The sequence below is a fragment of the Telopea speciosissima genome, chromosome 2, assembly GCF_018873765.1.
Source record: "Telopea speciosissima isolate NSW1024214 ecotype Mountain lineage chromosome 2, Tspe_v1, whole genome shotgun sequence".
NCBI classification, from domain to species: Eukaryota; Viridiplantae; Streptophyta; class Magnoliopsida; order Proteales; family Proteaceae; genus Telopea; species Telopea speciosissima.
The window spans coordinates 51,191,497-51,252,444 of NC_057917.1; the positions used below are offsets into that span (position 1 = coordinate 51,191,497).

General features: G+C 42.8%; 1 protein-coding gene across 6 annotated transcripts; it reads right to left on the reverse strand.

Moving 5' to 3' along the window:
- Positions 1-32,339: 32,339 nt before the first annotated feature.
- LOC122651510 (probable amino acid permease 7) lies at positions 32,340-59,996 on the reverse strand. 6 transcript variants are annotated; one of them, XM_043844918.1, is made up of 7 exons: positions 59,815-59,989; positions 59,201-59,437; positions 58,356-58,449; positions 48,925-49,139; positions 48,150-48,283; positions 47,733-47,960; positions 32,340-32,846 (listed from the first exon to the last, which is right to left on the reverse strand). In XM_043844918.1, exons 1-7 carry the CDS (start codon positions 59,924-59,926, stop codon positions 32,445-32,447), a joined length of 1,422 nt encoding a protein of 473 aa, XP_043700853.1. In that variant the 5' UTR covers positions 59,927-59,989; the 3' UTR covers positions 32,340-32,444. The 6 variants fall into 6 exon arrangements, with proteins under 6 accessions (XP_043700853.1, XP_043700854.1, XP_043700852.1 ...); XM_043844919.1 differs by lacking the exons at positions 47,733-47,960; positions 48,150-48,283; positions 48,925-49,139; ... (1 more) ...; positions 59,201-59,437; positions 59,815-59,989 and adding exons at positions 33,116-33,343; positions 33,535-33,668; positions 34,043-34,257; ... (1 more) ...; positions 34,726-34,959; positions 35,068-35,156; XM_043844917.1 differs by lacking the exon at positions 32,340-32,846 and adding an exon at positions 46,975-47,457 and having other exon boundaries at positions 59,815-59,987.
- Between the last annotated feature and the right edge of the window lie 952 nt (positions 59,997-60,948).

Genomic DNA, 60,948 nt, shown 5'->3' on the forward strand with positions numbered 1-60,948 from the left:
TTTTGCAGCATTTTTTATTCCATCACACATAAGGTCTTTCATACTTGGCCATTTTTTGAGTCCATTTCTTAGCAAGCTTTTGTGAGTGTTTTTCTACAGAAGTCCTTTAAATGCAAATTATTTAAAAATGTGATTACAGGGGCATACAAAGGTGAAGTCAGGGGCTTGATCGTAATTCTCAAAAGTTGAAGAATTAATGACCGAATGAAATTTATGTGAGTTTTTGGGGATTCCAAAACAAGGAATCTTATTGGGGGTCAAAATGGAGGATTCAAGAACCAAGCCCACGTGAAGTCCAATGGTTATGGCTTATTTAACAGTTTAAATTAATGAAGAAGCTTTTAAAAAGCTATTGATTCCATTTTTAGAATCCTAATTGAGTCTCAAAATAGGCTTCGTTGACCGTACTAGTATGAACTCTACGTCTTGAATACGATTGCATTAAATGCAAATCGGTGGATTGAATGTAGAATTCATTATGGAGTTTGAATTCTATCAATGAAATAGTGGTCTTGTACATCGAGCCTTGTGCCAATCAATATGCTATGGTTTGAGTGTAGCGCATGTACACCAGAGTGAATCTAAGATTCCAATATGAAGTGTTTTATTTGTCACATATTAACTCTATAAAGTTAGGTTCAGATCCAATGACCAGGGTTATTCCATCCTAATTCGACAGGATCAAGGGATGAGTGGATTTCATGCTACACGAACCAGCAAAAGGCTAAAATATCTCTTGCACCTATCTTGTGACGGGATGAGGATCACTCAAGTTATCTCCCATGTTGCGCACACAGGCTACAACACTCCAGAAGATTCCAATATCAATTCTTTAATTGATTTATTCCTCTGTACTTTGTGTTGACCTTTCAACTAAAAGGTACTCATCTAGCGACCATTAATACTGCCACACATACTCATTCAAATCTAATGGTCATCAAAAGGCAAGTCCTCGTACACCCATGTGGTCCACAAGTTATGGTACATCGTACGTGCACAATACACCCTCTCAAGATTCCATTTGAAATTTTTTTATTGGCCCAACTCTGATTGGACATATCTCAGTCATCCGATATCGGTTTGAGCTCCACCATAGATCAAAATTCTCAGCTCAACAAGCTCTGTCTCTCTATCACACAAGAACTTAATAGAGGAGAACTAAAAACAAGAACAGAGGGGAAGATGGGCAGTATGGAGTTTTGATTTTGAAAAAATAGTGTAAAATGCATTAAACTTTCTTCTTCTACCTTGTGTAAGTGCTCTTGAACATGCAATGAAGGCAGAACATCTGAGTAGAAGTTCTTGGAGGACATAATTGATGGATTGAGTGAGTTTGTCGAAGAAGACAAGAAGAGAAGGAAGAAAAAGAAGAGCTAACATCTCCAGTGGTCTCCAATACATTTCATAGACATCTCGGATTGCCGGTGTTATCTCAGAACAACAGTTGTAAGCATTTTCCTCCATTATGATTTTCTATGTTTAATCTTTGTTATGTTGTATGCTAGTAATAGGTGATGTATTGTGGAATGCTTATACTAATATGTGCATGATTGTAGAGTATTGATTGTAAACCCAAAACTTTCATATTACTGTAAAGTGTATTCGTTGGGTGTTGAATACTGGGAGTGGGTGCTACCATTGTATTGGCATTTTTTTAATGCCCTCTCAGTTTTATGCTGAGTAAACTTGGGTGTGGTTGCTCACAACTGTAGGTGTCGCGAAGTTAAGTATTGAGAAAATACGAAACCTTCAGTGGCATTGCTCCGTGGATGTACGTAACTTGCTGAACCACATATACCTTGTGTTGTGCGTGTGGAATTTTGCATTTTATATGTATCGGCATTTGAAGTGTGTGGATTGCAGAATGGGTGAACACACCTAGTAGAGCCTTTGAGTCTGGCTGGGGTGTGTGCACGATTGCGGAACAGATCGCATTTTTGGGCTGTTGGAGGTGAGGGAACTACTTCTCCTTGGAAGCCAAACCCACAATAAGATTCAACTCATAACAGTTGTGGCCCATGTTTAGCCGATTGCTAATCCGACTGAGAGAGAGAGACTGAGAACTACTGAAAAATTGCAGCTTCGAACAAGAACGTTCCCAAAGAATAGCATTCACAGAATATTTTCAGACGAGAAACAAGAAAAGAAGATCTTACTAAAGAACAACGTTCTCAGAACAAGAACGTTGCCAAACATAGCCTTATGAAACTTGGTCCTGAGATTGCTATCTCAGTGTGTAACCCAGCACCATCGTGTGGGCCTATGAGGACGTGACCACAGACATCAGCATGGATGAGATTTTCGTTTTCCAGGAGGTGGTATGGTTACTTCGCGCTCCTAGATTAGAGTGTAGGAATTACACAAACTGTTGTGTTAGGAAACCTTCAGTCTGGTCCACCTGGGATGAAATCTGTAAAAAATCGAATGAGCAAAGGAGAGCCGGTGTGGCTCCAGCCGAGGACTCTTTGATGCCTAAGTCAGGTCTCCATTTTAGCAGCAGTTCAACTTCGCAAAAAGTGAGATGAGTGTTTAGGCTTCATACCTGGGTATTTATAGAGAGGTAATAGGGTGGCGGAGAAGAGTCCTTGTAAGGTAAGAGTCCTATTTTTTGTAGGAGTTTGTTAGGCGGAGTCATATTCGGAAGGGGACTCTTATTATACCCGTACCCCGGGATATAATTAAATATTATTTCTTCTCGTGACGTGTAGATACCACTGCCATGTATGCTGGTGACCTGTTCTCCATGATGGTCAAACCTAGTTACAAAATCGTTGACTATAGTACGGGTTTGCCTGTAGAGGAAAGATTCTTCAACCGCCAGTGGGGAAAGTTCATTAACGGCGACTTCGTTGACTATCCTCCAAGTACCAGCCCGGGAAGCGAGGAGTTTAGGAGAGAGCATCCTGGACCGTCGCCTCAGTTGTACACTTCGTTCAGTGATGAGCTTGGCATTGCCGTGGCGAAGCTATTCGGGGTCATGGGTGATAAACCATGACAGGGGAAAAAGTAAGTTCTAGCCCTCAAGTTTTATTATTTATTCTTTTCTTGGTGACCTCGAAGTGCGGGTCAAGGCCTGAACCGCTCGAGCCATTTCATGTGAGAAGGGAACATTTTAATTTCGGGTCCCACTTACCTTTGGGAAGTACATTGAGGACTTATACCCATCTCATATGAACCCATCTTAAAGTGGGCTTTTCCCTAATTAAAGTTTGTGGGCAAGCCCATTTAACTTAAGAGGCCATTTAACTTGTATGACCCATTTCACTAAGGCCCATTTAGCCCTATTGACCCAAGGATGGGTTATTCCATTCACTTACCCACAGAGAACAAATGGGTCAACCCATTTAGCTCTTGACCCATTTGGCTTAAGAGACCCAAGATCCACTTTCTATAAATAAGCCAAAGGGGGAGAAAGCATTCAATTCTCAATTACTTCTCCCATCTAACCTAAATCGTGGAGGAGAGAAAGAGGAGTGAAAGAGGAGGAGGAAGGTGGAGAAGCTTGGTGGAAGGTTGAGACCCCATCTCTTGGAGCCATAAATCGTGGAGCTCTCTCATCTTGGGGGTAGGTAAGCCATTGAAGCTTTCTTCCTTCTTCTATTTTGGGTTTTAAAAGGGGTTGAGAAATGGGAGAGATTCGACCTAGAGCTCTCTTGGAACCTAAGAAATCGATGGAACCCTAAAGCCTAGGCTATGGTGGAGTTATTTCACTCCATCATGAGCTCTCATGTTAGTAGTCTCATTCCATTTGAGAGATTTAAGGTTTGGACCCTATTATGCTTTAGGTTAGGTTCTTCTCGGTTCCTTCTCTTGAAGCTATTGGGATGGAATGGACCTAGAGAGGTCTTAGGACCCTAATGAGCTTAGGATGGAGCTTCCTTGATGTTCCTATGCTTTAAACCACTTGAAAATGGAACCCTTGGAGGGGGATCCTTTGGATTTTGGACCTGCAGGTGTGAGGTTTTACATGTGGTTTCAGACCTGCAAGAAACCACCCTGAAATTACCTCCCTGAGAAGGCCCCTGGAAAGCTAGGATTTATGTGCGGTTTCATTTCCTGAGAAACCACTCCTGCAATCGCCCTTGACTGAGACTGTCCTGGGCCCCTGGTTTCCTAGGATTTACCTGTGGTTGCAGAAATTGGGCATGAAACCACTCCTGTAACCACTCTGCTTCTGAAACCTTGTACTTAAGTGGTTATGGGAGACTTTTTGGGGATCCTTTCCCTTTGCTCGTTTAACCTTATTTTACTCTTTGTTTAGGTTAATATATCCATTTTGTGGCTTATTACTTGATCGAGGCGACAACTTATAATCTTGGTGCTTGGCATATACATTGTGAGTGGGTTTGGTTGTTTGGGCTTGATATTATTATTGCATTGTATATTATGTCATCATTATAAATTATTAAGCATGCTTGCGCACATTACATACTTTTATATATGATTGTTATAATGTGGATTGGAGATGCTTTACCTTGATGGGTCTCGGTGCCTGTGGGTACCGGTGCCGGAACCCCGGACACTATATATATTTTTATGAAGTCATTATGTTGAATGTCATGTTGAACTGTATGCGTCGTGCCGTGCTGGTAATCGGGCACTAAACCAGATGAAAAGTTGATGCGCCCGGATTACCTCTCGGGACGATAGGACTTGCATGTAGTATATCTAAGGCTAGGATTTCACACCCTTATGCTACGACCCTTACCAACAGGGATTTAGGTGTTAGGTAATCAGTACACCAAATTCTGTGGAGGTGGGAGAGGCCAGTCATGGTAGTATTGGTTATCAGGGGTCTGCCACTGAGTGGTCTTGGAGGCTTCGATCGGCGTAGGTCCCAGGTGACAATTGAGGTTTCATTGTGGCGATAAGTTAAGTGACCCACAGTGTCTCCCGAGTTGTCACAGTAGCATATACCTTTGACTTAGTTGTTTGTTAGGTGAAAAAATGGAATTAACATGTGCATGCATCATTGGACTATGTGAATTGCATGTTTGTGCATCCCCATCCCCTCACTGGCTCAGTGGAGCTTACCCCCTCGTGCGCATACTTTTTAGATTGTGATGCAGGTGACGGATATCTCGTGGGACTTGGAGTTCAGCCCTCAGGATACGATGAGATTGGTGAGGAGGAGCCAGAAGCCGTGTTTGAGGAACATTGCGACGGGTGTCCTTGCGATGATTGTGCCTACGGGCCGTGAGGATATTCGGGACTTGGTCCCTTTTTGATTTACTTTTGGGGCTTAGGCCGTGTTGAAACATTTACTATTATACCCTTTTGATAGTTATTAGATGGTCATTGGAAATGTAACTAACTACTGTATTTATCATCTAGCCTTTGAACATCTTGTAACTATTCGATTTGTACGCTTCCACAATACTACTGATCTTTGGAATGTAATATTCCTTTTTCCGCATTCTAATATTATATTGTGTTAATATTGATTATGACTGTACGTTGGGACACTGTGTCAGTGATCCGAGTGGTTTAGTAGGATGACACGCGTTGTCCTAGTCACCCTTTATATTATATTATATTCCTTGTCTGGAATAGGAGCGTGACAGCGTGGTATCAGAGCGAGATGCTCTGCACCAACCACAGTCTAGCGGATTTGTGATTTACTCTACACAATAGGTTGCTAAGTTAAAAGCTTCCAACAATGCATAATTGAAATGTGTGTGAATCCTGGGGAGAACACTAGTTTGGGGAGAAAGCCGAAGACAATAGCAAATAATAGGCACAACAGTAGAAGGAAAGGACATATGTATAGATGTATATATATATTCCTTAGTTTCAGCTGTTAATACATTTTTCCATAAGCCAAAGGAGGGATTACAAAATTTCAGCTGAACTATAGACTTCAAGTTCTTACAACCAAGAAAGAGCTAAAAATACTAAATAGTAAAACAAATAGCTAAGAGTCCAAGAGAGAGCATGGTGGGAATGGACAGGAGGTCTACTGCTCCATCTCATCATCACTGTTGGGCTCATCCTCTGTGCCCTCATCATGGAGGTAGGAGTGCAAGTCCTGCATCTGCTGCTCGAAGCTCTCGATGCGTCTATCTGATGCATCAAGCCTAGTGTTCACTCCTTCGAAGCCATGAGCCATGCTGGTGGTCATCTGGCCTAAAGCTACAAGAATCCTGTCGATGTCAGACCCACTAGGAGCAGTGCCAGATGAAGAGGCCGCATGTACAGCCGGCTGAGGAGGAGGCTCCTGTACCTAAGGCTCAGGCCCGTAACCCTCTGCTGGGGGCATTGGCTCCCCATCACTATATGCATCCATCATAATTCGCATCCTCGCCACTGCATTACGATCTAGAGGTGGATCTTCAGTTAAGTCTTGATCCTCCCCGCTCAAGTCAACTCCAAAGTGCTGGAATATAGTGGTGAGCAGCCTCCCATATGGTAAATCTAAGTTCTTCCTGGGATTTTGCCCCGCATGATCCATGGTCCGCATGATAATGTAGGGTAGGTAGATTGGAATGCCTTTGTAGAGGTGATATGCCACATAACCTACAAAGATGGAAGGCATGGTGCGGTGACCTGCTATAGGCACGATGTTGTGCTGCACAATTCGGCTCAATATCCTTGGAGACTTAGCAAAAGAAGTCTCAGGCACCTTCTTCTCAAATGCCCCATGTGTAAGCTCCCTGTATAATTCCCTGTATGCTTCTCTCCTGAGAAAAGAGTAGGGATTCTTCCATGGTGCGCAATAGGTCTTCTCTCCCCAAATAGCTACATTGAGGATGCCTGCCAACTGTGCCCCTGTGAATGAAATAGTGACTCCCTTGACATATGAGATGATTCGGTAGACTCGTGTGCCTAGGTTCTCGGTGTGCAAGTTGGAGTAGAAGTGACGAATGAGCTTGGGATAAAATGGTTCTGGAAGGTTGAGGAGGTTAGACCACCCCAATGCTTCAAATCTCGGCCCTACTTTGTAGGCTTTGAGGTCTTCCATTACTACATCCCTTCCCTCCAAAATACTCTTGAAGCGAAAGTAGTCTTGGTACAGCTCTTGTTTCTCTAGGTCTTGAAACCATAGTGCATCCAAAACAACTGAGGCAGCTTGTTCAGCCCGTGCACGCCTTGTTCAAGGAGCCATTGATTTGCCCTAACCTGCAACCAAGAAAGGCCAAGAATATAGAAACATATTAAGTCAATGCTTAGATATTAAGGCCTAAGAAGATATTCAACAAAAAGAGATGAGGAATTAGAACCTAGACCTTGATTCCTACAACAGATTAATCAAATTACAACAGGGAATTTTAGTAGAAAATTTTGTTGTGAAGGGTCTAAGGAGTTAGGAAAAGGGGGAATGCGTGGCCTCCATGTAGATGCAATCATAGAGAATAAATGTACATGGCCACATTATGCTTGGAGAGCATTATATTATGCAAACAATTAGTTCAAACAAGAATTGAACTGATTTGATAAGAAAATATGCTAAGAAATCCAAAAAGGAATTTTCAGATTTGGGTTAGAAGTTGAATGACATAGTAAACAATAGAAATCCATGGCCATGCTATACCTAGAACATGAGATTTTATACCAAATACCTAGTTCAAGCAATATATGGAGCTAATTGGTAGTGAATCATGCTTAGAACTTCAAAGAAAAGAAATTTCAGATATGGTGCTTGGAGTTTAAATCATAGGGGACAACTATTCATGGCCATGTTATGTTTGGGATTAGACTCTCTTATGAAATGTTAAATACAAACAGGCAAGGGGTGCATTCGATCATGAGGCATGCTTGAATCTCTAAAAGAAAATTTCAGATGTGATTCTTGAAGTTCCAAATGCAAGAAGTAAATTAGTTATGGCTTGAGACAACCCAAATTTATATACACAAAGCCTACCTAGCAAAATCGAACTTGATTTGGGCAAAAAAAGAAAATAAAATTTTCGGTTAGGGTTTTGGGATTTCTCCAAAATCCAACCCAAATCCATGATGAAGGTGCAAAATTGGGGGAAATACCTCACCTAGATTGCATATGATGGGAAACGAATGGAGAATGGATAATAATCCATCTATTTAGCAAGGAGAAAATAAAAACCCCAAGCCTTGTAAACCTGAAATCGATTTTTGGGGTTTCTCCATAAGAGAAGTCGAAGGGAGAAAGAGATAGATCGATAGAGGGGGAAGAAACCATACCTGAACTCGATCGAATCTGTTGAGGAGTGATTTGGAGTGCCAAAAATCCACCAAGAAGGGAGATGGAGCAAGAACGATCGCGGCTTTGGGTTTCTCCAGAGCGTAGGGTGTGTTTTAGAAATAGGAAATGGGTTTAAAAAAATTTCGAGTTTGAGATTCTAATTTTTGGGCCATGCGGTTTTACACTCGGTTGCAAAATTATGAAACCGACTGTGAATCCGCGGTTTTCCTGAGACCAAATTTTGGTTCTATGAAAGCTCGATTTACCTGTGGTTGCAGCTTAGTGAAACCACACCTAAAACCGCCCAGGCCAGAAAGGGGTTTTGGCTCTGTTCTGCTTAACCAAACTGTTTCTAACGCTTGTCACCCTCATAATTGCTTCCCTTACCCCTCTTGTAGCCTGTGTTTACCTTTGTAAATCAATTTTTGGTTGGTTTGCCTAATATTGCTATTGTGCCTATAACTGTGGGTGTTGACTGTAACCAGGTGTGAACCATGGTTAATACATGGTCAAATGCCAACCGTTCCCCTGCTAGGGAAGAGGCCGGTGAGGCTTCGAATACAGTTTTACCGGTAGCACCGCCAGTTAATAATAATGCGGATGTCGCCGCTTTGTTGAGCAATAGGTTGCAATCCATAGAACGAGAGCATAGGGAGGCGCAACAAGAGCAGCGCCAATTTATGCAAAATATGACTGCTATGTTCCAAGACTTTGTTAGGGAAAGGCAGCCAGTGCCTCCTCCTGTGCAAGTCAATCCTCCCCCACCTGCCCCTGTGGGTTCTGCCGTACCTAGTGTTCCTCTGGCTCAAGCTACTGCCGGAATTCCTTTGACACGAGGTGCCAGCACCTACTCTACCTCCCACTCCAGTGGCTCCGGCTTGGTCAGATGCCTCCAAGCTGTCGAAAAGGTTTCAGAAACATCGACCTCTGACCTTTTACAGGTTGGCTCATGATTCCATGTTCCCGGCAACATTTATAAGGGACTTGGAGCGGATCTTTGAAGTGTTACAGTGCAATGACATAGACAAGATCCGGTGTGCAACGTACCAACTTCGGGGTGATTCTGATGCTTGGTGGCTCTCCTCTAAGGATCATTTTTGGGCAACTCACCCAGAGGCAACTTGGGATCAATTCAAAGAAGTCTTCTTCAAAAATTTCTTCCCTCAGAACTTCCGTGATAAGGAGTCTGAGTTTATGAGCTTCTGTCAAGGATCCAAATCGGTCCTTGAGTACCAGCAAACTTTTGAGGAGCTGTTTTACTTCGCCCTGGTGCACATGAAGGCCGAGGATGTGAAGGCTAGGAAGTTTGAGAAGGGGCTTAGACCTAGCATTAGTACTTCTGTGGTGCTTCACAAGTACCCTACTTATGCTGAGACGGTCCAGGCCGCTAAGGTGATTGAGGACCAACAGAGAGAGAACTACAGGGCCATTTAGGCTGGTAAAAGGCCCATGACCTCTTATGAGCCTAAGGGATCCATAAAATTCCAAAAGAGAGGATCCTACATTACTGCTTTTTCGGTCCAGTCCCGTAGGTCAGATGCGGTGTAAGCACCCAAGCCTACATCAACTCCTCACTATGGTTCCCAGACTCTTATATGTTACAATTGCAATGAGTCCGGGCATATGGTTCGAGACTGTCCTCATCCTCGGATGACAAGTTCTCCAGGTGCAGCTACACAAAAGGCACCCCAAGCTAAGGCAGTTGTGCGTTCTCTTCTTCCTACTCCGGCCCATAGATCTCAAGGTCGGGTGTATTCTGTGACAAATGAAGAGGCCCAAGCCAATCCTAGTGTTATTACAGGTAATGCACTCTACTCTTAAGATGTGCATATTTATAGCTTTTGTTTCTATGATTGGTTGTCTGTTGCTTGTCAGGTGTGGTTCTTATTTGCTCTCAGCCTGCTTATGCTTTATTTGATTCGGGGGCATCACATTCTTTTGTGTCCCCTAATTTTGCTAAGAAGATGTCCATTGAACCAAAGCTAATGGCCCAGAAATTGATAGTCAGTACACCAACGAGTAACAAGGTGGAACTTGACTCAGTTTACAGTCCTTACCCTGTACATGTGTGTGGTCATGGGCTCGAAGCAAGTTTAGTACTCCTGGATATGAAAGACTTTGATGTGATTTTGGGAATGGATTGGCTATCAACTCACAAGGCCAGTCTAATCTGTTCAGAGAGGAAGGTTCTATTCAAACCAGCTGAAGGTGAAGAGTTTGTGTTTATGGGTACTAGGCTGGAGAGACCCAAGAAAGTTATCATCTCTGCCCTCCAAGTACAGAAGTTGTTGGTAGAAGGATGTCAGTGTTATCTGGCATCTGTGATAGACACTGAAGCCAAAGTCAGGCCTTTGGAAGAGTTGTGTGTGGTGAAAGACTTTCCAAATGTCTTTCCTGAGGATCTAACGCGGTTGCCACCAGATCGCGAGATAGAGTTCATGATAGATCTGATTCCTGGTGCAGCCCCAGTATCCAAGGCACCTTACAGGATGGCCCCAACTGAGTTAAAGGAGCTACAAGAGCAGTTGAATGACTTGTTGAAGAAGGGTTTCATTAGACCCAATGTGTCTCCTTGGGGAGCCCCTGTGTTGTTTGTGAAAAAGAAGGATGGTAGTATGCGTCTGTGCATCGACTACCGTGAGCTCAAAAAATTGATAATCAAGAACCGGTATCCTTTACCTAGGATCGATGACCTATTCGATCAATTACAGGGTGCCAGGGTGTTCTCGAAGATTGATCTCCGATCAGGGTACCACCAGTTGAAGATCAGAGACAGTGATATCAGCAAGACAGCATTTAGATCTCGCTATGGTCATTATGAGTTCTTGGTCATGTCCTTTGGGCTGACCAATGTCCCGACCGCCTTTATGGAGTTGATGAACCAAGTGTTCCACGATGTTCTAGACAAGTATGCTATTGTCTTCATTGATGACATCTTGGTCTATTCCAAGAGCGAGGAGGAGCATGCAGACCATCTTCGTCTAGTATTGCAACGCTTGAGGGAGAAGCAGTTGTACACCAAATTCAGTAAGTGTGAGTTTTGGCTACAACAGGTGGCATTTCTGGGACACCTTGTTTCTGGTAAGGGTATAGAGGTTGACCCTGGCAAGGTGAAGTCAGTAGTTGACTGGGCGACACCCAAGAGTGTGGCAGACATTCGTAGTTTTTTGGGACTAGCCGACTATTACAGGAGATTTATTGAGAACTTCTCAAGGCTCTCCGCTCCCATGACACGACTGACCCGAAAGGGAGTAAAGTTTGAGTGGTCTGATAGCTGTGAAAAGAGCTTCCAGGAGCTCAAGCAGAGGCTGGTTTTCGCTCCAATACTTACCATTCCTAATGGTACTGGAGGGATGGTAGTCTACAGTGATGCATCTAAAATGGGCTTGGGTTGTGTTCTAATGCAAGATGGGAAGGTAGTGGCCTATGCTTCTCGGCAATTAAAGGACTATGAGAAGAACTATCCGACCCATGATTTGGAGCTTGCAGCTGTGGTTTTCGCTCTGAAAATCTGGAGACATTATTTATATGGTGAGAAGAGTGAAATATATAGTGATCACAAGAGCCTCAAATACTTCTTTACACAGAAGGAGCTCAATATGAGGCAGCGACGTGGTTGGAGTTGTTGAAAGATTATGATTGTACTATCCATTACCACCCCGGCAAATGTAGTAGCTGATGCGCTGAGCCAAAAATCTCAGTCCTTGTCACTGGCATCACTAGCAGTCAGTGAGAAACTCATTGAGGAAGCTAGAAGAATGGACCTGGAATTACTGGTTGATGGTGTTACCTTATCTCTGTCAGCTTTATCAGTACAGTCAACACTGGTAGGGAGAATCCAGTCAGCCCAGGCTTTTGATGAGGAGTTTCAAAAGATTATTGAGGCTATCAAGGGAGACATGCAGTGGGAACTGGACTTTACTTTAACAAAGAGTGGTGTTCTCATGTTTAGACATCGCTTATGTGTTCCTAGTGACCCTCAGTTGAGGAAGGAAGTGTTAGCTGAAGCCCATGACTCTCCTTATTCTATTCATCCAGGTAGTACGAAGATGTATAGAGATCTGAAGGAATATTACTGGTGGAGTGGAATGAAGAGGGATGTGGCTGAGTATGTGGCAAAATGCCTTACTTGTCAGCAGGTGAAGGTGGACAGACAGCGACCTCATGGCCTCTTACAGTCATTGCCTGTTCCAGAGTGGAAGTGGGAGCATGTTACTATGGACTTCGTCACCGGGTTGCCCTGCACACCTAGAGGTGTCGATACCATATGGGTTGTCATTGACAGATTGACAAAGATGGCTCACTTCATCCCCATGAAGATCACCTATTCGATGGACAAGCTGGCTCGCTTGTACATTGATAATGTAGTTCGTCTACATGGAGTTCCTGTTAGCATCATCTCCGATCGGGATCCCAGATTCACATCTAAGTTCTGGGGTGGTTTTCAGAAGGCAATGGGTACACTGTTGAGTTTCAGTACGGCCTTCCACCCTCAGACTGAAGGATAGTCGGAGAGGACTATTCAGACATTGGAAGATATGCTCCGAGCTTGTGCCATTGATATGCAGAGCAGCTGGGACGAGCATCTCTCACTTATTGAGTTTGCTTACAATAACAGTTACCAAGCTACTATAGGCATGGCACCGTTTGAGGCTCAGTATGGGAAGGAGTGTCGGACACCTTTATATTGGGATGAAGTAGGTGAGCAGCATATTCTTGGACCTGAATTGATTCAAGCGACATGCGAGAAAGTGTATTTGATTCGTGAGCGGATCAAGGCGGCTCAGTCCAGGCAGAAGGGTTATGCAGACCTAAGACGGAAAGACCTTGAGTTCACTATTGGCGATAAAGTGTTCCTTAAGGTATCACCCTCTAAAGGGGTGATGCATTTCAGCAAGAAGGGCAAGCTGAGCCCAAGGTTTATAAGGCCTTTTGAGATCCTTGCACGGATTGGACCAGTGGCGTATCGGTTAGCACTCCCTTCATCTTTAGAAGGTGTGCATGACGTCTTCCATGTGTCCATGTTGAGGAAGTATGTCCATGATTCAAGCCATGTACTGACCCACGAACCGCCAGAGCTCGCGGCCGACATATCCTACAAAGAGCTGCCTGAAAAGATTTTGGACAACAAGGTTGTTCATCTTCGCAACCGGCCCATCCATTATGTGAAGGTGAAATGGTGCAACCATCCTGAAGAGGAAGCTTCTTGGGAGGCAGAGGTAGAGATGCGGGCGAAATACCCTTTTCTTGCCTATCTACAAGGTACGTCAAATTTCAAGGGCAAAATTTCTTATAAGGTGAGGGGGATGTTATACCCGTACCCTGGGATATAATTAAATATTATTTCTTCTCGTGACGTGTAGATACCGCTGCCATGTATGCTGGTGACCTGTTCTCCATGATGGTCAAACCTAGTTATAAAATCGTTGACCACAGTACGGGTTTGCCTGTAGAGGAAAGATTCCTCAACCGCCAGTGGGGAAAGTTCATTGACGGCGACTTCGTTGACTATCCTACAAGTACCAGCCCGGGAAGCGAGGAGTTTAGGAGAGAGCATCTTGGACCGTCGCCTCAGTTGTACACTTCGTTCAGTGATGAGCTTGGCATTGCCGTGGCGAAGCTATTCGGGGTCATGGGTGATAAACCATGACAGGGGGAAAAGTAAGTTCTAGCCCTCAAGTTTTATTATTTATTCTTTTCTTGGTGACCTCGAAGTGCGGGTCAAGGCCTGAACCGCTTGAGCTATTTCATGTGAGAAGGGAACATTTTAATTTCGGGTCCCACTTACCTTTGGGAAGTACATTGAGGACTTATACCCATCTCATATGAACCCATCTTAAAGTGGGCTTTTCCCTAATTAAAGTTTGTGGGCAGGCCCATTTAACTTAAGATGCCATTTAACTTGTATGGCCCATTTCACTAAGGCCCATTTAGCCCTATTGACCCAAGGATGGGTTATTCCATTCACTTACCCACATAGAGCAAATGGGTCAACCCATTTAGCTCTTGACCCATTTGGCTTAAGAGACCCAAGATCCACTTTCTATAAATAAGCTAAAGGGGGAGAAAGCATTCAATTCTCAATTACTTCTCCCATCTAACCTAAATCGTGGAGGAGAGAAAGAGGAGTGAAAGAGGAGGAGGAAGGTGGAGAAGCTTGGTGGAAGGTTGAGACCCCATCTCTTGGAGCCATAAATCGTGGAGCTCTCTCATCTTGGGGGTAGGTAAGCCATTGAAGCTTTCTTCCTTCTTCTATTTTGGGTTTTAAAAGGGGTTGGGAAATGGGAGAGATTCGACCTAGAGCTCTCTTGGAACCTAAGAAATCAATGGAACCCTAAAGCCTAGGCTATGGTGGAGTTATTTCACTCCATCATGAGCTCTCATGTTAGTAGTCTCATTCCATTTGAGAGATTTAAGGTTTGGACCCTATTATGCTTTAGGTTAGGTTCTTCTCGGTTCCTTCTCTTGAAGCTATTGGGATGGAATGGACCTAGAGAGGTCTTAGGACCCTAATGAGCTTAGGATGGAGCTTCCTTGATGTTCCTATGCTTTAAACCACTTGAAAATGGAACCCTTGGAGGGGAATCCTTTGGATTTTGGACCTGCAGGTGTGAGGTTTTACATGTGGTTTCAGACCTGCAAGAAACCACCCTGAAATTACCTCCCTGAGAAGGTCCCTGGAAAGCTAGGATTTATGTGCGGTTTCATTTCCTGAGAAACCACTCCTGCAATCGCCCTTGACTGAGACTGTCCTGAGCCCCTGGTTTCCTAGGATTTACCTGTGGTTGCAGAAATTGGGCATGAAACCACTCCTGCAACCACTCTGCTTCTGAAACCTTGTACTTAAGTGGTTATGGGAGACCTTTTGGGGATCCTTTTCTTTTGCTCGTTTAACCTTATTTTACTCTTTGTTTAGGTTAATATATCCATCTTGTGGCTTATTACTTGATCGAGGCGACAACTTATAATCTTGGTGCTTGGCATATACATTGTGAGTGGGTTTGGTTGTTTGGGCTTGATATTATTATTGCATTGTATATTATGTCATCATTATAAATTATTAAGCATGCTTGCGCACATTGCATACTTTTATATATGATTGTTATAATGTGGATTGGAGATGCTTTACCTTGATGGGTCTCGGTGCTGGTGGGTACCGGTGTCGGAACCCCGGATACTATATATATTTTTATGAAGTCATTATGTTGAATGTCATGTTGAACTGTATGCATCGTGCCGTGCTGGTAACCGAGCACTAAACCAGATGAAAAGTTGATGCGCCCGGATTACCTCTTGGGACAATAGGACTTGCATGTAGTATATCTGCGGCTAGGATTTCACACCCTTATGCTACGACCCTTACCAACAGGGGTTTAGGTGTTGGGTAATCAGTACACCGGATTTTGTGGAGGTGGGAGAGGCCAGTCATGGTAGTATTGGTTATCAGGGGTCTGCCACTGAGTGGTCTTGGAGGCTTCGATCGGCGTAGGTCCCAGGTGATAATTGAGGTTTCATTATGGCGATAAGTTAAGTGACCCACAGTGTCTCCTGAGTTGTCACAGTAGCATATACCTTTGACTTAGTTGTTTATTAGGTGGAAAAATGGAATTAACATATGCATGCATCATTGGATTATGTGAATTGCGTGTTTGTGCATCCCCATCCCCTCACTGGCTCAGTGGAGCTAACCCCCTCGTGCGCATACTTTTTAGATTGTGATGCAGGTGACGGATATCTCGCGGGACTTGGAGTTCAGCCATCGGGATACGATGAGATTGGTGAGGAGGAGCCGGAAGCCATGTTTGAGGAATATGGCGACGGGTATCCTTGCGATGATTGTGCCTATGGGCCTTGAGGATATTCGGGACTTGGTCCCTTTTTGATTTACTTTTGGGGCTTAGGCCGTGTTGAAACATTTACTATTATACCCTTTTGATAGTTATTAGATGATCATTGGAAATGTAACTAACTACTGTATTTATCATCTAGCCTTTGAACATCTTGTAACTATTCGATTTGTACGCTTCCGCAATACTACTGATCTTTGGAATGTAATATTCCTTTTTCCGTATTTTGATATTATATTGTGTTAATATTGGTTATGACTGTGCGTTGGGAGACTGTGTCAGTGATCCGGGCGGTTTAGTAGGATGACACGCGTCGTCCTAGTCACCCTTTATATTTTATTATATTCCTTATCTGGAATAGGGGCGTGACAACTCTTCTGTGGGTAAGAGTCCCTATTTGAGTGTGATATGATTCTGTCATTGGATAATGGCCCGATTCGGCTGGCTCAGCATATCCCGTGATCGTCGAAGTGTGCTGACGTGGTCTTACGATTTAAGCGAGTTGCAATTATCGTTTCGTCCGAGGGCTCGACCCGGCATATCTAACCCTTTGGTCTCAGAGGTATTCTGGGTGCTTATTCCGGGCTTGACATCTGAACATGTAAAGCTCATATGAGCGCCGACCACTGTATGCTCGGTCTGTTGCCGATTACATAGCTTCGGCTGAGTCACCGACCATGGAGGGCTCGTCTGGTAGGCCAATCGTTGTGTACTTGGTCTTGTAACCGACCAGTGAGATCTTGGCCTGGCAACCGACCATAGAGAGTCGGGCATGCTACCAACCGCGATGGACTTCGCCGTTCTGCTGACCAAGGAGAGATCGGACGCTAGGAGGACTCGGCCACAATGTCGCCCTCCTTGGGGTGGCCGATTGCTTGTTGTGGAGGGCTCAACCATTCTACCAAGCGCAGTAGGTTCGATCGTGTTACCAAACGTGGTGGCCTCAGCCGTGCGGTCGACCATGGTGGGCTTGGCCACAATGTCGAACCTGGTGGCCTCGGCCACGTAGCCGACCCTGGTGGACTCGGCTGTAAGGCTGACCCTCTGACTTGACCGCTTTCTGGCCCTGAGGGGGTTGCCTTAGGGCGTGTTTGGTTCGGTGAACCAATTGGTGCTGCACCAATAGATTCATGATTCCGAATTAAAAAAACTATTTGGTTCAAAATGATGGTGAACTGATCCGGGTTCATGAATCTACCTGATTCACATTGTTTCATGTAAATGTGAATTATATTTGGGTCCACCTCCATATTTGATTTAAGGAAAATAAGCCCTAGTATAAATACCCTCTTATTTTGTGTACCAATCTTGATTCCTACCCATCGAGCTAAAGAACGAAAGTCGCGACAGTCGCTGTTCGTCGTTGCCGAAGGGAGAAGAAGCTCGTCGTTGCCGAAGGGAGAAGAAGCTCGTTTTGCCGAAGGAAGAAGAAGGCGAAGGGAGAAGAAGGCCGTGGAACCTGCAACTGGAGAAGAAGGCTTTTTCTTTTGATCAACCTGTGATTTCTCAAGGGTTTGAAGTTGAGAAAAAGGCTTTTTCTTGCGATCAAGTGGGGAAGAGGAGACTTGCAACTCCATAGGAGATTCAAGGTGATTTCTCTCATCTCTCCCATCTCTTTCATCTCTCTCTCTCTCTCTCTCTCTCTCTCTCTCTCTCTCTCTCTCTCTCTCTCTCTCTCTCTCTCTCTCGCTGTTCAAGAACGTCTCTCTCTCTGTTCGCAACCCTTACAACTGAAACCATTTACCTGCGATTTTGCAAACCTAGGTCTCCCTCTCGCCCTCTCCCTCCCTCTCCCGATTTTTACAAAATTGATTTCGGGTTTAGGATCTGAAATCTATTCTAAATCCTAAAATGTCGGATGCCTATTTGCACCCTCTCGTTCGAGTTACGATGGGAACAGGAAAACCTAGACACGATGGGGGTCTGATGTCTCTTCTCAGTGGAAGTCTGAGGAACCCCATTTTTAGGTTGGCATATTTTAGACTTTGAAAATGTTGTTCTATTTGTCATTTGTAAGGGAAGGTATAAGTGTAGACTTTAGATTAAAAAAGGACTATGTTTCAATTTGGTTCATCCTCTGTGATTGAGTGGGGATTATTGTTGCTACAATTGCAAAGCAGCTGCGTAATAGCCTCATATTCTTTCAAAAAATTTTCAATTTGAAGATTTTGGGAGATGGATGGGAATGTTTGTACATTTTACGGCCTGTGTATGTAAATAAAAGTTGATTAACTGCAGCTCTGTCTTTTCGATTTTCTATACCCTGCTTTAAATTTGTTAGAATTCATGGAATATAGCTTCATTTTGATCCTCAATTTCCATAGGTTTGCTTGTGTTAATTAAAAATTGTAATTGAAATTTATATGCAATCTTTCCTAACTACTCATCATCATCACCTACTTGGTCAAATAACAACCAGTTTATCTTCATCACTAATGGGTAGGAATGACTTATTTAAGTGGTGAGTCAATGGCATGGACAGATCCATGCATGTCATCAGCTTATAACCCAATTCAAAACCAACAAAAATGTCGTTTGTAATACTTGTGTGGCTGATGAGATGGGATTTTCAGATTTCAAGAGGGCTCTCAGCTTTGGGTTTCACTGTTCAAGCACTGCAATATTATAGATAAGGTGGGCCACATTGCCTCCATTATTGTGTGGCTGATGAGATGGATTTCTCCTCTCAATCTCCTGTGTCCCCCAGGTTACTATTTCTGGCTTATTATAAGTGGGATTATTATGATGGACTTCTTCAAGTTCCCTACTAATTTTGGGAAGTAAGTTTCAGTCTGCACATCTCTTTTCTACCCTTCCATCAATTAGGTTAGATTTGGACAAGGAGAACATCTACATCAAATAAATGAGTGTTGGAAATTTGGAATCGAATTCATGAGTCTGATTCTGAATGCCTCCTTTAACCCCCACGAATGTCTAGCTAAAAGTTTAAGCATTTGGGCTTTTGGCATAGTAATTCTTTATGAAAGGGAAAGAAACGAGACTAAAGAAGAAATAATTATATGATTGATTTGATTGAGCTTATTGAGCAAGAGAGAGAGAGAGAGAGAGAGAGAGAGAAAGAGAGATGTGGTTCTTTGTCTCCACTGCTTGAATGGTAGATGTTGCGTGTGAAAACCTCCGGTGCTTGGTTCGCCCGTGGATGAACCTGCAAAAACCAAGCAATGAGCACAAGAGGGCCGGTGTGGCTCCGGCCTAGGACTCTCCGATGCTCAAGTCAGGTCTCCAACGCGACAGCGTAACTGCCTAGTAAAAAGCCAGATCCTGAATGGTGCTCCATACATGGGTATTTATAGAGTGAGGAGGAGACGAGACGGTTGGCAGAGTCCTAGTATGGTAGGAGTCCTTCTTTCGGAAGGTTCTCTCGCTTAGAGCGGAGTGGAGAGTTATTTTCGGGGTCGGGCTCTTACTAAGGTAAGAGTCCATGTAGAGTGCGATTCCGTGATGCGCGGGGATCATGGCTCGATCCCTATCCCATGATTCTCGGGATGTGTTGACGTGGCCCGGAGATCCCCGGTGGAGTGCTATGGGAGCTTCAGTGGAGGAGGACTCGGCCTCGGAGGTCGGTAGAGGAGGTCGGCAAGGGAGGTCGGCCCGAGAGGTCAATCTCGGCCAGGAGTCTATGGTTGACCTGTATGAGCTCGGCCTCGACCACCGGCTAGCTCGTTCGAGTCTGGTTCTGTCAGGTGACTTATCGGAGATGAGGTCGGCCCGGTTTCCTGCTCGGCCCAACTCGATTCTCGGACTGAGGTCGGGTCGGCCATGTGGCAGCCTCTGATAGGAGGGGTGTTTTATGCCTCATCACAGGCCCCCCCACTCATCAGGGGTCGGCTCGGCACTGATGAGTGAAGTTTCCTGGTCTGCTTGTCTGGAAGATTCTTGCGGTTGAGCCGAGCTTATTTATTGCTGCGGATTTAACGTTGCACGATCTGACGGTTGGGTTTCAGTGCCATGTCAGCAGAGCCATTATGGCAGGCTCGGGAATTTGAAACGTCCTTTGATCTGGGCCGTTGAATCATGCTGAGCTCTGGTCGGTCGTTGGATCAGTAAAACCCAAGGATTATAAATAGGCGACTCCTAACTATTCATTCCTCACTGCTTTAAGTTATTGACTTCTCGGCAAGCTTGGATCCTTCAGCTCGGTAGATCTAGGCGTTTACTTGCTCGCGACCGACTCGGCCGTTGCTTCGTTCGCGCTCAGCTCTTCTTCAATCAGTAAGTCTTCTCTGCCTAGTATGTCAGTTGGTAGTAGTCCTATGGGCGAGCTGCTCGCTAGGGCGGCAGAGGGCGCGAGTCCGAGCCGAGAGCTCCCCGCTCGTTCTCCCACCATAGACCTGTTGGGCTCGACCTCGGATGAGCCCGATGTAGTGGAGCTTCGTCAGGCCGAGGTGGCCGAGCCTCCGTTACTCCTGGAGTCTGACCACTCGGCCCAATCCATCACCGCAGACCGAGCCGAGAACTTCGGGTCGTCCTCATCCGATGAGGAATCAAGTGAGGGAGATTCGTCCTAGGTGGGGGTTGGCTCGATCAGCTCGTCTGCTGACGCCCCTGAGCCCGAGGAAGGCAGTGTCGGCACCATTCCGAGCATGATCACGGAGGCCGACCTCGACTATCTGAGGACGACCTATGCCATCCCCGAGGGCATTCAGCTCCGAGTTCCTAACCCCGGTGAGATGGCCTGCTTCATCAGGCCCGGCGAGGTGGCTCTGTACGAGACCCCCTTCAAGTATGCGTTCAGGCTCCCCATTCTCGGCCTGGTGGACCAGATCTTGGACCACTTCCACCTGTCTCCTGGCCAGCTGGTGCTGAACTCTTGGCTGGCCGTGTACGGCTTCTACGCCTTGTTCAGTGAGATGGGCCGAGGTGCGAGCGTGGCGCTTTTTTCTCGGCTCTTCTTCTTGAAGAAATCTCCCGAGAAGGGGTGGTACTACTTCTGCCGCCGATCCGGGAAGAGTGCGGCTCTGGGCGGCCACAAATTTCTGGTCGGCACGCCGACCTTCAATAAGTATTGGAAGCCTCATTTTTTCTTCGCTTCCATTCCCAACAGCCCTCTCCGAACCGAGTGGAAGGAGATGAACCTGAACTACGTCAATAGGGCACTACCCCTGACCGAGAACGAGATGACATCATTGGACCTGATCCTTCAGCGTCCGCCCTTCGATGTCCTCCAGTTTCAGGACGAAGGGTTTCTTCAGAGGTGGCATATGACCCCTGGTAGGAGCCCGAGCCGAGCCCGTCTCCGCTGTCCGAGATGACCCCTTTACTTGATTTTCTTTTTCTTTTCTGACTTATTTTTGACATTCTCGGTTTCTCTTGCAGTGGTCGGTCACATTCCCCCTATGGATACAGCTCGGCTAAGGGCCGAGACCATTGCGGATCGAAAGAAGAAAAATGCAGAGAAGAAGCCCCGGGGCGAGTCCTCCAAGGCCCCCAAGGGCAAGGCCGTGATGTCGGGGCCATCGGATGCTGTGGTTGGCCTTGAGGCCGAGAAGAATACGGGCCTAGTCGGGTCTCCGAGGAAGGGGAAAGGCCGAAAAGGTGAGAAGAGCCCGCCGAGAGACATCAAGCGTCAGAAGCTCTCGGTTAATCTGACGAGTGGTGGTCTTCCGCCCGTGGCTTCGCCCGCCAACATCTCCCGATATGTCCTGGGGAGGGCCTCGGCCAACAACGTTCCCGTGAGGCCGACCTGGCGCCTCTTCCCAGGGGACTCGGCTTTGACGTCGGCCGCTCACGCCAAAGAATGGCTGGATGCAGGTCAGCTTCCAACCGATAAGGAGAAGCTCGAGGCGTTGTCTGACCCTGAGCTCCTCTCCACTCTATTTCAGGATTTCAACATGGTAAGTTTCCTTGTCGGCTTTTTTGATTAGATATGATCTGTGTAGTCTGTCTTGATTTTTGTGCTCATGCTTTTTTGTAGGGCTTTGCCAAGGTAGTGGAGACTATGCTCCGCTTTGAGCGGCTCCTGACCGAGAACTATTCCTTGGACGTCCAGTGCAAGAAGGCTTATCAGGATGCCCAGGATGCCATTCAGAGGCGTCGGGAGACTCAAGAGAAGCTCACTGCTGCTGAGGCCGAAGTGGAGAGCTCTCAGGCCGAGGTGGTCAGGCAGAGAGAGAAGGTCCGGGCTCTGCAGGCTCAGCTTGCCGAGGTGAAGGAGAGGGCCAAGGAAGATCTGGCCACGGCTCGGAGCGAGGCAGTCAGCGACTATCTCCAATCGGAGGAGTACGCCGATGTCTGCCATGAGATCAGGAAACCTCCCTACGCTGAAGGTTTTGAGGCAGGCCGAGCTGAGCTTTTGGTCGAGATCAAGGCGCGGCGTACCCTGATCTCAATCTCTCCCATTTTGATGATGATGCAACTACCTTTGCAGGGGAGATGGGAGATGAGGAGGGAGCCGAGGTCACCCAGGCTCTGCCCCTTGAGGCACCTGCTTCGGCCGACGTCTTCCCTTTGGGAGCTGGACCACAAGACCCTGCTACCGAGCCTATTGCTGTGGACACTTCTGAGGTCGCCTCCAAGTCCCCCGCCGAGGAGACCGAGATGTAAATTTTTTTTGGGGCCGAACTGCCCGTTTTGTAACCGTGCCGATTAGTCTGCTTATAATGAATGAAACAACTTATTTTTGCCAGAATTTGTCTAAGTATTTTAACTCGGCGCCCTTAGCCTTCTTTTCCTTGTGTATTCTATTTTATTTGTGGCCAAACTGCCGAGTCGTTTCGCTAGCCAAGCTTAGGAACTCGTCTCTTTTTTACCCATGCCTCATGTGTTCGGCGGTTTCGGCCATGCCATGCCCGAGGTCAATGTGATCCTCGCCTTGGTTGGTTAGTTCGCCGTTCCCTTCGGTCCGATTGGAGAGGCTATCATATAAGCGGACGCGTGGCCGAGTATCCTTCCTGGCCGAGCCTAATGCCTTAGCTTAGTTTTGTACTTTATTAGGCTCGGCCAAATAGGGGTGTCTGCTCTTGAGAGGTCGGCCAGGTCTATGAGGACCGGTCTTACGACTTGGCTGCCGACCTCACGAGGGTCGCTTTGAGGTCGGCCAGGTCTATGAGGACCGGTCTTACGACTTTGCTTCCGACCTATGAGGGTCGGTCTTTGAGGTCGGCCTGGTCTATGAGGACCGGTCTTACGACTTGGCTGCCGACCTATGAGGGTCGGTCTTTGATGTCTGCGAGGTCTATGAGGACCGGTTTTACGACTTTGCTGCCGACCTATGAGGGTCGGTCTTTGAGGTCGGCCAGGTCTATGAGGACCGGTCTTACGACTTTGACTTGGGAGCTTGCAAATACGTTAAGTGGTGGAGAAAGGCTTTATTGAATCAAATGTCGGAACTGAAGCCGAATACAAGCATGCTCAATTATTGAAAAAACTTCTTCAAATTTTCCGAGTTCCAAGGTCTCGGTACCTTCTTGCCCTCCGTAGTCTGTAAGCGATACGTGCCAGGGCGAATTTGCTTGGAGACTATGTACGGGCCTTCCCAATTTGGTGCTAATTTTCCTTGTTGCCTCGGCTGAGATGCGCTGAGTTTTCTGAGAACAAGGTCCCCTTGACGGAAGTGCCGCTCTTTTACTCTTGAGTCATAGTACTTTGCCGTCTTCTGTTGGTACGCCGCGTTCCAGAGTAGGGCATTTTCTCGGACTTCATCGAGGAAGTCAAGGTTGGCTCTCAGCCCATCTTCATAGGTCTTCTCATCGAAGCTGAGCACTCGGTACGATGAAGCCATAACTTCAACCGGGGCGAGGGCTTCTGTCCCATAAGCGAGGCGAAAAGGACTCTCCCCGGTTGGAGTTCTTACAGTCATCCGATATGCCCATAGGACGCTTGGGAGTTCTTCCACCCATCTCCCTTTGGCCTCATCTAACCTTCTCTTAATGCCGGCGAGTAATGTTCGGTTGGACACTTCTACTTGTCCATTTGCTTGTGGATGAGCTACCGAGATGGGTCGGAAGTCAATGTAGAAGTGCTCGCAGAACTCTCGGAAGGCCGGGTTGTTGAATTACGTGCCATTATCAGTGATGAGAACTTTCGGTAGCCCGAACCGGTAGATGACCTTATCCCAGAAGAATTTCTCCATGTTCTTCTCAGTGATGGTGGCAAGGGGCTCGGCCTCGACCCACTTGGTGAAGTAATCGATCGCTACTACCACGTGCTTTCTGTTTCCCGATGCCGGGGTGAAATCTCCGAGAATGTCCATTCCCCACATAGCGAATGGGATTGGGCTCAGCATTGAGGTTAACTTTGTTGCTGGTCGGCTTAGGATTGGCGCGAACAGTTGGCACTTCTCACACGTCTTCACGTATCTCATGGCCTCTTCTTGCATTCTTGGCCAATAGAATCCTTACCAAAGTATCTTGTATGCAAGAGCTCGGCCACCCATGTGACTCCCGCATATTCCCTCATGTACCTCAGCCAATGCATATTCGGCCCCTTTTGGTCCCAGGCATCGGAGAAGGGGGGCTGAGATTGCTCTTTTGTAGAGCACTCCGTCGATCATCGAGTACTTGGAAGCTCGGATCTTGACCTTCCTTGCTTCGTCTCGGTTCCCCGGGAGCAGGTTATTCTCCAAGTAGTTGACAATGGGGTCCAACCAGGTCGGCCCATCCTCTTCAATGTGCTTTACGCTTTCTTCTTGTAAGGAGGGCTTCTCCAATATTTCTATGTATACTGACCGGCTCAGATATTGGAGGTCGGCCTCGGCCAACCTGGACAAGGAGTCAGCCGCGGCATTCTCTTTTCTCGGTATTCGAGTCATCTCAAAGTGCTCGAGCTCGGAAATCAGATCTCGGGCTCGGCCCAGGTACTCTATCATCCTTTCGTCTTTCGCCTTATAGTCTCCGTTGACCTGGTTGACCACAAGTTGGGAGTCTCCTCGCACCTTCAACCGCTTTATGCCCATAGCTTTGCTAACTCGAAGTCCAGCTAGAAGGGCTTCATACTCAGCCTCGTTGTTCGAGGCGGGAAACTTGAACCTTAGGGCATATTGGATCAGAAACCCTTCGGGGCTTACAAGTATTAGGCCGGCCCCGCTTCCTCCGGAGTTGCTTGAACCATCGACATTCATGGTCCAAATAGGGTCGGCCGTAGCCCTGACCTCTTCGACTGTCCTTTCTTCTCCGACCTCCTGTTCGGGCCCCTTGCATTCGGCGATGAAGTCAGCAAGGGCTTGTCCTTTTATTGCCGTCCTCGGATGATAGCTTATATCGTATTCACTTAGCTCAACCGCCCAGGTAATCAGACGTCCCAAAACGTCGGGTTTGTGCAATATCTTCTTGAGTGGCTGGTCGGTCAGTACTGCGATCGGATGAGCTTGGAAGTACGGCCTTAGTTTCCTTGCAGCCGTAACAAGAGAGAATGCTACCTTCTCGAACCCGAAGTACCTTGTCTCGGCATCGACAAGAACGTGGTTGATGTAGTATATCGGCCTTTGAGTTCGACTCTCTTCCCTGATCAACACCGCACTGACCGCTATGGGAGTAGCGGCTAAATAGACTTGAAGCTCCTCTTTTGGTTCGGGTCGGCTGAGAAGAGGCGGGTTCTCCAAATATTTCTTCAGCTCTTCAAAAGCTTCCTGACATTCGTCCGACCAAATGAAGTCCTTTGGGTTCCGGATATTCTTTAGGGCCTTAAAGAAAGGTAGGCACTTGTCGCCCGATCTCGACATGAATCGCGCCAACGCCGACACACGTCCGTTTAGCCTCTGTACTTCTCGGATCGTCCTTGGAGGACTCATCTCTTGGATGGCTCTGATTTTTGCCGGATTGGCTTCGATGCCTCTGACAGAGACCATGAAGCCGAGGAACTTTCCCGAGGTCACGCCGAATGCACACTTGGCGGGATTCAGCTTCATCTGGTTCTTTCTCAATACGCCAAAGGCTTCTTCCAGGTCGGCCAAGTGGTGTTCGGCCTTCAAACTTTTCACCAACATGTCATCCACGTAGACTTCCATGTTCCTTTCGATCTGCCCGCAGAATATATAGTTCACGAGGCGCTGGTATGTCGCTCCGGCGTTCCTCAATCCGAACAGCATGACCTTGTAGCAAAAATTTTCTTGGTCAGTTCGGAATGCTGTGTACGACTCGTCCTCCTCATGCATCATGATTTGGTTGTAGCCGGAGTACGCGTCCATGAAACTCAGCATCTCGTGACCTGCCGTGGCGTCGATCAAGAGGTCGATCCGAAGTAGTGGGTACTCATCTTTTGGGCAAGCCTTGTTGAGATCGGTGTAGTCGACACACATTCTCCACTTTCCGTTCGGTTTAGGGACCATGACGACGTTAGCCAACCAGGTCGGGAATTTTTCTTCTCGGATGAATCCTGATCGGCGAAGCTTCTCCACCTCTTCTTTGATTGCAGTTTGTCGATCAAGTGCGTAGTTCCTTCTCTTCTGCCGGATTGGTTTTCGACCCGGATCTACATGGAGTCGGTGCTCAGCTATATGCCTGGGTATGCCCGACATGTCAGCGGCCGACCAGGTGAAGACATCGGCGTTCGCTTTTAAGAAAATTCCGAGTCGATTCCTTTGATCTTCATTTAGTAGTGATCCGAGCTGGACCACCTTGGTCGGGTCATCTTCGCTGAGATGAAGTGGGGTCAGGTCTTCTACGGGTCGTCCTCTTCTCTCGATAAGCTCATCCCGCTGATCCTCGGGGAGATGCTCGACCCACATGGCCATTCCTCGAACATTACCCTTGTTTTGCTTGACGAAAGCAGCGTAGCACTCCCGTGCCTTCTTCTGGTCGCCTCGGACCTCGCCGACACCATTCTCGGTGGGGAACTTCATCTTCAAGTGTGTCAAGGAGATGATGGCTTGGAGGGCGGTCAATGAAGGACGGCCGAGTATGGCGTTGAAAGCCACTACCGACCGTACCACCATGAATTTGACTTGAACCGTCACCTGGCATGGAGCTTGCCCAATTGTGACCAGCAGGTCGATCGAGCCTTTGATGGTCGCGGCAGCTCCCGAGAACCCATGAAGCAAGGTGCCTTCTGGCTTGAGCGCTTTGTTGCCGAAGCCAAATTGTCGGTACGCTTCTAGTGACATAAGGTCCATGGATGCGCCGGTATCGACCAATACACGGTGGACGGGTCTGTTCGCAATTTCTACCTGCACCACTAAAGCATCATCATGAGGTAAACTTATACCTTTGAGGTCGGCTTCGGTGAAGGAGATCGTCGCCGTCGGCTTTAGTTTCTTGGCGGGCATCTCAGCCACTCCGACGAAGCGCGTGTTTGCCTTAGCCTTTCGAGTAGTCTCTTGCCCGGGCCCTCCGAGGATAGTGTATATGGGGGCTCCCTTGTCATTGCTCGGCCCGGATCCGTCCTCCTTCTTCTCGGCTCGGACCTTGTCATCGTTTCGTTCAACTCGCCTGTTTTTGGCCCTAGGCTCGGCTCTTCTTTGATCTCGGTCATCAGGCCGCCGACCTCCACGATCTTCTCGGCCTCCTTTGACATATCGCTTCAAGTGGCCCGCTTTTATCAGCTCTTCGATTTCTCTTTTCAGCTAATAACAATCTTCGATGTCGTGACCGGTGTCCTTGTGGAACTGGCAATATTTGTTGGGATTCCGAGATGACCCCGCTTGCATCGATCGGGGTCGGCGGATGTACCCCCCATCTTGTATTTGCATCAAGATCTCCTTGCGAGAGGCATTCAATGGCGTGTAGTCGGGGCTCCGCGCTCGATCCGACCTGTCAGCTCGGTGATCCGTCCTTGGCCTTTTGTCTTCCCTTCGGTCGTCTGTTGTCCGCCTTTTCTTATCGGTACAGTCTTCGTTGCCCTTCCGGGCTTGGAGGACCTCGGCCATATTTGCGAACTCGTTGCACCTCTCCAAGAGCTCGGCCAGGTTTCTTGTCGGCTTCCTGGCCAAGTCCTTGATAAGGTCCATGTCGGCCAATCCGTTGCTCATAGCCGTATGGGCCGTGGCCTCATCCAAATCCTTGATGTCTAAGGATTCCTTGTTGAAGCGGGAGACGAATGCTCGGATCGACTCGTCGGGCCTTTGCTTTACGCTGAGGAGGTTGACCGTTGTCTTCTTATGTTTCATACTACTTTGGAAGCGCGTGACAAAGTCTCGGCAGAGTTGAGCGAAGCTTTTTATGGAGTTCGGCGGCAACCAGGAGAACCATGAGGTCGTCGCGCCCTTGAGGGATGCAGGGAAGGCTCGGCAAGAAACGATCTTGGTTGCCCCGTACATGGTCATCATCGCATTAAAGTAGTTAATGTGATCTGTCGGGTCAGTCGTCCCGTCATATCGGTCGAACGGGGGAGGTTTGAACCCGTTCGGTAGCGGTGCGATCATGATCTCGGGAGGATAAGGGTGATGCCCGACCAAAGAGTAGGCGTCCGGGGTCGCTTGTTTCTTCAACCCCTCCACTTGCTCCGCCAAGTCTCGTAGCCGCTTTTCCAGCTCGATTTTGGGTGCTCGGTCAACCGGCTCCTTGGCCTGGGGTCGATAGGGTCGGTCGTCCCATTGTAGTCGGCCATTCTGGTCAGCTCGGTCCTCACCATCCTTCCTTGTTCTTCTTTCTTCCTGGAAGTTGGATCCTCGGGGACTCCCCTGTTGTTCTTCTCGGGGAGGTGAGCTCTGACGCCGGGGAGTACGATGAGATCCTTCTCCTTGTCTCGACGCGCGCCTTTCCACCGGGTCTTTCCTTTGTTCTCGGACTCTTCTCGGCTGTTCGTCCTCTCCGATCCGTCCAGAAAATACCTACCTCCTCGCTACCGAGCCGGCTGGTTCGATTTCCTGCCCTGTTCACGGGCTTTGGCGATGCTCTTGTTCATCCCGCCGAGCGCCTCTGCTAGGGTGCGGAGGTGGAGTCTTCTGACGAGACGGGTGCGAGGACGCGGCCCGACTCAGTTTGGCTCTACGCCGGCCACCATTTTGCTGCAAGTTTCTCTCTGCGCGCACCGGAGCTGGCGGGGGCGCGGCCAGCGGCTGGCCCATTAGCCCGCCTCGGGCCATCTGGTTCATGAAGGTGCGCAACATCTCGTTGGTGTGGAGCATCTGCAGCTGCAAATCCATGACCTGTAGATTATTTGCCGAGGCTTCGGGGTCCAAACTCTCCGGCAAGGGTGGTGGTGCTGGTAGGCCAATCCCGTCCAAGCTTGGCTCGGCCTGTACCCGGCTAGCCGCGGCCGTGGTTAGCGCACCTCCCCCATTTCCACTCTCTGGTGGGGGAATGGTGCCAGTGATGGGCCGCGCATCCCCTGCTCTAGGGGGTCTTCTGTTTATCCCCTGCCGAGAGGCTTCGGGGGGGCGATGATCTCCTCGTCTGTACAACGGGTTGCGGCTCTTCTGTGCGGGAAGTCGAGCCATGCTGCCCTGACCTCCTGTGCACCATTGTTATTGCTCTTGGAATTGGTAGAAACGACGATGCTTGCTGATGTCGTTCCCACAGACGGCGCCAAATCTGTTGCATGTGAAAACCTCAGGTGCTTGGTTCGCCCGTGGATGAACCTGCAAAAACCAAGCAATGAGCACAAGAGGGCCGGTGTGGCTCCGGCCTAGGACTCTCCGATGCTCAAGTCAGGTCTCCAACGCGACAGCGTAACTGCCTAGTAAAAAGCCAGATCCTGAATGGTGCTCCATACCTGGGTATTTATAGAGTGAGGAGGAGACGAGACGGTTGGCAGAGTCCGAGTATGGTAGGAGTCCTTCTTTCGGAAGGTTCTCTTGCTTAGAGCGGAGTGGAGAGTTATTTTCGGGGTCGGGCTCTTACTAAGGTAAGAGTCCATGTAGAGTACGATTCCGTGATGCGCGGGGATCGTGGCTCGATCCCTATCCCATGATTCTCGGGATGTGTTGACGTGGCCCGGAGATCCCCGGTGGAGTGCTATGGGAGCTTCAGTGGAGGAGGACTCGGCCTCGGAGGTCGGCAGAGGAGGTCGGCAAGGGAGGTCGGCCCGAGAGGTCAATCTCGGCCAAGAGTCTATGGTTGACCTGTATGAGCTCGGCCTCAACCACCGGCTAGCTCGTTCGAGTCTGGTTCTGTCAGGTGACTTATCGGAGACGAGGTCGGCCCGGTCTCCTGCTCGGCCCAACTCGGTTCTCGGACTGAGGTCGGGTCGGCCATGTGGCAGCCTCTGATAGGAGGAGTGTTTTATGCCTCATCAGTAGATGTAGGAAGGGTTGGTTGATGAGATCTTGACGTTGTTTGGTCCATGCTAGAGATGTGGTTCTTTGTCTCAATGTGAATGTTAATGTGAATTGATTATGTTAGTCAATGTGAATGTGAATGGGTGTATGCAGGGGGGAAGTATGTGAATGGATTATACTATTGTTTAACCTAATATTTGCAGGACAAGTCAATACTTTTCTTTATATTTTCTAACAAGTAAATGGGTGTGCTGCTCATTATTTACTTGAATCATTTTCCCATCATATTGTTATCTCAATTCATCTGTTGTGTGCTTCTTTGATCTGTTGTGTGCTTAGAACCTAAAGCCAAATAATTCGATTTGTTGTAAGCTTAGAACTTAAAGTGTTTTTGCTAGTAATACCTTATGACAGCTATAACAATGGATCCATGCACCAAATCCTAGTTTAGTTATTTTGACAAAGTTAATTGAGTGTTAGTATCAAATTGGTAGAGCACTTGGAACATGAGTATGTTCTAAGGGGATGGTGGCTCGAATCCACCAAGGCCCTTTTTTATTCAAATGTTTATAGCATAGTCAGTTATGGCACTAATCCATACAAAAACCCAATTTTTAATGGCATCTTTGAAATTTGACATATTTTTATAATTACTTTAGTTATATTAATGAGATATTTTAATTTTATGCTAAGGTTGGTAACAGAGAAAATGATTTTACAAGTATTTTTTGGTATAATTTAGAAGGACTCAGGGTAACCAAACAGTGTTTCAGGATGAATCAACTGACAGACTTAGGGTAACCAAACAGTTTAATCTGTTAGGACAATGGATCCATTGATGCAACACCAATTGGTTCTTCACCAATATCAATGCAACCACCAATTGGTTCACCGAACCAAACACGCCCTTAGGGTTGATCCGCTGTTCGAGGTGGACCGGTGTCCAGCCCCCTTAAGAACCGGGTTCTATCACTTGGCCTTGGATGGCCACGTGTCATCTGACGATTGGCTGGTGTATTTTCGGTTTATCACAACCAATAAGCGTTTTTTCCTATAAACTTTCAAAAAGCTTTTGACTAACCTCATACAGGTGGAATAACTCTATGTTGTGGTTGTAAACCTTTCGAAAAGCTTTCCCTCGAAATTATTCCTAAAGGTTTCGAGCCTCCAACTAGTTGCACACGAAATATGACAAATGATTTTTCTCATCAACCCTTTCTCGTAGAGCATGCTTGGCAATTTATGGAAAAAATGAGTTCCATTCTTTGTACCATTTGCATTTTCTTTTCCTTTTTATCCATATGAACAAAGCCAATTGGGTTTGATATATTTTAGGCATTTGGTCATATATGTCAGGTGGATAAGTGAAAGACGTGATTGTCAAGATATAAGCATGTAGAGATTTTTCCGTGACTCGTCAGAGGTCATGGCACCCTTAGAATCTGCACTGACTTGATGGGCACTGGCCTAATAGTGTCCCCGACCCCCAAACCACAAATTAGAGAATTCCAACTCATTACCACTGTTATTTGAAGTAGTTGATGATCTGTTTGTATTCACAAAGTGAAGGTCATTGGTGCTCAAACGCTTTGCCAAGATACCTATATCTATTAGAGAGTAAAACCACTGTATGTGTATGATCATCCTCTTGGCAATGCCCTTCAGACACTTCAGTAGATCTTCCTTTGATTTGGTGCAAAGAGGGTTGGTTTATCTTCGATATTGTGTCGATCCAAGTGCTTGTTCAGTGGGCTTTCAACCATGAATTATTTTTTATTGAGATCTCCCTCCCCCCCATCCCTTCCCCTCCCCCAAAAAAAAAAAAAAAGAAAAAAAAGAAAAAAAAAAAAAGGGAGGGAGTACCTCTTGTTAGTTCTTGCTTTATCAAGCAAGAACTGATTGCAAGGAAATAAGCAAAGGGGACTGAAATCAAATTAAAACCAGAATACAAACTTATATAAGCATTAGCAAATATGATGTGTAACCAACTCTAAAACATTGCAAATCTTGGCATTAAACTTTACTATATTTTGAAACCAAATTCTTCTTTGGTTTTAAGAATGAACATAAAGATTCCATCTGAAAAGTATGATTACAAAAGTTTTAATTTCCTTTATATAACCGATGATTTCACTTTTCTACCCTTTCTTTTACTTTATTTGCAACCATACAGAGGCAAAGGGGAGAAAAACGAGACGGAGGTAGCTTGTGGAAATCTTATATCTAAGGCTATATATGCAAATAAAAGCATACAAAGCAATTCCAACAGCCTTTCTACAGAACTACAGCCCTGTTCCATTACATGATCACAATTGCAGGCAGTTTCTTAGCTCAACTTTGCACTTATGAGTCCTTCAACTGACCCAACCAATGCAATCAGAGAAACAAGCAAGCAGACAATGCTGAAAGACTGAAGAATAATCCAATTTCTTGTCCAAGGTTCAATCTTCCTCTGAACAAAATACATCTGCACAGGGAAATATATGGTCAAGGGCCAAAAGTTCAGGGCACCCAACACTCCCAAAACCTGGTTGAAGTAGGGGAAGAGCATCGCAAGTCCTGTAGTTGATAGAACATAACAGGTTCTAAAGCACAACCTAAGAAGATTAATCCTCAGAACTGGCAATAGTGGGATTTTGATGGTGTAGGAATTATTCACAAACCCATTGTTGGGGAACTTCTCGGCACACCACTTTTCAACAACTGCAAACACTGGCTGACTGTATACCTATAGGAAGAAAAGCAAACAAAACATATTTATATCACTTTATCATAAAGAGCTAAATATATGAGCTACTCCCAACTTTAAAGACAGTTAAAAATTGCAAAACTTTAGGATACCTATGAATGTATTTGTATAGGTATGATATATGAACTACATCTACTCTTTCTACAGTATTACAACTGATGCTGTGGTTCTTCTGACCGCAATTTATAGCAACATTTTTTACAATAATAGCTGTAGAAAGTTTGCTGCCACTGGAAGAGAGATATTACCTGATATCCTCCCACTAGATGCAGAACAATGCAAGCATTAGCAAAGTCAATTAGCCAATATGGCTCGTAGAATCCGAAACCCGTTAAGAGATTCCCAGGTGTCTGGTCCCCAAAGGCTGCATACCCAAAACAGCCACAGCAGAGATAGAAGAAGGTAGTAACAAGTATTGCAGTCATTGATGCTTTCTTCATCGTCTGGTTCTCAGGCGGAGGAGACTTCAGTGTGTCCTTCAATCTCGCAATTTTTTTTTATTCATTATTAGATTCCTTACGTACAGAATTTACAAATTAAATTTCTCAAGCCGACCCCATTTTGTTGGGATAGGGCTGAGTTGTTTGGTTTTTTTACAAACTATATTTCTCAACAAATGAGTTAACCTTAAACATCTTTTGTTAATTCAAAAGGAAACAAGCCTAACCTGTATCTCGATAAGAATTATGGAGTATGGGTATGCAAAAGCAATGTCTCCAAGTGCTTGAGAGACTTTCCATATTTTTTGAGCTATTGTAGATGTGTGCACTCCAGAGATACTCCCCTTAACCCTTCTGTTTCCTGTAATTAGAAAGGACAGAAACTGAATTAGTGAGAACCATGTTAACTATGAAAAAGGATGATGGTGATGATAACACTATACAGCTGGTTCAGAAATTTTATCCAATTATCAGTGATATTCCCCCCCGCCCACCCCCCCACCCCAAACAAAAAAAAGAAAAGCAATCACACACACACAAGTCAGAGAGAGATATCTGATTTTGCCTATCAATTGATGGACACAAAATGATAGAAGACTTCAGTTCCTTTGTTTAACTATAGATTAACCTTTTGACAAGAAAACTATGGTCTACCATACTGCAGTCACCCAATTTTGTCACACATCCATAAAGGTGACTATGGTGAACAAAGTAAGAAATCCATGCCATACATACCTATTACTTTGGCAAAGCCAAGTGCAAATCCAATGGAAGCGTAGGAGAAGGACATGATTGATGCAAGAATAGAGAGCCATTCCAAGTTACTAATATCAGGTATCTGAGAACAGACAATCTGAATAGCTCCAAACAACAGCATATAAAAACTATCTCCATAGGTACATGGAGCCTGGTGTCCTTCTTTATAGAAACAATTTGATCTCTGAATAGCTCTGTAGTAACCCAACAAAGGAAAAAAGAAATTAAATATAAAAATTAAAATCAGTTGAAGCTAGTGAGAAAACAATAAGAGCACAGGTTTTGCTATAGACCATTACTATAGTAGATTTTATTGTCTCATGGTGAAGTAGCATTCCAGTAACTCACAAACATGCCAACTATTTTAGATTACTGATGTTAGTCAGAATCAAGTATACAAAACATGGGTTTCACCAAGAGAAGTACCTCATACTGGTGGAAGTGGTAATTACATAAGCAATACCAAATCCATACATGCTCAGAATTTGAAGAAAGCCACATATCCAAGTCTGCTTTCTACCTGAACTTACACTAAAAAATCAAGAGGCTGGGGGAAAAAAAAAAGAAGGAAATGACCTAAAAGACAGGAATCCTGCCAGGAAGGTTAGTTTGATTCCAGAAAGAGAAAAAAAATGAGAAGAAAAAGGTTGGTTTCTTACTACCTAGATAGGTTTTAACAGCATCCATGTAAGAGTGGTGTCTTGCTCCAGTTACAGGATCAGGGTATCTGTAACAATCTGAGAGGAGAAAAGAAGAAACATAGGTGACCATGGCAAAACAAACCATGGAAATTGGGCCTGCGATCCATCCTAACTGTGCAACACTCCATGCTATAGATAGAACTCCCGAGCCAATAACCGCAGTAAGTATATGAGCAATAGCCGTCCATAACGTTCCTGTTGGAAGTTGATATTTCTCACCCCAGAGGCACTAAAATCAGGATTCAATTGCAGATTAAATAAAAATAAACCAAGAAAATATAACTAGTCTTTGGTTAGTTTTACCAGTTCTTATTTGATGCCCATCGTCATTGCAGGAACCATTAGGTAGTTCAAGAGAGGATAGGACTGCCATTATTTCCAATTCAGAGTAGGCAATGTGGTGCATTACCTTGTGGTTGTGAACTGGATATAAAAGACCTAAGACCAAAGTAATTGGCTGGGGAGAGATGAATATTGTAGTAGACAGAATTTTAAACTTTCCCCAGAAAGCTAAGTTGTAGGGATCCCAACATTCACTTCACTCATCCAAAAAATGACTAACTGCAGCCCTGCATCAGCACAGGAATCATCAGATCAGCTTAACAAGAACCCCAAACCTCTATTATCAAGATTGGTTATCATTCTTAAGGGGGAGATTATGTATTATTGTAGCCCTTTGATTTGGATAAAAGCTTTGAGTGTACCATTATAAGAACTGCACAAAAATTAAAAAAAAAAAAAAAAACTAGTTTTTGAGATTACATTAAATGATTCAAATTCTCATTGACTTACTTTCATACCTTGAAAGTTAAAGTCAAATAAAACTAGACCTTGAGATGCTTCTTCCTCCTTTATTCTGGACATGGTCGGAAAAGAATGGACAGCCATGAAAGTAAATTTCTTTAGAACTTATTGGCCATAAGTGCTGTATTTTTATAAGACATATCTACCAAAAGAAAGATTCCCTACTGAAATTTCTTTCTTTTTCCAACAGAGTGCGTTTGGGGGGAAAGGAGGTTGATAGCACAACTAGCAAATCAACCAACATAGCTGAGCATCTCTTTTCCTTGGGCATTCTGTAGTTCTTGAGGCTTTTCTACGAAAAAGTTGGAGGGAAAAGAAGCAACAACCATGTAGATGTTGGTGATAACACAGATGGAAGGTCATCAAACGAAATCAAATTAGAACCAAGGGAAATCCAAATAAATAAAAGTGATCCTGTGTAAGATTTTGGTGAAAAAAGTAATTGGAAGTGTAGGGCAAGAGGAGAAAAGCAATCTTGCACAATGCTAATTCGAAATCTGTTAAGATAAGGCCTCAAGATTCTTGGTTTCATACCTTCAATGCTGGTTCCACTTTCTCTTTTCCTCGTAACTGTAGTTCATCTGTATATAATTATACCCATGTTCGTCCCGTGATAGACTACGAAAAATGATGAGTCACATCATCTATATCCTCAGAATTGAATTTAGGTTCTTTCTTTCTCTAGTCTACGGTCTACCAGATTCTTTTTTGGTAAAAGTCTACTTCACTATTGAAAAAAGTGTAGAATATTAATTTCGGTTTAGGTGCATGTTTTTGGGTATGAGCATAGTTACTAAGTTTAGAATGGCAATTGAATAGGAACGGATACATTCGGCAATTAAATGGATTAGATGACAATAATATTTTTTAAAAATTCAACGTAATAAAATATATATAATAATAATACGATACATATTTAATACGGTTATTCTATAAGCAAAAATACGTGTATATATTCACTATATAATAGACATTCACTACCTAATAAACAAAATAATAGCATACAGACAATGATTTTATCCAAAAAAAACCTCATAACTAAAATAAACACAATATAATATCCCTTATTACATCTCATAAGATTATCATTTAACAAATTAAAATATCAATAAAAATATTCTCATCAAACATAAGAAAAAAAAAATAAGACATACTAGTTCTAGAACTCATCTCTAAGATGAGCTCACATCAATGAACTCATCTCTAAGATGAACTAACATCCCCAGTGGAAGTTCATGTACCTTAGTAGCAGGTTAAAAATTTATATAGTCATATGTAGAGCTCAGATGAATGGGGGCAATCAACGACTAGGGTTCGAAGAGAAGAAGACCAAAATCGTATTATGTGAGGGTTTTGTTTTGCGTTTTTTTTTTTATAACAAAATTAAACTTAAGTTACAAAGTATTAAATGCGTTTAATTCGTGGTTAATACGTGTATAATATGAGTGAACTTAAAAGACGAGTATTTTATCATATATACGATAAAATACATTTTTTTTAATTAAACATTCGGATACGCGGAAAAGGGTATGAGTGTGTTATGTAAGATGAGATAGTGTTTATCAATTATTAGATTTTTTTTTTTTTTTTTTTTTTTTGGGTAGAAAGTGCAATCTATTAGAAAGAGAACGGATTACACATTTGTCTACAGTATCAGTAGATACTATGAAACAAGGGTCGGAATTGGGCCAGACAGATAGTGTTTATCAGTTATTAGTAATTATGTAGTGTGAATATGAAATAATAGTTATCTGGTAAAATTGGTGTAAGACTTGTGTCTAGTTATGTAGCTATTAGCCTTGACAACCCTATTTAATAGTGATTGTGAATGAAAAAGTTATCAGATTATTATCCCTTAAATTATCTCTTTAGAGTTATATTGAGAAGAGGATTGGCGGCGTCCTAATTGCGTCAGGACTTCTGGCTACTTCGTCCATAAAGCATCCAAACCTCTATCCTATTTTATCTCTCTCTCCCCCCATTTTTCTTTTCATTATTTTCTTTTTCAATTATCTTCAATGTATCAAAAAGAGTCAAGGCTCTCAAAACCTCTTCAATGCAAGGCAAATACAAAAAGAATGGAAGGATATGGTCCTATAGACTTTCAAAGAGGGAAAAAGAAGGCACACACAGACACATGAATGGCAAAATGACCGTCTCGCCTCGGTGAAACGAAAACTCTCACCCCTATTGAAATGACAAAAAAAAAAAAAGAAGGTTAGGCAAGGTTGGACTATCTCCCTTTTGTCCCATGTGTAGTCATCCTTGCTTCTTCGTCTCCTCTTTTTCCTTCTATCATGCCTTGTGTTTTCTCTTTTTTTTCGTATAAGAAAAAAAATAAGACAATGATTTTATCAAAAAGAAACCTCACAATTAAAATAAACACAATATAATATCCCCTATTACATCTCATAAGATTATCATTTAACAAATCAAAATATCAATAAAAGTATCTCATCAGACATAAGAAAAAGAAAAAAGACATATTGTGTTCTAGGCCTAACCAAAAAAAAAAAAAAACAATAAAGAACTTTAATGGTTCCATTATTAGAAAGTAACTTAGAATATGAAGCAAAGATAAATTTCATCGATTTACTTCTTCATACTCCTCCCTAAGATTATATGTAAACTTCTCAAAATGACGTCTAAAACAAATCTATAGAAATATAACTAAAGGTTCATTAGCTGAAACCTCTATAAGAGAAAATACCACTAAAATACATCAAACTACAACCATAAAACTTCAACAAAAGAACATGAAATATTGCTTCTTAAAACGACGTCTAACAATTAATGAGGATGAAATAAACAAGCTCATATATGGTTTTACTGCCATCACAAAACAAGTTTATAGAAATAGAACTAAAGGTCCATTAGCTAAAACCTCTATAAGAGAAAATACCACTAAAATACATCAAAATACAACAAAAAAACTTCAACACAAGAACATATAGTATACTTTTTGAAAGGGTACTCATAGTTCTGGTACCTAACTGGTATTTTGGTACTGGTACCATTGAAAATCTTGTTCATGAACCGTCCCGTCCCATTTATTATTCGGTACCAAAATCAAATCCCAATACCATCCCATTTATTAGTGGGACAATCTGGTACCAGATTTTAGTAGGATGGTTCTGGGACGATTACCGGTTTTGGTCCCAAATTGACACCCTTACAAGTCCAGTGTTCTAGAAAGGAGTTGAAAAGGGATGTGACAAGAGATTTGAACCCTCGTCTCTTGGGATTCATAACTCTTAATTGAAAAACCAAACTAAGGGTGTAAATCGGTTCGATTTCAAAAAGTGTTGTATGGATTGAAACTAAATTAAGAACCAAATCAGTTCTACATATTGATACTCAAACTGAACCCGCTCGGTTTAGTTCTTATTCGATTCCGCCATTCGGTTCTTATTTGGTTTTTACACAGTTGGAGATCTGGTTCCTGTACTCAGTTCATATATTATAATATAATAGTATTATAAAATATTAATATATTAATATACTATATTATAGTATAATATTATACTATAAAGTCTAATACTAATTTTAGTAATATATACAAAATATATTAATATCCCAATTCAGTTTGAACCAATGGTTCCTATACTGGAACCGGAACCAAATCGAATTTCCTACATTCCAAAACTGAATTGAAACCAAATTTATTCAGTTCAATTCGGTTCGACTTATTCAGTCTAGTTTTGATTTTGTTGTTCGATTCCGGTTCTAATTTGACGCCCTTGAAATAAATGGACAAGTTTCTTTATTGGATCACCCTCCAAAGTTATGTAACACAAGTGGCATCTCCCATGTAGGGATCTGAATAATAGTATCTGTATGATTTCAGTTTCGGCTGATATCAATACCGATACAGATTGGTAGTAGTGGGCTGGATTGGAGAATTTCCTCAAAATTAGATAACATGTTGAGTATCAGACTATTTTACCCCCAATAGATACTAATACCACTGATCTGTATCGGTATTGATCTCTAGCAATTTTGATACTTATCAGCCGATATGTCAAATATGGTGCTGATACTTAATGCTATGCTCTTGTGCAACTTATTGGTAGTTCAGAATTTTTCATCATTTTATTTTGTCATGTGAAAAACTTTGTTATGTCTGAAACTTGACAAGTGACTTACACCACAATTTAGTCTATTATGATTGATTATGTGACACAATTAGGTCACAATAGAAGATTTCTTATTGATTGAACTAATCCAATTTTTCTCTCTTGCCACCCCAAAGAAAGGAAAAATGATAAAAATGAAAGAAAAGAAGATCAATCTCACAAGTTACTTATTATTAGAACTATAGGAAAAAAGTTATGCACAATGTCAGCTCAAAATTAAAATTGCACATCCCTTCACATACCATTGTTTATGTGAGGGGATGATATGTCATAAATGCTCCTCCCTCCTATTGTCAGATTCCAAAGTGGGTTCCCTCATCAGCTTGAAACTGCATACGGGCAGTGCAAGGAGCCTTCTACCATAACTTTAATTTGATGACCTACCTACAAGGTTCAATTATATGGAACCAAACTTGGGATTGACCTCCACGCCGAAATCGCCTAGAGTCCTAAAAAAACATTTTGAATTTTTTGATTCAATATTTTTGGAGAATTTCCTACAATAGGTAAATTTTGTTGATTTCTTTGTATTTTACTGACTAAAAGAAAGAAAGAAAAAAAAACAATTGCAAAAATGATGATCAAACTTAAGAAATTCAAAAGACAATTACATAAATAGGTGAATGTAATGGCGTCCAACCCAAAAGCCCGAGCTTCAGGGTGGAGAGTCCCTTCCAAGGTCATAAGCCAAACTGCCACATATTACTCGACCAACATGGGACTAAACTCCCCTCCCATTCCTGGCTATAGAGCGCATTCACTGCATCAACTTCCCAAACTTTGGGCCATGAGCCCCCACATGGTCGGTGCATGAACAACCTACTTTGATACCACTTAATGGCGTCCAACCTAAAAACCCGAGCTAGCTTATAGGTAGAAAGACCCTTTCAAAGTCATAAGCCAAACTGTCGCACACTACCCGATCGATGTAGGACTAAAGTACTATTGCATATAGGTTGTCATTGTTGGCAACCAAGTACAGATCAATGATGAAGTGACAAGTTTTGAAGTGATGCAACAGTTCTATGCTTCAGAGATGGTTTTGTACATGTTTGGATATCGTTGGCAATGCTTAAGGGCAATTTGATAATTCAGCGCTACTCATAGTACAATGGCAGTATTGGTTGAGATGGCAATGACTCAATGGTAAAATCATTTGAAACATTCTTTCATTGATTAGAGGAGACCGAAGGTGGAGGTGGGACCCACAATATGTGGACCCCACTATGCCTCATGGCATGAGTGGCTGGCATGTGGCATGACATCAGGTTTCTTAGGATTATATGGTCTGGGCTAGGTGATATGATGAGGCGTAGTAATATCAAAGCATTGCTTTTTGCAGCATTTTTTATTGGGAAAATTACTTGGACACCCCCTGTGCTATGACTATTTTGCTTAGTCTCTCCAATGTTTGAAACAATTACTTGAACACTCCTTGCAGTTTAACATTTCTTTCAAGTAGCCCTGTCCGTTAGTCAGTCACCGTAATTATAGGTTAAATATTTTTTAAATATCTAAACTACCCTTAAGATGTAATGAAGTGACATATTTATCCCCTTCTCCTTCTCTTCTTCTTCTTCTTCCTCCTGCAAAAAAAAAAACCAGCAGCCAATTCTTCTTCTTCCTGCAAACCCACTGCCCCTACCCCGTACTGCATTGCATCTGCAACACGACTGTTCAAACACTTACTTGACACCCTAATTGATTTCAAGCCCTAGTCAATTTCAGAAAATTTCTCTTTCCTTAAACAAACTTCAAATCAAAATAACCCAAAGCCCTTAATCGATTTTCAGATTAAGGGTTTGAATCTGAAAATCGATTAAGGGTTTGAATCGGAAAGAACAGAGCAAGATATCACAAATTACTTTGTTATGCTTTCAAATGGTAACTGGAATCAAACTTATTCACCTACAAGAACAGATTTGCCAAAGATCCATAGCAGAATAACCCGTTTCTCATTATCCAATTCATCTTCACAGGGAGAACAGAGCCAAGGATCATCCATCCTGAGTGAATCTTGATCTGAAAAAAAAAAATAGCACCGAGACAAATGAAGAATCAACTATTTTCCTTCTTCAAATCCAACTTCACAGAAAATCTCCCCAGGAACCCTAAAAATGAATGATCCGTCAATAGTCGAGATTCCTAAAAACTCTCTCAGCTGTGCAGTTGCAGTCCTTTTCGTCTTTCACTCCCTCTCTCTCTCTCTTTCTGTCTTCTTTTTGGGTTAAATCTAGTCGCATCGAATCGAATCGTAATCTATAGGTTGACCTAAGCTGCTTCCTCAGACGTTTTTTTATTATCATTCTTTTACCTTTCTCGATTATTCTTATTCTTCATGGACGAACAGAAGAACTCAGATCACCATGAACAATTCTTGCTAGAGAGCGACCGAAAACCCGATAATCTTTCTGGGTCTTCCCCCTTCATCAGGTAATTCTCCCACACATCTCAAATTGTTTCAATTTCCTATTCTCATCCATTAATCGGCATTTTCGTTCGAACCCTTTTGTCTCTTCTCCCTTATTTTGTTTCAGGAATTCTCTTTCTTGATGGATGAGCCAAAATGAATCTGTAACGAGGAAGAGATTTTCGGTTTTTTGCACCAATGGCTAACCGTGGGAAGAAGAGAAGAGGTTCTTAACAAAGAAGAAAAAAAAATGAGATGGAATCGATCCCCAAGAACCCTAGAACCGGCCTTTGGATCTAGAAACATGAAATTCATAGGGCCATTTCAATTTTTTGGTTCCATTCCACGGGCACTGAACAGCCTTGTTGCAGATGCAACGCAGTAGGGGATAGGGGCGGTGGTGTTACCGGAGGAGGAAGAAGAAGAAGCAGTAGCGGGTAGGGCCGGTGATGTTGCCAGAGGAGGAAGAAGAAGAAGAAGAAGCAGTAGGGGATAGGGGCGGTGGTGCCGGAGGAGGAAGAAGAAGAAGAAGAACAAGTAGTAGGGGGTAGGGGCAGTGGTCATGCCGGAGGAGGAAGAAGAAGAAGAACGAGGAGGAGAAGGGTAAGGGGGGTAAATTTGTCAATTTCATTTTTTTTTATTGAATATGTGATAAGGGTAAAATGGATTTTTCCATTCAACCTATTTCACTGTTTATCTATTGAATAGGTGACGAGGGCAAAATGGATATTTCTAATTAAACATTAACAGCAGACTAACACCGTCAGGTTTCAAGGGATATCAAGTAATTATTTCAAATGTTGATAATCGTAAACAAAATGGTCATAGTACAGGGGGTGTCCAAGTAATTTTACCTTTTTTATTCCATCACACATAAGGTCCTCCATACAAAGCCCTTTTTTGAGTCCATTTCATAGCAAGCTTTTGTGAGTGTTTTTCTACAGAAGTCCTTTAAATGCAAATTATTTAAAATGTGATTACAGAGGCATACAAAGGTGAAGTCAGAGGCCTGATCGTAATTCTCAAAAGTTGAAGAATTAATGACCGAATGGAATTTATGTTGAGTTTTTCGGGATTCCAAAACAAGGAGTCTTATTGGGGGTCAAAATGGAGGATTTAAGAACCAAGCCCACGTGAAGTCCAAGGGTTGTGGCTTATTTAATAGTTTAAATTAACGAAGAAGCTTTTAAAAGCTCTTGATTCCATTTGTAGAATCCTAATTGAGTCTCAAAATAGGCTTCGTTGACCGTACTAGTATGAACTCTATGTCTTGAATACGGTTGCATTAAATGCATATCGATGGATTGAATGTCGAATTCATTATCGAGTTTGAATTCTATTAATTAAATGGTGGTCATCGAGCCTTTGCCAAAACAATGTGCTATGGTTTGAGTGTAGCGCATGTGCACCAGAGTGAATCCAAGATTCCAAAATGAAGTGTTTTATTTGTCACATATTAAGTCTATAAAGTTGAACCCCAAGGGGTTAGCGCAACTGGCTTGGAGGGGACATGAGACTCTGCCTCAGGAAGCGAGGTCTCGTGATCAAACCTTCGTTGCTGCATAATTTATTGGTGCCACCCGCCTGAGGTTCACTAGGGCCCAGAAGCTTCCGGTTCGTGCGTGGCATGGGGTCATATCTAAAGTTGGATACCCCTCCTGTCTCCAAAAAAAAAAAAAAAAAGTTGGGTTCAGATCCAATGACCAGGGTTATTCCAGCCTAATTCGACAGGATCAAGGGATGAGAGGATTTCATGCTACACGAACCGGCAAAAGGCTAAAATATCTCTTGAACGTATCTTGTGACGGGATGAGGATCCCTCAAGTTGGCTCCCATGTTGCGCATACACGCCACAACACTCCAGAAGATTCCAATAGCAATTCTTTAATTGGTTTATTCCTTCGTATTTTGTGTTGATCTTTCAACTAAAAGGTACTCATCTGGCGACCATTAATGCTGCCACACATACTCATTCAAATCTAATGGTCATCAAAAGGCAAGTCCTCGTACACCCATGTGGTCCACAAGTTATGGTACATCGTACGTGCACAATTCACCCTCTCAAGATTCCATTTGAAAATTCTTTATTGGCCCAACTTTGATTGGACATATCTCAGGCATCCGATATCGGTTTGAGCTCCACCATATATCAAAATTCTCAGTTCAACAAACTCTCTCTCTACCACACAAGAACTGAATAGAGGAGAACTAAAAACAAAAACAGAGGGGAAGATGGGGAGAATGGAGTTTTGACTTTGAAAAAATAGTGTGAAATGCATTAAACTTTCTTCTTCTACCTTGTGTAAGTGCTCTTGAGCATACAATGAAGGCAGAACATGTGAGTAGAAGTTCTTGGAGGACATTATTGATGGATTGAGTGAGTTTGTCGAAGAAGACAAGAAGAGAAGGAAGAACAAGAAGAGCAAACATCTCCACTGGTCTCCAATACATTTCATAGACATCTCGGATTACCGGTGTTATCTCAGAACAACGGTTGTAAGCCTTTTTCCTCCATTATGATTGTCTATGCTTAATCTTTGTTATGTTGTATGCTAGTAATAGGTGATGTATTGTGGAATGCTTATACTAATGTGTGCATGATTATAGAGTATTGATTGTAAACCCAAAACTTTCATATTATTGTAAAGTGTATTCGTTGGGTGCTGAATACTGGGAGTGGGTGCTACCATTGTATTGGCCTTTTGTTAATGCCCTCTCAGTTCTATGCTGAGTAAACTTGGGTGTGGTTGCTCACAACTGTAGGTGCGGCGAAGTTAAGTATTGAGAAAATACGAAACCTTCAGTGGCATTGCTCCGTGGATGTATGCAACTTGCTGAGCCACATATACCTTGTGTTGTGCGTGTGGATTTTTGCATTATATATGTATCGACATTTGAAGTGTGTGGATTGCAGAATGGGTGTACACACTTAGTAGAGCCTTTGAGTCTGACTGGGGTGTGTGCACGATTGTGTGATCATCAGTTTTGACTCTAGCAGTGATTGCCAATACTTGTGTGGGAAGAAAATGTTTGAAAGAAATTCTATCACTGATTCACCCCCTCTTAGTGACAGCCATCGAACAACAAGTACTCCCCTCCCATTCCTAGCCATGGAGCGCATTCACTACATCAATTCCCCTAGCTTTGGGCCATGAGTCCTCACATGGCCGGTGCACAGACAAACCGGTCTGATACCACTTAATGGCGTCCAACCCAAAAGCCTGAGCTTCAAGGTGGAGAAGTCCTTCCAGAGTCATAAGCCAAACTACCGCATACTACCAGACTAATGCGAGACTAAAATACTCCCTCCCATCGGGTGGTGGCTACACTACTAATTATTGATGATGAATAGTCAAGGTTTTAGTTTGCAGTATTGGTGGTTGTATCGGTGTGGGGCATATAATATGGACCGGCTGTATTGGGTAAGATTAGACCATTTTACCCCCAAAAATATCGATACAACTGATTTTTGGATCATTTTACCCTCCAACAATATCAATACAGATCTACCACCGATCGTATTGATATTTGTCGATATGAAATTGATGATAAGATACCTAAAACCATGTGAATAGTTCACTCAGGCAACCCAGGGTGTGCAATGTATTCCAATTTCTTTAGGAGTAAAGGAGAGAGAGGGAAAACAATATTACCTCATGCTAATGGCGGATGTAATTGTATAGGCGACGGCCGTCCCATACAAGCTTATTTATTGAAACAATCCACGTACCCATATGCTCTTTCTTCTTGTATCACCCTCATTTTATTTGCAGCTTTATATCAACATACATCATCTCTATTTTCTTCTTATTATTCGTTATATAATTAAGAGAAAATCTAGCTAACTAACAAAAGAAGAAAAGAAAATAGCAATGTAACAAGGCATAATCTTGGTTAAGGCTTAAGACCCAAAATACCCAACTCAGTGCACTGACTTGACGGGCGCTGGCCTAATAGTGTCCCCGACCTCCAAACCACAAATTAGAGAATTCCAACTCATTACCCCAATTATTTGAAGTAGTTGATCATCTGTATGCATTATTGGTGCTCAATTGCTTCGAGTAATAAGTTTCAAATAATTCCTTTTTCTTACAGATCCAATTTTTTTCCCACTTTCATGATTAGTAATCGAGAACCTTATATCAACAGGGTAAAAGAGTGAATCTTTTCTTACGCAAAATTAGGAAAATAAAAGAATTTCACATTCCCTTTTTGTGTATTTCTTATGTATATATATAGAATACAAAAATAGTACATTCTCTTGGCAATGCCCTTTCAGGTAGTTCAGTATATGCTTCAAAATGAACATAGTTTCCTTTGATTTGATGCAAACAGGGTTGGTTTATCTTCGATATTGTGTCGATCCAAATGCTTGTTCAGCGGGCTTTCAATCATGAATTATTTTTTATTGAGGTGCCCCAAAGGTGATATGAAAAAGTGGAGGGAGTACCTCCTGTTAGTTCTTGCTTTATCAAGCTTTCCCTCTTAATTTCCTAAAGGCTCCAATTGGTTGCAAGGAAATAAGCAAAGGGAAGTGAAATCAAATTAAAATCAAAATAGAAACTTTTATAAGCATTAGCAAACATATGATGTGTAACCAACTCTAAAACATTCCAAATCTTGGTATTAAACTTTACTATAGTTTGCAACCAAATTTTTCTTTGGTTTTAAGAATGAAAATAAATATTTCATCTGAAAGTATGATTACAACAGTTTTTTCATTTTCTTTTTATAGCCGATGATTTCACTTTCCTACCCTTTCCTTTATTTGCAACCATACAGAGGCAATGGGGATAAAAACCAGATATGGAGGTAGCTTGTGGAAATCCTATAACTAAGGCTATATATTTGCCAAAAAAAAAGCATACATAGCAATTCCAACAGCCTTTCTACAGAACTCCAGCCTTATTCCATTGCACAATCACAATTGCAGGCAGTTTCTTAGCTTAACCTTTCACTTATGAGTCCTTCAACTGACCCAACCAAAGCAATCAGAGATACAAGCAAGCAGAAAAAGCTGAAAGACTGAAGAATAATCCAATTTCTTGTCCAAGGTTCAATCTTCCTCTGAACAAAATACATCTGCACAGGGAAATATATGGTCAAGGGCCAAAAGTTCAGGGCACCCAACAATCCCAAAACCTGGTTGAAGTAGGGGAAGAGCATCGCAAGTCCTGTTGTTGATAGAACATAACAGGTTCTAAAGCACAACCTAAGAAGATTAATCCTGAGAACTGGCAATTGAGGGATTTTGATGGTGTAGGAATTATTCACAAACCCACTGTTGGGGACCTTCTCTGCACACCACTTTTCAAAAACTGCAAACACTGGCTGACTGAATACCTATAGGAAGAAAAGCAAACAAAACATATTTATATCGCTTTATCATCAGAACTAAATATATGATCTAATCCTAACTTTAAGGACAGTTAAAACTGCAAACTTTAGGATACCTATGAATGCAATTGTATAGTTATGATATATGAACTACATTCACTCTTTCTACAGTATTACAACTGCTGCTGCGGCTCTACTGACCTCAAGTTATAACACCATTTTGTACAATAATAACTGTAGATAAGAGACCCCTTTTGTTACCACTGGAAGAGAGATATTACCTGATATCCTCCCACTAGATGAAGAACTATGCAAGCATTCGCGAAGTCAATTAGCCAATAAGGCTCGTAGAATCCGAAACCTGTTAAGAGATTCCCAGGTGTCTGGTCCCCAAAGGCTGCATACCCAAAACAACCACAGCAGAGATAGAAGAAGGTGGTAATAAGGACCGCAGTCATTGATGCTTTCTTCATTGTCTGGTTCTCAGGTGGAGGAGACTTCAGTGTGTCCTTCAATCTCGCAATTTTTTCTATGCATTGTTAGATTCTTTATTTACAGAATTTAGAAATTAAATTTCTCAAGCCGATACCATTTAGTTGGGATAAGACAGAGTTGTTTGTTTTTTAACAAATTATGTTTCTCACCTAATGAGTTAACCTTGAACATCTTTTGTTAATTCAAAAGAAAGCAAGCCTAACCTGTATCTCAATAAGAATTACGGAGTATGGGTATGCAAAAGCAATGTCTCCAAGCGCTTGAGAGACTTTCCATACTTTTTGAGCTATTGTAGCTGTCTGCACTCCGGAGATACTCCCCTTAACTCTTCTGTTTCCTGTAATTAGAATGGACAGAAACTGAATTAAAAACCAATAGTGGGAACCATATTAACTATGAAAAGGATGATGGTGATGATAACACTATACAGCTGGTGTGGAAATTTTATCCTATTATTAGTGATAATCCCCCCCCCCCCCCGCCCCTCCTCCCCCCAGAAAAGAAAAGCAGTCAGACACACAAGTCCAGGTAAATACATGTGTGTATATATGTATATATATATATATAGAGAGAGAGAGAGAGAGAGAAGATACTTGTATGAGAGGCGGGCCTTGGTGCAACGGTAAAGTTCCTCCATTGTGACCAAGTGGTCACGGGTTCTAGTCTGGAAACAGCCTCTCTGTGAAAGCAGGGGTAAGGCTGCGTACATTATGACCGTCCCCAGACCCCACAATGGCGGGAGCCTCGTGCACTGGGTATGCCCTTATATATGTATATAGAAGATACTAATCTGATTTTGCCTATCAATTGATGGACACAAAATGATAGAAGACTTCAGTTCCTTCATTTTTCTGTAGATTAGCCTTTCTACAAGAAAACTATGGTCTACAATACTCGAGTCACCAAATTTTGTCACACATCCGTACAGGTGACTATGGTGAACAAAGTAAGAACTCCATGCCAAAAGAAAACACATACCTATTACTTTGGCAAAGCCAAGTGCAAATCCAATGGAAGCGTAGGAGAAGGACATGATTGATGCAAGAATAGAGAGCCATTCCATGTTACGAAAATCAGGTATCTGAGAACAGACAATCTGAATAGCTCCAAACAACAGCATATAAAAACTATCTCCATAGGTACATGGAGCCTGGTGTCCTTCTTTATGGTAACAATTTGATTTCTGAATAGCTCTGTAGTAACCCAACAAAGGAAAAAAGAAATTAAATATAAAAATTAAAATCAGTTGAAGCCTGTGAGAAAACAATAAGAGCACAGGTTTTGCTATAGACCATTACTATAGTAAATTTTATTGTCTCATGGTGAAGAAGCATTCCGGTAACTTCACAAACATGCCAACTATTTTAGATTACTGATGTTAGTCAGAACCAAGTATACAAAACATGGGTTTCACCAAGAGAAGTACCTCATACTGATGGAAGTGGTAATTACATAAGCAATACCAAATCCATACATGCTCAGAATTTGAAGAAAGCCACATATCCAAGTCTGCTTTCTAGCTGAACTTACACTAAAAAATCAAGAGGCTGGGAGAAAAAAGAAGGAAATATCCTAAAAGACAGGAATCCTACCAGGAAGGTTAGTTTGAATCCAGAAAGAGGAAAAATGAGAAAAAAAAAGGTTGGTTGCTTACTACCTAGGTAGGTTTTAACAGCATCCATGTAAAAGTGGTGTCTTGCTCCAGTTACAGGATCAGGGTATCTGTAACAATGTGAGAGGAGAAAAGAAGAAACACAGGTGACCATGGCAAAACAAAACATAGAAATTGGGCCTGCGATCCATCCTAACTGTGCAACACTCCATGCTAGAGATAGAACTCCCGAGCCGATAACCGCAGTAAGTATATGAGCAATAGCCGTCCATAACGTTCCTGTTAGAAGTTGATATTTCTCGCCCCAGAGCCACTAAAATCAGGATTCAATTGCAGATTAAATAAATAAACCAAGAAAATATAACTAGTCTTTGGATAATTTTACCAGTTCTTATTTGATGCCCATCATCATTGTAGGAACCATTAGGTAGTTCAAGAGAGGATAGGACTGCCATTTTTTCCCCAATTCAGAGTAGGCAATGTGGTGCACTATGACGCAGTAGTAGATAGGTGGGCTAGATATCGTTCTAGCACAAACGACCCTTGAATCCACAAGGTAGAAGATAAGGACGAAACTATCAAATTTCAATAGATTTCATGTTGGAGATTACAAACTCTAAAGAGACCTTATATAATAGGTCAAATACAATTTGAAATTCAAAAAAATGCGCTAAAATTCAAAATTAAATTCAAATTCAAATTCCAAAACTTCAGCGGGCTTCTTCGATTTGATATATAATTCACCCTAATTCGCTTTACCTCCAATCAGTCCGGATAGACTTCTACTGGTCCAACCGGCTCAAGAACTCATATGATATCTCCTCTACATCACTACCCCGTGGTTGTGAACTGGATATAAAAGACCTAAGACCAAAGTAATTGGCTGGGGAGAGATGAATATTGTAGTAGACAGAATTTTGAACTTTCCCCAGAAAGCTAAGTTGTAGGGATCCCAACAATCACTTCACTCATCCAAAAATGACTAACTGCAGCCCTGAGATTTTAATCAGGTGAAGGTATAATCCATACCAGGCCTGCTTAGTCAACTTTGCAAGCCCTGAACTTGAGCTTACATGCCAAAACTTGCCTACCTGCCGGAAAGAGAGAAAGCAGAAAATCCTTGATGACATGCTTGGAAAGAAAGATAGTGAATTATATCCGCTGGCTCGCTTGCCAACGGAAGTTTCTTCTTTGTGAACTGGATTTAAAGACCTAAGACCAAAGTATTTGGCTGGGGAGAGATGAATATTGTAGTAGACAGAATTTTGAACTTTCCCCAGAAAGCTAAGTTGTAGGGATCCCAACAATCACTTCACTCATCCAAAAATAACTAACTGCAGCCCTGAGATTTTAATTAAGTGAAGGTATAATCCATACCAGGCTTGCATCAGCACAGGGATCAGATCAGCTTCACAAGAACCCCAAACCACTATTATCCAGATTGGTTATCATTCCCAAGGGGGATATTATGTGTTATTGTAGCCCTTTGATTTGGATAAAAGCTTTGAGTGTACCATTATAAGAACTGCACAAAAATTTTAAAAAACTTGTCAAATGTTTCAGATTCTCATTGACATACTTTCATACCTTGAAAGTTAAGTCAAATAAAACTAGAGCTTGAGATGCTTCTTCCTTCTTTATTCTGGACATGGTCGGAAAAGAATGGACAGCCATAAAAGTAAAAATTTGTGGAACTTATTGGCCATAAGTGCTGTATTTTTATAAGATATATCTACCAAAAGAAAGATTCCCTATTGAAATTTCTTTCTTTTTCCAACAGAGTGCGTTTGGGAGGAAAGGAGATTGATAACACCACTAGCAAATCAACCAACATAGTTGGTCATCTCTTTTCCTTGGGCATTCTGTAGTTCTTAGGGCTTATCTACGAAAAGGAGGAGGGAAAAGAAGCAACAACCATGTGGATGTTGGTGATAACACAGATGGAAGGGCATCAAACGAAATCAAATTAGAACTAAGGGAAACCCAAATAAATAAAAGTGATCCTGTGTAAGATTTTGGTGAAAAAAAGTCATTGAAAGTGTTGGGCAATAGGAAAAAACCAATCTTGCAAAATGCTAATTCGAAATCAATTAAGACAAGGCCTCAAGATTCTTGGTTTCATACCTTCAATGCTGGTCAGTATTTTCCCAAGTCAGATTGTGAAAGATGAGAAGGACAAAGGTGTGTGAGAAATGAGAATTACTGCTTTTGCATGTTTCCTCTTCCTCCTAACTTTAGCTCATCTTTATCTTCAAGGTTCAGGGTTCATACCTTCAATGGTGGTCATTATTTTCCCAAGTCAGATTAGGAAAGGTGAGAAGGACAAAGATATGACAAATGAGAATTACTGTTTTTGCTTGTTTCCTCTTCCACCTTCTCTCTTCCTCGGAACTTTAGCTCATCTTTATCCCCATTTTCTTCCCCTCGTAGACTACGAAAAATGAAGATGGACTGTCTGGGAATTGAATTCAGATTCTTTCTTTCTCGAGTAGACCAGACTTCAATGCTGAGAAGAGTCAACACTCTCAAATCCTCGTTCAATCCAAGGCGAATACAAGAAGAACGGAAGGATATGGCCTTTCAAAGAGGGAAAAAGAAGGCGCGCCCAGAACCAAGACACAGGAACGACGAAATGACCGTCTCACCCCTTCACGACTTTTGAACGCAGCCTGTACTTCTAGTAGGGATGTAAATGGATAGCCGAAAATTCATTTCCGAATTGTGTTTGAATTCGGAATTTTAGTTTTCGAAAAATATTCGAATCCATCCGAAAGATACTCGGATTCGGATAGTTCCATTTCGAATCGGATAATATCTAGATGATTTACTACCCAATTGTAAAATGTGATTAGTTTAATATTTTTGTACAAACATATGATATATTAATGTAGGGAAGGAATTTTCTGTACGGGAGTGTGGCCTACGCCAGCACTCCCATGTGTCTATCTCTCTCCTCCTTAAAATAAGGGGGCAGAGGTGTCTTTTCACATGGGGAGGAGAGAGATAGACTCATGGGAGTGCTGGCGTAAGCCACACTCCCGGACAGAGAACTTTTTCCCATTAATATATTACCCTTATTATAAACACTTTTATAAGAATATTTTGGTAATCTAAGTCGAAAATCCATAATCGATATAGGTCAGATACGTTTGCTAATCGGATAGTTTATCGGATCGGATAATATTTGAATATCTGATAAATTCCCAAATTCGGATATGATATTAGTTTTTAAAATTCTACCGCATATCGGATCGGATACGGATGTCATTCGGCAAATGGATTCGGATTTGGATAGTTATAAATTTGAGCCGAATCTGATCCATTTATATTTCTATGTACTAGTGCAAGGGTCATGCAACCTGGCAATGATCCCCCTCTTGTTATGTTATTTATGGTGGAACCTGAGCCTTGATGAGTAAGGTTATTAAAATCGGAATCGGGAATTGAATAAGTTAGTATCGCTCTGATTATTGACCTTGATTGGGCCTGGATGGGCCAGGTTGGCTTTGATTGACCCTAGTAGTATTAAACGTCACACAGATTTTGTTATATAATATGTTATATATGAAGATAATAAGTGATATAATATATTTATTATAGTGTTATTTTATGTAAAATTAATAATTTTCTCCCCGGCCTAGCCTAGCCCAGCCCATGCATCTCTCCCTTCCCCTCCCCATGATTAGGGCCAATCAGGGTCAGCCTAGCTCGACCTGGGGGGCAGGTCAACTGGTCAGGATTGGAATTTTCAGGCTCTGAGTCAAGGTCGGGCCGGGTCTGGGCCTAACTAAGGGGACTTAGGGCTGGACTAGGGTTTAAAAAAGCTCGGCCCAACCTGTGTAGCCCTACCCCCTCACATATCATTGTTCATGTGAGGGGGTGATATATCATAAATGCTCCTCCCCTATTGTCAGATCCCAAAGTGAATTCTTTCATCTGCTTGAAACTGCACACGGGCAATGTAGGAATCCCTCTCACACAACTTTAATATGTTGACCTACCTACAAGATTCAATTATATGCAATCGAACTTGGGATCGAACTTCACCCCGGAATTGGCCAGAGTCCTAAAAAACATTTTGAATTTTTGATTCAATATATTTGGAGAACTTGCTACAAGAGGTAAATTTATTGATTTCCTAATATTTTACTTCCTAAAAGAAAAAAAAAAAAACACAATAGCAAAAACGAAGATCAAAGTCATCGAACATGGAACTTAAAAAATTTAAAAAACGATTACAAAAATAGGAGAATTGAATATCCGATTCCACTTGAACCATGCCCATGTATGGGAAAATTAATGCTCTATAGCAAGGATTTAGTAATTGGTATTGATCTTGGCTGTTACCAATCTGGTTTGGTCAGCATCAATCCGGATCTGATGGATTTACCCTTGTTTTTCTTCAAAAATCGGATTTTTTGTTTTTATTTTTGACTTTTTAACCCTTCCTAAAATTGCTCGATATATCTCTGATACTAATCTAGTTGACACACAGTGGAGTTCTCGATAGTGTTGTTGCATTTGGTGGATATGGGATATGGCAATCATCAGATGAGCAGTTTTTGGACCGTCAGAGAACAGAGCAGTTAGTGAGATGTTAGTGGTGATGTCAGAGGTTCGCAGTTGATGAGTGTGACAGTCAGTAGTCAATTTTATGTGCATCAGTATGAGTCAGAGTTTTAGTTGGTATCACTTTTAGAGACAGTTGTTAGAGTGCAGTTCTTTAGTGAGTATGGTAATTGTTTGACTTGGGTAGAGTTGGATGTTTCAGCACTGGTGACAGGGGGAGTGATATGTTGGTTTGACTAGATGCATAGGTTTATGTTGGACAACTGGTGATGGTGTTGCAGTTGTGAGCTACAGTTCGTTTTAGTTGTGTGTATCTATTTTAGACAACACATGTTCTGTTGAGTAGTGTTGGGTGGATATGAGTTTAAGGTGAACAATTGAATTTTCAACTCATAGGATGGGGAAGATGCGTATGGGCACTCCTATGTAATTTGAGAATTCACACCTGTAGGATAGGAAGATGCGGTGGTCACTCCTATAGGTGCTTGTATCCCACACTGGGAGAGATTGCTCAGGTGAGGTGATTGTCAGAGGCAGCAAATGGATATATGGATTATTTTTGTTGTTGCTACTTTTAGTTTGGACTCATGTGGAGTCAAATGGAATTCTTTGGTACTGATGCCAAAGATGGTGTTCTCAGATATACAGGAGACAGAGACACCAGTTGGGCACAGAGATATCCCAGGCAGGGGGAGTATTCTCAGGAAGTTGTGCTCAGTAGCATAGAACAGATATTGGACTTAGGGGGAGTCCAAGGTGGAGAGAGTCTCTACTGAAGATGGAAAGCAGCCCACTTCAACCCTTTGCAATTATTGTCAAGGGGAGAGAGAGAGAGACTCATGAGCATGGATGACTTTTGATGATATTTTGCTCATGATGTGTTGACAACAATTCCAAAGGGGGAGATTGTTGAACACACAGTGCATATGGCAGTGAGTGTGTGTTGGTTGTCATTGTTGTCAACACAGTGCATGTGTGTTGTTGGTGTCAACATAATGCATCTTGGTGTAGTTACAGAGCTCAGGCCAGTTCAGGCAACATTCTGGTTGAGTAGACATGCTTATGGCAGTGCAGGCAGTGATTGGATAGTGTCCCCACCATCCCCAGTAGTTCTTACAGTGTTCACAATGACAGTGATATCATTACAGGGGTTTGACAGTGTATATAGAGGTCCCATAATATTTGGGAGTCATCCAAGGGCATTTCTGTTATTTTAGGCATGGACAGCATTCAAGGGCATTTATGTAATTTTATAGAGTACAAATGACCTAGACAGGTGACAGAGAGCATCCAGTAGTATGCTGGTGATTTTGTCAGTCATAGAAGTCTATGGAGTGTTGACACAACTCACAGGGGCATCTTGGTCATTTGATAGTGATGTGACATGTTGGCAATGATGCTAGAACATCTGGGGATTATGTGGTAGCATGAGATTGTTCATTGCAGTGTTTAAAAGCCTTAAACAGCCTTGGGTGAAGGCTAGGTGCATTAAGAATGTTGACTTCATAGGTTTTCGCACTAGCAACGTGTTCATCGGCATTTTTTGAGGGTATAATGATAGAACTAGGCGGAGCATTCTACATGAATATTTTAGTTCGTCGAGTCCTCTTTGAAATACAACTGGAATCGTGCAATTCCGAGTTCGGACGGCAAAGTTACATCGATTCCCATTTGGTCACTTAAAATGAAGGGCAATTTAGTCACTGCGAATTGTTTTTGGGTTCCCTGAGAAAATCAGTAAGGATTTTGCTGATGTGGCTAATTTTGATTGGTAGTGCTCATTGTCACGGACACGTGGCCGTAAACGGCGCTCAAATCGGAGCTAAAACAAAAAAGTTATGGCCTAGATTCCATTTTTGGTGTTCTGGTTGGTCAAGAAGATAAAAGATTCTGATCGTGCAATTTACATCGTTCCAAGTTTTTGAAATTTGAATATACGGTCAGATATAATCCAGATCTGTAGACCCTTGTGATCTTTGATCACGTGCAGCGCCTGTGTAGAGAAACGCCCAGAAAAGATTCTCTTTTGGGAGGATCTCATGAGCCTTGTCAGTTCAAGATATATTTGATGACGATCCAACGGTTTAAGATCTTTCCCGCCTTCACCGACAGATCGACGGCTCCCAGGCCTCTATACGAGACAGCCAATAGGAGCGCGAAACGTCAACCTGCCACTGTCAGCCTTTGACATTGACTCTATCACGTGATGCTGATCTGACGTACGAAAATCATGTGGATTTCAACAACAAGATCTGACGGACCTTGCTAAGTGTACTGGTGCACTGGCGTAGTGTAGAATCAAGCATCGATATGATGCTTGCACGCGCACTTATACACAGCCCTCTAGATTCCATTTCAAGCCCTGTGAATGGTCCAACCTCAAAACCCGATATCTCACTCATCCGGTATCGAAATGAGATGATCTTTTTTTTTATTTTGGGTGATTTTTCGAGAGGAATCCAATGGTGTGCTGAGAGAAGCGAGAAGCGAAGCAGAGGTCGCCGAAATATGGGTTGCAGCCCTAAATAGGTGTTGTATGCATCTATGGTTAGTCTCCCTCTCTATCTCATGTGTCCAGCCTTCCTTGATGCCATTGATGGTCTGAAATCATAGAATCAGCATCTCTCTTTGTGGTTGCAACCAAGAAAGAAAGGGAAAAAGAGGAAGGAAGAAGAAAGAAAAAGGAGAAAGGAAAAAGAAGGAAGGAAGGAAGAACGAAAGCAGAAGGGAAGAAAAAAAAAAAAAAGGAGAAGAAAAAGCAAAGAAGTTTGAAGCTCAATCTCAGATTCGGTGGAGGAAAGAAAGAAGAAAGGAAAGGGGAAAAGAAAAGAAAAGAAAGAGACAAGGAAAGAAAAGTAAAAGAAAAGAAAGGAGAAGGGAAGAAGAAAGTGGTTTCCCACACTGCCAGGAACCACTCCAGAGCATAAGTGATTAAGTACACTTGAAGATTTCAGTTCTCCATCAAATTGGGAGAAGTTGAAGATTCCAATGAGCTACCAGAGTTGCCAGACTCTATCTATGGATACCAGGAATCAGAGACACTACATGCTTGTGAGAATTTTTATCTCTTGACTTTGTAATTTTTGTATTTTGGTATTTATTGTATATGCTAGTAGTAGGGATGCATGTTGAGACCTATGCTAGATGTGCTTGACATTGTAGGGCATTCATATAAGCCCAAGTATTTTTATTGAGTTATCCAGTTGCATATGGACATAGTGTTGGTTACCAGTGGGTGCTGGGAAACCATTGGGGGTAACACCATTGTCTCTATACTTAGGGATAGAAGCAAGTCAAATGTCCTGAGTCATAAGTGTGACTAAAACATCATCTGTCGAGGGTGCGGCCTCTCAGTTTTATGCTGGAAAAATTAGTGATGAGTAGATGCTGAGGTCCAAGTGACCATTACTCCGTGCACGTAGGCAAATTGTCGAAGCACGTATTTCTTTGTGTTGTGGATGATTGCCTGCCTTTGGTTAGAAGTGCTTTTCTACAGGATGGGTGTACACACCTGGTAGAGCCTTTGACTGTCAGACTGGGGTGTGTATGTAATTTATGTGCCAGCAGTGTGTGTGGTTGAGTGCCATATTGTGTGATAGCATCAGCTCTTGGCAGCACTTAGTTTAGCAGCTCTTGGCAGCAGTATCAGTGACTGTGGTTGTATGAGACTGAATCAGGATTGCTATTAGAGTGTAATTGTGTGCCTGTGTGTCTTTTGAGAAGACTGTGTCAGTGGTTGTGGTAAGTATTAAAGTCCTCAACAGGTGAACAGGGAGTGAAACTGTTGAGGGAAAAGATTTTTACAGTCCACTGATTCACCCCCCCTCTCAGTGGCCATCACTGTTCAACAAATCTATCAATGTTTTATCTACACATTAAAAAAAAAAATTAAAAGAAAGGAATTATTGATGATGAATAGTCAAGGTTTTAGTTTGTAGTATTGGTGTCAAGCATATGATACGGATCGGCTATATTGGGTCGGATTAGACCATTTTACCTAAAAAAAAATCGATACAACAAATTTTTTGGATCATTTGACCCTCCGACAATATCAATACGGATCTACCACTGATCCGTATTGGTATCATCAGAGTTGATATTCATCAATACCAAATTGATTATAAAGATACCTAAATTCATGTGAATAGTTCAATCAGGCGCCGGGGTGTGCAATGTATTCTAATTTTTTAAGGAGAGAGAGAGAGAGAGAGAGAGAGAACAATATCACCTCATGCTAATGGCGGATGTAATTGTATAAGCAACGGCGGTCCCATACAAGCTTATTTGTTGAAATACTCCACATACCCATATGCTCTCTCTTCCTGTATCATCATCCAACACCCTCATTTTATTTGCAACTTTATATGAAGAAAGAAAATATCAATGTAATTAGGCAGACTCTTGGTTAAAGGTTTAGAGACCCAAAAAACCCACTTAGTACTCTCTCTCTCTCTCTCTCTTATATGTATTCCCAAAAGGTAATATATATACTGAATTTAGAGGATTTCTCTGAATTCTGAACAAGAAGAGATCATGTGCTGCGCATAGACCCTGCGACCAGACACATGGTCACGCGAAATAATCACCGTATCCCCATGGAAAGGTGGGATTTCCTAAGGATACGACGATCATTTTGCACGGCCTTGTGTTTGGGTGCAGGGGCCACGTGCACACAGCAACCAATGATAGCACGCTCTAACATCTTAGGGGTGAAAATTCCACCTTTCATGGGGGCAGAATGGTCATTTTGCCCCAAAGAACATTTTCCCATTTCTTTCAAGGGTCTCTACTATAGCTCTCTCACCAGCCCATCCCACTTATTATAGCCTCAAATTTCCAAAACGGCTAAACCATTGAAATCAATGTCTGAAAGAGCGAAGAGAGGCTGTCCCTTCCTGGAAGTGATGAGCCTCAGCACACCTAAGCATTAAGCTTAAAATCTAAGCATACAAAACAGGGGAGATGAACATGAACAGAGGCACAAATTAAAGCCAATAAACAGAAGAAGACATGAATTGAAAAATAGAAATGTCTTTTCCAATGAAATTGGGAATTGGAAATTGGAATACCCACCTAGATTATACTTCACAGCTTCCATGTAAGAGGGATGTCTGATGTGCCCAGTTTCAGGTTGAGGAGATCTATAGCAATCACAGAGAAGGAAAGCCGAAATGATAGTAATCCCTGCGAAGATGAGCATCGACAAAGGACCTGCAATCCACCCCAGCTGTGCAGTACTCCATGCCAGTGATAGTACTCCTGAACCTATCACCCCTGTTATTATGTGTGCTGTTGCAGTCCATGTGTTCCCTTTTTTTACCAGCAGAATGGTAATCACAATTCACACACAATTGAATCACAAACATAAATTTGATTAAATTTTCAAACCAGCACAATCAAAAACAACAATTTCTGTTATTATGTGTGCTGTTGCAGTCCATGTGTTCCCTTTTTTTTTTTCCAGCACAGATGAACAATGGTAATCACAATTCAGTTTCACAGTTCACACACAATTGAGTCACAAACATCAATTTGATTAAATTTTCAAACCAGAACAATCGAAAACAACAATTTTTGCTCTCACTAGTAAGAAAACAACAATTTCTAGTTTTCTTTTTTTGTGAAGATTGGAATACAAGACAAAGTAGAATAACAAATGGGTTCCGAAGAACGGGAAGAAGACTAACCAGTTCTCTTGTGGTACTGCCCATTTGAAGAAGGTGATGGTGGCAGTTGTAATGGAAGGTTTATGAGCAGTGGAATCTGTTGTTGATGTGCTTCTACTTCTTCTTCCCCCATGGCCACCTCCTTTAAGATTTTGAGTTTGTGAAGGAATCAAGAAGAGAACTGGAGAAGAAGAGGAGGGAATAAGAAGAAGAAGAAAACGACCAGAAAGAAGGGAAGTTGGGTGTCACTTTGACGTTTTGCGCCATTGACGGATTGGTAACGACCAGCACCAACCAGCCATTCCTGTACTCTCTCCATAGTTCCCATATATTCACTTTTTAGTAGGGATGTAAATGGATAACCGAAATCTGAATCCGAATTCGCATCCGTATTCGTTTAGGGGCATCCGTATTCGTTTAGAGATATCCGGAAAATAATCCGAATACTCCGATTAAAATCCGTCCGAAAAAAAATCCGAATACTTAATAATAAAAAATTAAGTAAATAATGATTTCAAGGGTTTTTGAAGATTAAATAAGTTCTAGAATATGATGAAAAGAGAATCATGATCTAAGAGATATGGATTGAGAGTGAATTGTATCCGCTAGGGGGAGGAAGGTCCGGGTTACACAAGGCAGAGATGTAAATGGATGGTCGAAAATCCGAATCCGTTTAGAGGTATCCGTATTCGACCAGGGAATATCCGGCTCCGATCACATCCGATCCGTATCCGATCCGAATCCGATCCGTTTACATCCCTACTTTTTAGGCAGTGTTCCGTGTTTGGTATGCATTCTACGCCTATTTTGTATTCTCGTATGATAAAAATAGTTACTTTTATTGTTTGAGAATACGAAATCGACCTAGAATGCATTCCATGAATACATACCAAACACAGTTTCTGCTCTGCATGTTTATTTTGGGGGTTAAAATCTTCTTTGCATTTAACACACAAGGTTTTAGTTCATGCTTTCCATTCGGTTTCAGTGTTTGGTGTCGTTGATATTGATACCGATACTGATATGGATTGGCTGCATCAATCCATACCAGACTAATTCTAATACAAAATTCAGACCAAAAAAAAAACTATTTTTTAACCGGATAGATCGGTATGTATCGGTATCAATCACAGGCGATATTGATACTGATAATTA

What these genes read in the sequence shown, in the direction of transcription:
- LOC122651510 (XM_043844918.1), bottom strand. Translation starts at nt 59,926, where the DNA reads ATGGGGGAAGAAGAAGTAGAAGCACATCAACAACAGATTCCACTGCTC. An exon ending in AGCTGTGAAGTATAATCTAG is followed by an intron (nt 58,450 to 59,200) that starts GTGGGTATTCCA and finishes ATGATGATACAG; the next exon opens with GAAGAGAGAGCATATGGGTA. An exon ending in TAATTCTTATTGAGATACAG is followed by an intron (nt 47,961 to 48,149) that starts GTTAGGCTTGCT and finishes GCGAGATTGAAG; the next exon opens with GACACACTGAAGTCTCCTCC.